The following is a 72,089-nucleotide window of genomic DNA, read 5'->3' as shown; positions in this document are numbered from 1 at the left end:
AAAATGTATGCAGCAAAGTAAAAGGTAAAAACATAAATTTTTAAAATAGTAAGATTTTAAGTTCCATGAGGGTAGAAATTTTTGTCTGTTGTGTTCTCTATTTATCTAACAGGGCATCTGGTACATAATAGGGGCTCCATATACTTTATTGAATATGTTTCTATTTTTGTAAAAGAAAAGAAAGAAAATGTAAAAAAAATTAGAAAGATAAGATTAAAATATTATCATTGATTATGACTGTTTTAACTATCATTTAAATTGTGGTTTTTTGATATTTCTTCTATGAATATATGCTACTTTTATAACTTAAAAAATATTTTAAACCGAATCAAAAAAGATCATGAACCTTATAAGCTTCATTATGCTTAATTCTAGGCATCTAGGTTTCACACAAAAAAAACCCCAAATCTCTACCAACTTGTGTTGGTAGATAGTTTTGATGACAGTGGTGGTAAGAAGATCACTTTGTGTTTTTTCTTCTGATTGTATGATAGTGGATGCAACCAAGCCTTTCCTCATCAGTTTTTCTTTTTTAATTAGAAAAGAGACAGATATTGGGGTGCCTGGGTGGCTCAGTTGGTTAAGCATCTGCCTTCGGCTCAGGTCATGATCCCAGGGTCTTGGGATGGAGTCCCTCATCAGCTCCCTGCTCAGTGGGGAGCATCAAATAACTAAATAAAATCTTAAAAAAGAAAAAAAGAGACAGATATGGAGGTACTTGCACCAACAAGACTATATACTATATACTAGACACTCTGGTGACCTGTAAGTCCAACAAAGAAAACATATATCTCAATTTAAATCTCAGACATTAGCTTGATCTGGATATTCATCTACGTGTACATATTCATATACGTGCACACACACATAGAACATGCACATCCTTAGCCATATGAATACATAGTGAGTCAAGCACCCATATTCTACCTGTAACTCCTCACCCATGAAGGTGAGTCATTAGAAAGTCTTGCATGGCCATGGAAAAGAACTTTGATGATTGCTTAAATGAAAGGCAACCACAGACAATGGGAAAGAGAAAGAGAAGACAGAACCGACAGAGGTTGAGGTACAGAGAGCTGGAGAAGGGAAAAGACCCCAAAGACTATGATAGAACCAGAATGAGAGAGAGAGAGAAGCAGGAGGGAGTAAGAGAGAGGTAGAGGGAAAGAGGCTATGTCAGAAACATGAAGACCCAGAGATCCAAAGAGAGAATCACAGGCAGAGTAAGAAACGGAGGGAAGCCAATGACAGTGGAAAACTTGTAATTCATCAATGTTTTTAAAATTCCTAGAGTGGAACTTGATCTTAACACTCACTAGAACATTTCCTACAGATAAGTTTTTTTTTTTTTTTTTTTAAGTTTTAGTATAAGTTCTAAATTTTTTTTCATAGATACCATCTCTTACTACTAAAGGACCTGAAACATACACCCGATTGCACGGCACAGGGGAAACCAACAGCCACCTCAGTCCCCTTTTGAAGGTATGCGCATGTGGCTTCTGATGTTACAAAGAGAGGGTACTTCAATTTTTTTTTTCTCTTGGCTGGGAATGGGTTTTCCTTTTGAAACTGTATTCACCCTTGTGGTTAGATTTCTAGGCAGCCCCCCAAAGCCTTGGGTCCTTGTATTAGAGCTTATGTTGTAATTTAGATGTTGAATGGGTTAGATAATTTTACAGGCTCATCTGAGCATGAAACTAGAATTAGTAAACTGTACATTTGAGGAGATATGGGGACACCAAAAACTTGGATAACATTTGCTTTCTTTTTTAACTCTGCAGACATTCCACAAAGGTAGTTGGTAGCTACCCAACCACATATACCTGGTTCTTAATGGGGGGAAAAAAAAAAAAAGTGATTTAGGAACTTTTTTTTCTATTTGAAGAAACTGGTCCAGGTCCATCACTGTGTATTTTTGCTGTCTTTAACAGCTACATTTTGGTTAGTGGGGCTGCATAAAGGATATACTCAACTAACAGTACGTTTTGTAAGACACATTTGGAACATGAGACCATCACTTAGTATACAGGGGTGGGCAAACTATGTCCCCTGGGACAAATTTGGTTTGCTACCTGTTCTCAAAGTAAAGTTTTATGGGAACACAGCCTCATTCATCTGTTTCTGTATATCATCTGAAGCTATTTTTGTGATGCACCCGGCAGAGTTGAGTAGCTCTAACAGCGAGCATAGTCCTGTTGCACCAAAAATATTTCCTATCTGGCCGTTTATAAGAAAAGCTTGCTAACTGCTGGGCTGGATCATGGGGAGGAAACTTTTATCCATCCCTCTTATACTTGTCTATGCTGTTTTGATTTTTTTTTTTTTTTTTGCCACGTGTATGTATTCCCTTTGTAATAAAGCTATTAAAAAAAAAAAACAACTATAAAAACATCTCAGATGACTGTGCTACATGCTAAGATGCTTTGCCCCTGAGGTTATATACACATAGTGGAAGAAGTAGCCAGCTATACAGACCTAAAAAATGCAATTTAGAGTCATAAGTGCATAGTAAATATAATCAACATTTGTGCAAAGTCCTGTGAGGATTTTGGGAGGGGGGAAGGAGTGACTTTATAAGGAATTAATATTTGAGCTAGCCTTTATTTTTTTTTTTTTAAGATTCTATTTATTTATTTGACAGAGAGAGAGACAGCGAGAGAGGGAACACAAGCAGGGGGAGTGGAAGAGGGAGAAGCAGGCTTCCTGCTGAGCAGGGAGCCCGATGGGGGACTCGATCCCAGGACCCTGGGATCATGACCTGAGCCGAAGGCAGACGCTTAACGACTGAGCCACGCAGGCGCCCCTTGAGCTGGCCTTTTAAACAAGATTAGGGATTTGCCAACCCAGGGACTGTTGGGAGGGGAAAGGATCTGTGTAGCCAGTTTTTCCTCCCTTTCATGAGAATTAGGTCCACCTTGTGGTTCTTCATACATTTAACAGGATATGACCCGTCATTCTTCCTTTTTAGTCTCATCTGTGTCCGTGCCATTTGGGGCTCGGTTACCAGTCCTCAAATACCATCTTTGGTTTCCTTTTTCCCTTTGAGCATCACGTCTCTGACTGGACCAAAGACTCTGAGCTCCCAAACACAGGTGCTCTCTCCTCTCTTCACAGTAGTTTCACTAGCGCGGTTGTGACGAGCTTTCTTTCCCCTTGATATTTGTCCTGTTGTTCCTCTTATACAAGGTGGGAATGAGTGACTGTCATTTTCTTGGGCATGGGGCCTGAACCAGAGTGGCTGTTGGGGTGCATTATGACAAGTCCGTTGTCATTTTCTATTAGTGCAGTATTGTTACCCTGGGAAGCGTGATAATAGGCGAAGGAGGGATTGACATCATTATTATCTACAGTCTACCTGTTACACACATATAAATGTGAGGGGCTGTGTACCTCAAGTAGGTATTCTTCCCTCTTGGTTTGAACCTTACCAGCTTTCTCAGAACTCCCAAAGAAGAAAGTTAACTCTTACCAGACTTCGTAAAAATTGTTTTTTCTCCAGTGACTCCTATCCATCTCTTCTTTCCACCATGGAATTTTTTTAAGTAAGATACATTAAAAAGTGTCCACATCATTACTGCACTGCTTGCAGGATTTTCATAAATGAACACACCTGCGTAGCCACTCCTGTGGTCAGAAGAGAACATGAGGAGCTCCCCAGAAGCCTGACTCGTACCCCTTTATAGTTAGTTCTTCCCCTGGGATAACCTGTTTTGACTTCAAATAACACAGGTTGGTTTTACTTGGTTTTATACTTCATGTAAAGTTTGAATAAATGGAATCTAATCCTATGTCCTTTTTTTATACCTGTGTTTTTTGTTCGGTATTATGTTTTTGAATTTCTTCCAGATTGTATTTACCTGTGAATTATCTAAACTATATAATTTGAAATGAATATGAGTCATTCTTCTATAGATATTCTCTTCTGTGTCTTTTGGTGAACATTTAGACCCATCTCCAATTCTGAGGACAGTTATGTTCAGCTTTAGTAGAGACTGCCAAATATTTTTACAAAGTAATTATACCAAATGATACTTCCATCCCCAGGGAATAAGAGTTTTGGTGACTACACATATACATGGAAAAAAGATTTTCCATCTTTTTTATTTTATCTATCCTTTGATTATGGAATATTGTCACATTGATTTTATTAAGTATTTCCCTGATTACTGCTAAGGTTAGTTGTTCATTTGGATATCAGTACTCTTTTGGCAAATTATTTGTTCAAATCTTTTGAATTTTATTCTGTCTCCTGTCTTTTTCACATTGATTTTTTGGAGTTTTTGGTTTTTGTTGTTATATATCTCATCTGGCTGAGTCATTTGTCATATATACGTATATTTTCCTATATACGATTTAACTCTTCACTATCCTAGTGGTGTGTCTTGTAATGTACAGAGGTTCTTGACTGTAATTTATTCCTGCATAATTATTGCTGCTCAGAACTTTTGAGTTACTGGTTTCATTATAAATTCATCAACTTTTCATGGTAACACAGAGATGAACTGCCACTCTTGAATCCTTGTATCATCGGACCATCTTTTTGAAGTTCCCTGAATGAGGTATACATTATTCGTTCAAATGGTCAAGGAAAGTATGTGAATCTAGGCTGCTGTAATCCTTAAATGAGTTATGTCGAGAGAATTGAATTGGTGAATAACCTGAGCTCCAGCCACGATTGCTCAGCCAGGTATATCCTGAGTCTACTACTAATGGAATCATTTTTGTGCTTTTCCACCCTTTCTTGAAGTATCCTAGTGTGACTCAGTTCTCATTAAAGACTATAAGATGTACATGTTAATTTCATGGCAAAGAGAACTTTTTATGTTAAAAAGTTAAATTTTGGGAATCATTCAAAATCTTCTTCCCCACCCCAATAAACTTTCATTCTTCTATACTAACAAGTGTCCTAGGGATTTTATGAAGTGAGAGGGTCATTTATTCAATCTGTAATGAATTAATAAGTGAATGAGACACGAAGGCTGCCCCTTCATTGTTGATTTTTTTTTTTTCTTTCACATCTTGCTTCATCAGAGTTATCCTTTATTTAAGCATCTCAGGAAAGAACCGAAGATTAGGATTGGGTCTTGATGTGGGAGACTGAGAGGGTGCAAAATGGTGTATAAAGAGCATAGAGAATGTGTGACTGATTGTCAGTGATTTGTCCAGTGCCTCACAGCAATGACCTTTAATGCTCCATTTCCACTAGATGTTATGAATGTGGCTAATGGAAAAACCTAATGAAGAAACACTCTAAACCGACTCTGTAGAAAGCATGACTTTTGATTGAATTGGTGAGTTTCTATTAATAGTAATAGTCAACTGAAAGTATTAGAGCTTTTTAAGTAATGGCAGGGACTTTCTTTCACTGATGAACTTTAACAGAATCCCAAAAAGTATTATTTTCTATTTCAGAATGTATGGTGAGGTCATCCCAAGAGTTGGCACCTCTATATCCCCAGAGTGTCTGTCAGTGAATCTCTTGCCATTCTAGAAAGCACTAGTTGGCTTCCAGTTCAAGTCCAATTTTTCTGAAAACAGAACTGCTGTTTTACACTGTCTTGGCATTATAGAATTCCTTGTACTGCTGACTTCAGAATTTTGCTGAAACCATCCCCATGAAATTGGTAATTCATTAAGTGCCAAGGGCTGGCTGAGTTCATTCCTATCACATCGACTGTTTTTGCGTGGTATATATTCATTCTCTCTCAGTATCTGTGTATCTATGCATCTATCTCCAGAGGCTCATTTTATTTTTTTAAAAGATTTTATTTATTTATTTGAGAGAGAGAATGAGAGAGACATGAGAGGGGGGAGGGTCAAAGGGAGAAGCAGACTCCCTGCCGAGCAGGGAGCCCAATGCGGGACTCGATCCTGGGACTCCGGAATCATGACCTGAGCCAAAGGCAGTCGCTCAGCCAACTGAGCCACCCGGGCACCCTCCAGAGACTCATTTTAATTAAAAGATGGATCTGTTCTATTCCTTTTGGAAGGGCTTTCCACCACCAATTTCACTTAGTCCGTGGGTTTTGGGTTCCTCGGAGTCTATGAGAAGGTAACATGGAAACCAAACCTTAGAGAATCCAACTTGTTTCCTTGAGAAGGACATTATTGTCATGAAAAGTGATTGCAAACATCAGTAAAATTATATGAGGGAGAATAAAACATCTCATTACTGTAGAGTCAGGCTTATCCCCTTTATGAGCTCCATTTAATTCATTGTTAAAGGCTAGGACATTTCAAAAAATTTTATCAGCCTTCTGTTAAGGTCAAAGTGGTAAGATTCACATTTACATGTTTTATAAATTGTGTTATTTCAAGGACTCTCTCTTTCATTTGAGGAGGCAAACTGAAATGTGAAGTGGAGGGGCCTGGGCTGAGTCAGAAGGTCTGCTCCTTCTTTCTCTGCTGTTACCTGGCTCTGTGACCTCAAATATGGTGCTTAGTTTCCATAAGTAAGGAGATAAAAATACTGTTTACAAAGTTGGTTGTGAGGGATCTGTAAGTTAGGAGAATGGCTGATGTGGTGAGGGCCTGACTCACTGTAGGTGTCCAGTGAATGTTTGGCTCAACATCTACATCAATCTTTTCTAAGACATTTGTTCAGGAAGTTTCATGAAATGCCAGTGGTTGTGATTTGTGAGCACTGGTCCAGGATATTCTTGGGCTAGGGGACCATCGTCTGACCTCATCCTGGAATATTAGAGTGTTTTAGTGCTTTCTGTGTGGCTTTTGAACAGGTTTCGTAACTTTCCTTGACCATTTCATTCTCTCATCCGGACTACTAGCACAACATCGCAGTCCAGTGTAACTTGGGCTCTGAGTGAGACTGCTCGAGTCTTGATCTCAGCTCTACTATTTAAAAAATAGCAAATATAGTCCAAAAGCTTGGACAGGTTGCAAAAGCTTCTCTGTGCCTCTTTCCTTATCTGTTAAATAAGCATAATCATAATAGCCGCCTCATACGGTCTCCAAGAAGCTCATGTGAACCAATACATGGAAAATGTTCTAGAGAGTACCTGTCACATGATACGTGGTCAGTAAATGTTAATTGAATGATTTTATTTCTTCCTAGTCCTCGCTTGAATGAAATCACCCATCATGGAAATCAGAACGCTGAGTACACTGTTAATGCACTGTTCATGCCACGGCAGTTCTCTGAAGAAAAAGAAAATGTGTCTAATGCTCCCGGTTCTATTTCATCTGAATTTTTCTCTCTCCCCCCAAACCCTGATTTCTCTTTGCGGCAGAGCAGCAATAAAAACAACAATGACAACTCCAGTCTGAGGCCAAACTGCCAGAAACCAAGGATGAAAAAGATCACCCCTCCTCCCTAGCATTCTTCTGTGCCGTTGGGCTTGCTTATGCTTTACATATTTCCTCAGGAGCAATGTAGCTGTGAGTAGAGTTCTTCCTGGAAACAGAGGCAGAAGGTTCCTGCTTCCCTTATGGCAGGCTCATGTTCTCACTCAGGGAATCAAGCATTTCTTCCCCTTCCTGTTTCAGCGGTTCCCACCCCCAGCCTCAGACCAACTCAAGACAGGTAGGGCTGCTACCTGGGAGAGTCTCCCTGAGCCCCATGAGAGAGTTCAGAGTGCCTCTCGGACAACAAAACTTTGGATTGGACTATGACTTCAGCTGTGACTTTCTTTCCTGGCAAAGTCTGTGTTGGGTGACACAAGAAGATGCCCTCTGAAGAGTATAATCCAGTCACAAAGGCCAAAGGTTGAGGGGAAGTTGCCATTTTTCCTTGTCATTTACCCATCAAGTGTCTGTCTCCCTGATTCTTTGAGTTATTGGTATCCTAGCTTTGGACAGCTGCCCTGGTATTTGAGTGTGTGTATACCAGGGCTGTGAGCACTGGTTTGAAGTTTGTAGTTCTGCCACTCTAGCTGTATGATTCAGGGCCTTCAGTTAATCTCTCTGAGCTTCAAATTCCTCTTCTGTATGATGGGAGTAGTCATGCCTGTCCTGCCTGCTTGATCAAATAAAATCCCAGCTTTGTGCATCTGAAAACTTGGGGTCCCAGAGCTGGGTAGAAAGCTTACGTGTTACCTTACACAGCCTTTGTCTGCTTCAAACATCCGCCCCTTACTGGCACCCTGGAGAAGTGATCCTCCAGCTTCAGACTGAGCTTTGGCTGGGGAGCTGCCCTCCTCCGAAGCTCCAATTGTTAGAACGGTCTGCCATGGCCTGGGCTGAAATCTGAACCCTCCAGTAACTTTCACCTGCTAGTTTCTGTTTCACCTCTGGACTCAACAATACATTTTACCCCAAAGTATTCTATATATTGAAGACTACCATAAAAAGTCCCACCACAGATTTTTTAACTAGTTATCAAATCATCTTTTCAGCTCCTTTGCCTGCTCTGCCCTTGGAGTTCTGGTCTAGATTGACTGCATAGAACAGGACACGGTGCTGGGTGGTCTGATTTTAAGGGATCCTTGTGATAACAGTTATAAAACTTTCCCTGGAGTTCCCTGGGGGCAGGTGTTATTATTACTAATGGCAGGTGTCCCCACACATAGTGGGGATGCACAAATCCTAGAGCCATAATTGGAAACACATGCTTCTTAACATGCTTTAAATTATTTTATTTAACTTGGAAGTTTTCTCCCTTCTATCACCTTGAATTATTTTTTATTCTGAACAATATTAGAGATATATCAAATTTTAGTAAAAAAAAAGAGAGAGGGGGCGCCTGGGTGGCTCAGTCATTAAGCGTCTGCCTTTGGCTCAGGTCATGATCCCAGGGTCCTGGGATCGAGCCCTGAATCAGGCTACCTGCTCGGCGGGAGCTTCTCCCTCCCCCCCTGCTTGTGTTCCCTCTCTCGCTGTGTCTCTCTCTGTCAAACAAATAAATAAATCTTAAAAAAAAGAGAGACCTAGAGAACAAATCTAAGGAATAAAATGGAAGTCATTTGTAATCCATCTATTTGTAAGAAAATAAAATTATATTTTTATACCTCATACCTTGGTCGTGCATATATGCGTTTATGTGTAATTGTTGAAATTATGCAACACATGGTTCTATGGTTCTACATTTTGCTGTCTTACTGAATATTATGTTCTTTTCCAGTACCATTTACCAATTATTTGTAAGTGTTATCATTATAATGGTTGTATCATAATATTCTATTGAATGAATACTCTATAATTTACTTAATGAATTACACCCTATTGTAATCCTTAATTTGCATTCTCCTAGTTCTTAGGAGCTTCAGGGCTGTTCTCTTTGAGAAATGGAAATTTGGGAAAAGGCAATACCTCTAGATTCCTGCAGAAGGATTACCCCCCGTAATCCCTTCACCCCATTCTTCTTTTCCTAAGTGGGCAGAGTTAACAGGACATACAGACCAGATCCTATTAGAGCTGGAAAGGTGAAAAAAATGGGTTGATTTGTGTGTAGGTGTGGGTGTATGTGTGCAACTCACAAATTCAAATGTAAAATGCTATACTGGGGATTTATCTGATTAACAAGAGGTTTGGGTTTGTTTCGTTTACTTATACAAATTGGGTCCACCAAGGGCTTAAGTGGCCTCTTTCCTCCATAGGAAGGCTTTACCTTTCTTGATCAAGGAAATCAAGGAAATTCAAGTATCAAGAAATCGTTGTTCTTTAATGTCAGGAAGAATGCACTTGAACTCCCAGCTGGAAATCCAAGAATCCCAAATATGTTTTCCACTGCCATAACCTGGGGCTCCCTTTCTCGCTAGAGCATAACCCTGGCAGCATGAAGGCTCCACTTCCATGTAATCAGCTCAGTCATCTGGGGTAATTGTTTAAGGGGCAATACCCCACGTCTCTGCAGACATAGACCAGTCACCAAAATAGCAAACTAGAAATCTGTGTCTCTTACAAAATCTCCAAGCAAATTTTGTCAGGTAAATTTAAGAAATGGATCATGACCCATTTCTAGGCTATCAACTTAGCCCGGAAAACAGTTGCCCTACACCTGTATTTCCAAGGAGTATCAATGTCTTAGATACCAGGCTTTACTTAATGAATTGTTTCATCTTTAGAGACTATCAAAATCACATGACTGGAAAGGAGTAGCTTCATAAACCTATATCAAGGCTGATGGAAGGGGTTTTCTCCAGTATAGAAGTGATCATTTTTGAAAGAAGCATCCTACTTCTCCCCAAAGGGATTGCCACTAATAGAGAACCAGCTGCTCCCTCCATCATGGGCCAATACCACCCTTGTGGAATGGATACAAACTGTGTTATCACCTATGGGGACTGGCTGATTTGAGGCAGTAGCATATGGTTGACTGTTAAATCAAAATAAAACCAAACAGAAACTTGTGGTTGCTTAGCCTCAGTAGAATTCTCAAGAGCCAATACAAACGACTAAGCCCAGAGACAGCCTCACTCCATCTGTGCTTTTGTCTCCAGCCCAGAGGAACAACCTTATTGGGCTTGGTGTGCTGGGATGCTTCCAACACACCGTCCAGACATTCCTGTGAGCACAGGTTTCTGTTTGTGCAGACGAGAAACTACTGATTGTGTATCTCATGTGCCTATCAGGAAGGTGAAAAATCACCTCGCAAGATGACCTGGTCCCAGGAGTGAGGGTGTCCGTATCTGGGGGATGGGTCCTCATAGTGGTAGGCTGCAGTAAAAAGGAGTAAAAGTTCCAGGTTCTTCCCTTTCCCATGGTATAATTTCAACAACCAGGGAAACCAGATCTTTAAACCTCTAACTTTGGTCCTAACACTGACAAAAATAATAGATAAGAATTATCTTATGAAAAAGCATGAAAGGGAGAAAGTATGGGAAGGAGGGGTGGGAGAGAGGTATGACCAGCTTTCTCTACTCTCCACATTTAAAAACATTCCAAGGTGTGAGCGGCTTGAAAATAAGAATAGCTTCTCTTTTCTTTGCTGGGGCACCTGCAAGAGGCATGCGTGTTTTTTGTTCCATCGGTGTGGGGTTGTTAGATTTTGTGGACAGGAGCTATAGGTACTTGGCTTCCAGCAGAGCAGGAACCATAGTAAAGTGGGGCACCCCTCCCTTGAAGAGTTGTTCCCTACAAGAAATGCAGATGAGCCTCAGCTCTATTTGCTCATTGCCTGGGTTTCCTGGAGCATTCAGGAAATAAGAGGCAGGTTTCAGGAGCGTGTGCCCAAGGAGGAGGAGAGAGGGGGAGATGGCTCTAGTCATGCTGGGTCTGAGACCCTTCTCAAAAGCAACTGATCACTCTCAGAGTCTGGGCATCAGTTAAGCCCAGAAGGTTGTAGATCTTGAAATCCCTTTCAGTAAAGGATGTAAGTGCTGGAGAGATAGGCTTGGTGCCCTGGAGCAAGGCCTGAGGGAACTCGTAGGTGTTTCAGTAAGAGCAAAGCCATGGGGGCGCCTGGGTGGCTCAGTTGGTTAAGCGACTGCCTTCGGCTCAGGTCATGATCCTGGAGTCCCTGGATCGAGTCCCGCATCGGGCTCCCTGCTCGGCAGGGAGTCTGTTTCTCCCTCTGACCCTCCCCACTCACATGTGCTCTCTCTCATTCTCTCTCTCTCTCAAATAAATAAATAAAATCTTAAAAAAAAAAAAAAAAAGAGCAAAGCCATGGATCATAACCAGTGCAGGTACAGCTGACGTACAGCAGGCAAAATGGGCCCAAACAGGAGGACAGGAGCCAGAGGGCAAAAATTCCAGGGGCATTCCACCTGCCCCAACTTGAGGAGAGAACTCAGGCAGCTCCTCAGATTGCCTGATTTATTTGATTGTAAACCTTGCTTGCTTTTCTTACCAGTCCACTTTTTTCTGACAATAAAAGCAACAAATACTTGACACAAGTTTCTAGCAATACAAATTATAAAATCTAATATGACAATCACCCATTATTAAGTTACTACTTATAGATAACCACCATTAACTAATATATATTCTTCCAATTTTCTTTTTTTTTTTTTTAAGATTTTCATTTATTTATTTGTCGGAGAGAGAGAGCACAGGCAGGGGGAGTGGCAGGCAGAGGGAGAAGCAGGCTCCCCGCTGAGCAGGGAGCCCCATGCGGGACTCGATCTCAGGACCCTGCGATCATGACCTGAGCCAAAGGCAGACGCTCAACCGACTGAGCCACCCAGGTGTCCCTATTCTTCCAATTTTCTTTCGATGCTTTCAGGAACATATAAAATGATTGTGTGCATATTTATAAAATAATGTTTCTGTACACAGACACCCACACAGAGACATCAGTTCCTGTAATGCATATTATGTAACTTGCCTTTTCTTCCCTGACAATAGATTTCATTTTTTCCCCTTTTGATCCATGCAAATCTACCTCTTTCTTTTTTTTAAGTAATAGATTTTAATTTTTTAGAGCAGTTCTAGAGTCAAAGAAAAATTGAGCAGAGGTACCCACATACCCTCTCCTGGTCACACACACAGCCTCCCTCACTTTTGACATCCCACAACATAGTGGTGCATTTGTTACACTCTGTGAACCAACATTAGCACATGCTTATCAATCATAGTTTACATCAAGATCACTCATAATAGTGTATACTTTAGGGATTCTGATAAATGTATAGTGACATACTATTACAGAATCAGGAATAGTTTCTCTGTCCTAAAGATTCTTTGTATTCCGCCTATATAGTCCTTCTCCCCCTGAACTCTTGGCAACCACTGATCATTTGATCATCTGCAGAGTTTTGTCCTTTCCAGAATGTCATATAGTTGGGAATCATACAGTATGTAGCCTTTTCAGATTGACTTCTTTCACTTTACAATTTGCATTTAAGGATTCTCCATGCCTTGATGTGGCTTGGTAACTTTAGAGTTGAATAATACTCTATTGTATGACTGTACCACAGTTTTTCCCCCTGTTGAAGGATATCTCAGTTGCTTCCAGCTTTTGACAGTTATGAATAGGTGGCTGTAAACATTTGCGTGCAGGTTTTTCTGTGGACCTAAGTTGTCAACTCGTTTGGGTTGATACCAAGGAATGCTATGGCTGAATTGTGTGATAAGAATGTGTTTAGTTTTGTGAAAAACAACCTGCCATGCTGTCTTTCAAAGTGGATTGTGCCTTTCATGAATCATTCCTTTGCTGTTGTATTTAAAAAGTCATTGGGAAACTCAGTCATTTATATTTTCTTGTGTTATCTTCTAGGAATTTTATAGTTTTGTATTTTAAATTTGGGTATATGATCTATTTTGAATTAATGTTTGTGAAAGGTATATTTGTGTGGGTCTATTTCTAGGCTCTCTATTCTTTTCCATTGATCTATTTGTTTATTCTTTTGTCAATACCACATTGCCTTGATTATGGTAGCTTTGTAGTAAGTCTTAAAGTCAGGTAGTGTCAATCCTGCAACTTTGTTCTTCTCCTTCAATATTGTGTCAGTTATTCTGGGTCTCTTGCCTCTCCATGTAGACTTTCAAATCAATTTGTTGATATCCACAAAATAACTTGTTGGAATTTCTGCCTAGGATTATATTGAATCTATAGATCAAGTTGAAAAGAAACCACATCTTAACACTATTGAATCCGTACTCATGAATATGAAGTATCTCCCAATTTAGTTTTTCTTTGATTTCTTTCAACAGTTTTGTAATTTTCTTCATATAGATCTTTTGAATATTTTGTTGGATTTATACCTAAGTACTTCATTTCTGATGCTAATGTTATCTCACCCTATTTAATGGCTACAAAAAAAGGCTATTAAATGAATGTATTTAAGAACTCTCATTAAATTTTCAGTGCATATTTAATTTGGGTAGCTTTAAAAAGTGAACAAACAAAAAGCATACCTTTGGCCATCCACCAAAGCAGAGATGGTGATTCATTACTTGGTCAAGCTGGAGGCCCAGAAAATTAAGGATACCAATCTATATTTAATCACCCAGAGGTACAGTTGTCCAATACACCAGGATAAAGAGCAGCAAACTAGATTATACAATAGGGTGAATCTACTCAAAAATAAGTACCTGAAAACAACTGATAGATAGACAGATGGGTTTTCATTCTTGTGTGTTTCCAAGAACCACTGATTCAAAATAGTATAGAGGAACCTTAACACTTTTCTAGTGCTCAGGTTATATGTGTAACCAAGCCAGGGAAGCTTAAAGTGATGTTTCATAACACTAGTCTAAATTTTGATCCATTAGAGATCATTTGGGGATACCTTTGATTTGTATGTTCTCACATTTCTGATGTACTCCAAAAGATAAGACTTTACAGGGGGCTTCTCTTTGAACATTTAGGGAGAGTTTCAATTTATTATTTGTTTGCCATCCCCTTTAAAAATCTGGAAACCTCTTCTTTAGAATTTAGTCAGTTGTCTCTACGATATCCTGAAACCTCTTCCATCCTACCTGCTCAGGAAATGTGAGCCCTGAATTGTACCTGATTTGAAGTTTAAACGGACTTTACCTCAAGTGTAATGGCAACTCCACTGTTCATTCACCAGGCTATTAAGCCTGTCATTTCCCAAGGCACCCTACAGAGCAAAGTTTTATTTAATTGTTCAAGCACAAGGAAGAAAAATATTTAGGTGCCCTGCTTGTCTGAAGCTTTTTTTCCTGGACTTTGCCATCCATTAGCATCTAAGTTAGAGAGAAACTTTGTGAGATGGCCCCATGAAGGTCAAAGACCACAATAAAATTGTAATACACATATCTGAAAAGGATGATTTGAGGATAAACACATAGCACGGAAGAACTGTTCTTCCTCACTTTTATTTAAATGTTTTTAAAAAATATTTGAAGAGAATGGTCATTAGGCTAAAATTACAAAATAAATCCAGATGAGCAAACCCTATTTCTTTGACTCACTACTTTATCCATTACTTAAAGTTTCATCTGTAAGGCCAGTAATCAGTATAAGCCTAACACTAACATTACTGGCTTCCAACAATTATCAGTCATTTTCATCAGATTGATTCAGAGTGAGAAATTTCAACAGGCTGGTTTAAAAGGAATTGCTCAATCACCCCATAGATGCATAAGAAATAATAAATGTTGACTGTTGTACAACACTGAGGTTTTATGGTTGTTGGTTATACAGCATTCATGTGGTGCTAGATAACTGGTATACCGGTCTGTGGAAAGTAGTCAATAAGTATTAGCTATATACACTCATATTCCATTGATTCTAAGATGCATCCAGAACTTTGAAGATGCTAAAATGCAAAAATCCTGCTTATTATAGAAAATTTCATCAAGACTCCCCAGGATAGTGGTGATTTGTGAGTATAGCTGACGCCCAGCTCCACAGATTCAGAGTATCTGTGGAAATAGAGGTTTGTCAGCATGATACAATACAGAGTCAGAACTTCAGGTTAGTAAAGAGCAGGGGGACCTGGAGAGTGTGGTGAATGGTCCCTTCCATTAAAGCAGGTCAGTGCTATCTTCTTTCATGTCCTAGGTAACCAAAGGAAGAGCATTTTGGGTGACTCATGAGTGTTCTCTAAGTTGCCTAAACATCTTAAGAACAAAATCTTCAAAAAACAAAGCTTTCTTTTACACTTATAGTTTGAAGGTATAAAATATATTCCTTAGGGTCTCCTTATGCTGACTTAGGATAGTGTTTAATTAAGCTGCCCATAAATAGTATTGGAAAAGCCAGGGAGAGTTTAAATACCTAGAATTAAAGGCACTCATTGTATGTTTTGCCTTTTTTGTTTCTTAACAGTTTGTAAGCTACCCAGAGACAAATTAATATTTTATTCCATTCAGTGTTTCATAATCTTTAATGGAGTGAATAGGGTTAACATTGGACATTTAATGGATGTTTACAAACATCACAAGAAAATCAATACTGCCATTTCATTGTTTACATAATATTGGACCAAAAGCATTCCCCAGGTTAAGTCCCACACCAGGCTCCAAATAATCTTCTCCTGTTGGGAGGGAAAAAAAATCATTCTCTTAAAACAAAAAGCTTCTCAGAGCACCTTCTATAGACTTGGAGGGTCACTGCAAAAATAGGCATCCCTAGACTGTTGAAAAAATTACACTACATGGGGCGCCTGGGTGGCTTAGTCGTTAAGTGTCTGCCTTCGGCTCAGGTCATGATCCCGGGGTCCTGGGATCGAGTCCCACATTGGGCTCTCTGCTCAGCAGGAAGCCTGCTTCTCCCTCTCCCACTCCCCCTGCTTGTGTTCCCTCTCTCGCTGTCTCTCTCTCTCTGTCAAATAAATTTAAAAAATCTTAAAAAAGGACACTACAGGGATCCTGACTGTCCATGTCAAAATCCTGGAAAGGGGAAGTTAACAGTCAAGAGGAGTCAAGCTGAGTGCTAAGCTGATTCTAGATATTCTTTCTGCCAAAGGATTCCCATTACTTCCTTGTGTCTATGTCTAGAAAGTGTCCTTGGCATTATTAATTATCAGGTTGGGAATTAAGCTACTGAATATCCTCCTTGTCTAAGATACAGCTTTGATTTCCTACCCAGAGCCCTTGTGGTTCCCTAGGAGGGCAAAGGTACTGTCAAGGTGGGGTGAAGAGGTGTCTAATTCTGGTTCCACCATATAGTAGCTGTGAGAACTTACCTAAGTTCTCTGGTTCTGAACTTTAGTTTCCTCCTTTCTTAAAAGGGATGGTGGTGATTAATAATACTGCCTTGTAGGGTATGGTGAAAACTAGAAACAATAAGATACAGTAAGCATCTGTGCATAGAAATGTTCATTCCCATTCTCCCTTTTTTTTTTTTTTTTTCAATCCTGGGTCTCTCTCTCTCTGGGCCTGGCTGCAGGTGCTACATCTTGATGCCAACCATCCACCTGAAGGTCCAGACTTGCTCACTCTCAAATGGCACAAGTCCATGTTCCTTCCATTTGGCAGGGCACCTTCCTTTTTGATAGATTTCTCTGAAGTGACCACCAACCTAAATTACCAGTATTCATCTTACTCTTCAACACAATTTGTCTGTTTCTGAGTGTTTGTGTTGCTGACCATCCAAGTGGGCATGCTATGATCTCTTTCCCTTCCCAGGAGAGTCTGGGCTACCCCTTTGTAGCCCTGGACACAGCAGCAATCAGGCAAAGGAGAGCAAGAATGAATCAGCGCAGCCAATCACTATCCCTGGGAACCTGATTCAAAGAGAATTTGATATAGAAGTTGGGTCATCCGTGTCACCTTCATATAACAACAACATCAACAAAAAAAGGTGATGCTACTGGGATGAGGGTCATTGGGTCACTGGAATCACTATAAGCATTGACATCAAGGTTTCTAAAAGTTCATTGTCAGAACTGTATATATATTTAGTGGTGTGTGTGTGTGTGTGTGTGCCTGTGTCTATCTTGCCTTATATAACATACAGGTTTCTAAAAACTGTATTTAAAATGTCTCTTATTTCAGTTGTAAAGGGTAACAATCTAGCTGGAATAATTTGGGTGCTGTATCTTTTCACAGCTAGTAATGCAAATGCAAAACAAGCCTCAAATTGTTTAAAAGTAGAATTATCCCATAATGGCTTGCTTTAAGGGACAGAAACTGATTATGTAATTGAGTTCTCTTTAGAAAGGGAATTCTGAATTCTGCCTTCAGGAAGCTTCTTTTTTAAATAGATCTTGATGGACAATTCCATCACAGATCCCATTACTTCAACCAGACAATTATACTTTAAGAACCAAATGTACTGGGATCCATTTCTCTTTTCTTTTTCTTCATCTGTGTGAGCATGTATGTGATTCTTGTTTGCAATCGTGCATGCTATTTCAGCTCTGACTTATGTGATTGATTTTATCCTCTTTTCCAAGCAATTAAATAGCTCATTCTTTTTAATTGAGTTCATGCTAGGAGCCCCTAGATTTTCTTTGGAGTCTGCTTCTGGTGATGACGCTTTCCTTAAGGACCACCAGCCCAGGGCACATTTTCCTTTTCCAAAACTTCACTGGGGCACAGAAACCTCATGCTTATTATCTTTGTCCTCTTCTCCTTTCTTACATGTGGATCACTTATCCCGCTAGTCCAGACTTTCTGGCAATTCTTAAGGGCTTCTGATAAAACTCAATCTGACCTGATACTTAGGGAAATTGACACTGTTGTTTGTTATTTGTAATTGTGGATGACAAGCATGAAAACAAAACAAAACAAAACAAAAAGCCTTCCCCTCTTTTTTTCCCTGTCAAGATACATCAATAATTGGTAACTGTGGTTTTTGTGGGCACCGCTAAGAATCTGCCCACAGGAGTTGTCTGTCAAAGGTGGCTATAACCAAAGCCCAGAGCCTCTAGCTAGCCTGTAAATCACAGAGCCAAAGAATTTAAGGGCTCCTAGCCCCATGGAACTCAAGATTGGGGATTTCAAGCCCCGATCAAAAATTTTAGTATGAAATAATTTGGAGCTGAATTTGATAAGATACCACAATAAAATGAAAAGATAAATAAGTAAATAAATAAATAAAGCACCAAACTAAGCTTCCAGCAGTTAACAAAAGATTTCCAAAAAGAAAGATGATTTTTGTTACCCAAAGGATAGAAGCACATAATCTCAAATTTATTTTGAATAAATTTAGCTTTATGAAAAACATACTTTTCTTTTTTTTTCTTATGTTTAAAACATGCATCACTAAACCCTTCAACATTACACTCTACAATAAAGATAAATCTCACAAACTTAATGGTGAGTGAAAGAAGCCAGACACGAAATAGCTCATACTGTATAGTTCCATTTACAGAAATGATATAAACAGGTGAAGCTAATCTCTGCTGATAGGAGTCAGGGCAGTGGGTTATCATCAAGAGGGAGATGGGGAGGGTCTGGGGAGAGTCTGGAAGGGAGTGAGCGTGGGCACGTTTCTAGGGTGCTAGTAACATTTTGTTTCTTGATTCAAGTAGTGATACACTCATCTATTCATCTTGTGAAAATTCAGCAAGCCGTACACTCTTTTACATGAACTTTGTCATATGTTATGTTTCAATTAAAATGAATAAAAAAATAAAGGATTTGTCATCATCTTCCTTTATAGACCTATAGGCATTTGGAAATCACTAATATGGTTTTGTTTCCCTTTTTGGCAGATGAGGAAACTGAGGACTGAAAGAAAACCATCTTGTTCCAAGTTGTGAAACACACCAATGATCCCACTGGGAACAGAGCTTTCTCAGCTTAATCCAGCTCCCTTGCCATGCTGCCTGGTCCTTCATCCTGAGATAACTGTTGTAACTTGAGAAGTCTCTACGAGGAAGGGCCCGACTTCTGTTAGTGTGTTCATTCAGGTGCCAGGACTTGGTAGACACCCCATCTATACTTACTGAGTGCAGCGTGGAATGAATGTGGCTGTCACCTGTCCTCAACCAGGGAGCTGGGCACTTCTTGCTAGATAGTGGTCTCTTTCACACTTGTCCATCTTTTGGCCATGGTATTATCTCTTTAAGAAAATCAATTTCTTCTCTTTCCAAAACGACTCGACTCCTCGAACACCTGAAGTTTTGCAACCATTCTTATTTTATGTTTTCCTCTCTCATTTACACCTTTTATCTCTTTCTTCCTACTAGGTCTTCCCTCTCTGCCTACAGATATGCTCAATATTCCTCTTGGAGGAATAAACAAAAGCAAAGCAAAATAAGCAAAAGTAGCCCCTTTCTTTGTCTCTGATAGTGAGTGATCAGATAAGTATTGGGTGCCCATCCTGTGTCCACATGCCACCCCAGCCCACACTCAGGCCCAATCTTCCTCTTTGGTCCCTTCTTTACATCTTCACATTTTTTGAAGAAGATATGTGATCATCAGTTCTTCTTGTTCCTCATCTCCAACTTTCTCATCAGTCCATTACCCTCTGGCTTCCACTCTCATAGGTCTGCAGACACTGTTCTTTTAAAGGATGTCCATGTCCTCTTGGTAGGGCGTCCCTACACCCTAATTTTCCTTAATTAGGAATTGCTACAAGATATACCTGTGGTCTGGGAGCTCATATTAATGAATCTCTGTTTTTAAATTCATAAAAATCTTACAGATTGGAGAATCAATTGTGGTCAACACTACATCTTAGTCACCATATAAATGGCCATTACTGAGTCCTCATTCTCACTGACACTTGTCAACATTGGCCGCATATGTGTTAAGGTTATGTGCAAAGGCTTTGGCACAGTACCCTGGGTTCAATTCCTGGCATTCTTTTGCGATCTTACACAAGTCACTCAGTTATTTTGACCCTTGGTTTCTTCATTTATAAAAGAAGGAATAGCAGTAATAATGCCTACTTCATAATGTAGTTACATTCATTCAACAGGAAAAATATCTGAAGTATGATGTGCAGGCCTGGGAAGTTAGCATTCAATACATGGGACTGCATCTTCCTGGTTGAATCTATCCCATGTTCCCCACAGTGGTGGTGTGTTGTTTTTTTTGTTTTTCAGTTTTTGTCTTAGGTGATGTTTCCTGGGATCCTTCTGTCCAATCACCCTTTACCCACTGTAGTTTCCTTGTTTACCATTTTTGCATTTGACACTCCATTTGTGTCTTATGGTTAAGCCTGTGGGCTGAGCAGCCTGACTTCATGGATTCATAATTTGTGCTCTGTCACTTAATAGCTGAGTGTATTTGGACACATTATTTTTTTCTTTTGTTGCATTGATTGCTATAATTATAAAATGAGGTTTACAGCAGTATCTAACTTCCTAGCTGCTACCTACTTCAAAGCAGTTATTATAAAGATGAAATGAGCTAAGGCGTGTAACAGGTGCTTAGTGTGATATGTGAAACAGAGGATGTGACCACAAAATATTAGCCATTGTTACGTTCAGAATGTCAAATACCAAATACCAAAATGTATTTTGGCCTTGCATTCATTCTTCTCTCTCCTCTGCCCCCATATAGGCATCTATGCTTTGTCCTGTGCATTCGTCCTCTGTGGAGCCTCACAAATCCTTCCCTTTCCCTACATGCCACTCTTACTCTAGTTGAGACCATTGTTCCTTCTTTCTGATGTACTAGAATAACTTCCTACTTGTTTCCCTGCCTACAGTCTGTCCCCATTCAATCTGTGGTCCATGGTAAAGGAGTTGAGTTTTCCAGAACCACATTTCTGATCATGCCAGTCTTTGACACTGAGAACTCCTGTGGTTCCTCCTTGTCTAATGATTAGATTTCAAGCTCTAGGTTCTGCTGTTCAAGCTCTCCTGTATCTAGACCTTACTCACCTTTCAGACATTATTTCTCCTTTGCACACATTGCTGCATCCAGTGGCCCAACTAAATGGACCCATCTCCTCTTCCTCAAGTCTGACTGCAGTTACCCCATTGGAGACATTGTTTCCATTGTTCCATCATTTTCAATACTCTCCCCTCTCTAAATGCCCATTTACTACCATCTTTTGAAGTTCAGTTCAGATGTCATCTTCCCTTTGACTTCCCTGATATGTCCTCTGCCCCTAAAATGGAAGGTTTCTCTCTAACCCATGCAACCCTCTGAGATAGTGTCCAACTCTCCCCAATAGGTGTAACATTTTCTGCAATGTGTTCTATATGAAGACAGTTTTTCCCCCACAAGAACAGCACCTGCAAATGCTCACTCTCCTTGTCTCTCTGTCCTCTTCCTTTATCATGCAGTTTACATCAGTCTGTCCAGGGAAAGAAGGAGAGTTGCTTGATTTCATTAACCTCATTGTGTGCAAGAATTGAACCAGGCTCTGTGAAGGCCACTACAAAAACCAGAAGAGGCTCTATTTCTGCCTTGCAGGTACATACAGCTGAATTGTGGAGAAAGAATACAGATACACCCAAAAATGACTTAGGGACATTTTCAGAGCAGCACATAAACAGGTACAGATTAATGAAGTGCCTAGGGAGTTGGTAAGTGCTGAGATGCAGAGTAGGGAGAGCCCATCAGCTTTGTGGTATAATGGGTGAAGGCTTGGCAGAAAAGGGGGGTTTGGCAGAAGGAATAGAGAAGGAAAACGATAGTATGGCTGGCAAAGGGAGGGAAGGTTATCCTGGTGTGTAGGAGCAGATGGGCAAGAAGCAGCAATGCCTATTTCTTCAAATGCCTGAGGGGCAAGGCTGGCTCTACCCTGGAGAAGTTTAAGCCCAAATCAAGATATTCTCCATCCTCACTGGAAACACTGAGGAAATCAATCCTTTATGTTTAATGATAAGAACATGCACTTTGCAGTCAGACATGCTGGGTTACATCTTTTACTTATCAGGCATGTAATCCTGGGTCCATTACTTCACCTCTCTAAGGCTTCAGTTTGCCCAAAAATCTTCAGCTCAGCTCCAGGTTTAGAACATGGGATTTGGTAGTAGATTAAATTCTACCACTGCTATATTCTGGCTCTGTGAACTTGGAAGAGTCTCTTAACTTCTCTGAGCTTCTTCATCTCAATAGGATGGCTATGAGAGTGACCGAAATAGTGTAAATAAGGGTCTTCTATATAAAAAAAAGTCAATCCATTTTAGAAAACTATGAAATGGGAAAACTAATGATTACTTGCTGAGAATGTTATACAGTGAACCATCATCCAAAGTGCTGGGCATAGAGTTAGCACCTAATAAATGAAAGATTGATACTACTCCAAGACAGTATATGCCTGAGATTAACCAGAAAAAATGCACCACGACTGTACTTAATCAATTGTGTAATTTTGTGTTGAATGTTTGTCTTCCATGCTTGAATGCACTTCCAAGCATTCAGAGCTTTGACTGTCTTCTCTACCATTGGATGCCTGGTACTAAGCATAATTTCTAATACAAAGTCAGTGTGAACTAATGCCTAGACAAACAAGAGGGACTATGGAAATAAAGTTTTTTTAATGGGAATTAGGGAACATGCACAGCTGATAAATGGTAGATTTCTAGGGACTAATGAATTGTGCAAATTATTTTCAGAATTGTTGGAATAAGGCATTTGCATTAAATATGGCGAGTATTAATAAGGCTGGAGATTCTAATTTTCTCCAGTCTATGTTCTTCTGTTTTGTTTACACCTTATTTCCAATGAATTCATATTCTTGCCCCCATATTCTCTATCTTGGTTCTTTGTGGGTTTTGGGGTTGTTGTTTTTTTTTTTTTTTTTTCTAACTTTGTCCTTTAATTCTTTATTTTTTTTTCTTATGGATTTTATTACTTACTATATAAATTGAAAGACTTGTATGCCAAGAGTCACCTTGGCTTTCAGAAAGTGCTTGCTATTAGAATCTAAGGCATGGCGTGTCTTCTGGCAATTATTATAATTATTGGCAAACTTTAATTAGATTCTGGAAGGGGGGAACATTTCCTTGGGGTAAGTTACACAGAAAAAAAAGAGACAGAAAGGGAAATAAAGTGTAGAGAATGAAGGGAAGGTAAAGAGGTTTAGTCAAGGCAACTTAATCAGCTTAGTTAAACTTTATCAATTTGCATTTTTGGAAGTAGCTAACAACTTCATTTGCAATGTTTATGAAGCACCTTCTACATGCAGTGTTGTGAAGTGTTACACTAAGTAGGGTGGGAATTAGAAGAATAGGGCACAGCCTCTGCTCTCCAGGATCTTCTATCTTAGTTGTTAGTCTGTAGAAGACAGGCCAGGATGTTGAAGGGGTTTGGAAACTGGTCATCTGAGAAATGATGAAAAGATGTCAGAGTTATTGCCTGGAGATTAAGTAGGAAGAGGAGTTTCAGAGACTAAATGGAGGAGTGTCAATTTCATGTGGATCCAAAGGACAGAGTTATGATTGATTAATTTATTATTTCATTAATTCATTTATTCATTAAATAAATACTTACAGAGCATCAACTAAATGCCAACTATTGTAAATGTCACAGAGAAAAAAATGCAAAAAAATCTATGCCCTATTGATAGGAATGCCCCAAAGGAAGATACAAAGGAAATTTGCTTCAAGAAATGAACTTCTTTGGATCCAGAGATTTTCAGAAATGGGCCTCCTAGGAAGTAGGGTCAAAAATTTCTCCCAGAACTTTCAAATTGTTCATATACAGAGAGCATTCAACATATTCATTTATTGATTCATTTAGCAAATACTACTATTTATTGTAACCCACAAACTATGCTAAGTGATTGGAATACAGACAACACACAAAGGTCCCTTTCTTCACAGTGCTTACATTCTAGATGGAAGGAGAGACACAACAAACATCTGTACAAATAAACATGATAGTTTCAGGTGATGATGCATATAAAAAATAAAAAGCATCCTTTATAATTGTGATAAGGAGAATCTGAATGGGATATTTTAAATTGGATGATAAACTTGCAGATGACTTACCCACTCCAGTGATTGCCCTCAGCTGAAGAGAGCTGCTTCACCCAAGACCATGTTCCCTTCCAGGGAACTATGGGGGGTGTTCACATGCAATGACTCACCAAGTAAGCAAATAAAGACCTGGGTACTTCATTCTAATAAGGGACAACTATGTAGAACCTTCTTCCCTCCAAAACTCCCCATGGCGTTGACTGAGACTTTCATTGAGCAGTCATCACATTTCAACTTCTCCTTCTGTCTGAACCTGCTTTCTTCACTCCCAGAGTTCCATCCTGAGAACGCTGCCTAGTAAATTTTGTGCACACAAATTTCTGTTGTAGAGTTGGCTTCCCACAGTCTGCTTTCACATGACCTGTGGCAGATGTAATTGATAAGGAGTTGACCATGCAAAAATACATTGGGTCTATTCAGCTATAATAAAATTGATGGCAATATGGTATCATTATCGATACAAGTCCAGGAAGATAGGATCTTTTCCTGATTCCCAAACAAACATGATTGCAGCCAGCTGTCCCCCCATGGATGTTCTCTCTGACCATCACTGCCTGAACATTCCCTCAGCTTGACTCAACTTCAGGCAAGTTTCTTTTTGACCATAGGCCCCTGACCTCCATTTTCTTAGAGCATTTGCTTTAGAAAACTTGGAATTATAAATGCTTTCTCTGCCCTTTAAGATGTAAATCTTCTCTAACACTTGCCAGTTTTATGACCCAGGAATGTCTTTCTCAAGGACAAAAACTGTCCCTTTGAAATATAATTGTGAAGGAAGATAGGTATCTTATCTCCCAGTCTTTGAAGCTAACTGAATAAGCACCAATTAGCAAACAGACATGGTCTAATCACATTAACCAAACTCTTTCCTAATGCCCTTTAGTAGTTTTCCACTAGCTCACCAGCTGCTTTATAAAAAAAAAAAAAAAATAGGGGTGCCTGGGGTCTGCCTTCAGCTTATGGTCATGATCCCAGGGTCCTGGAATTCAGCCCCACGTCGGGCTCCCCGCTCAGTGGGGAGTCTGCTTCTCCTTCTGCCCCTCCTCCTGCTCATGCTTTCTCTCTCCCTCTCTCTCAAATAAATAAATAAAATCTCAAAAAAAAAAAAAAAAGACTTCCTTTCCTATTGAACTGCTTCTGGTGCAGTTTTTTTCTTTGACACCTCCTTTCTCTGGTGATCACTTTAGCAAGCAGAAAGGCTGGCAAAGGAAAAGAGGCTGGACTTAGAGAGCTTGATCCTGCTGGCAGGAAACTCGTATTCTGGATTATTCATTTGAATTCCTCCTCGTCAGGACCACACGAGACTGTAAGAGTCCCTATAGTTAGTCTTCAGTAGGGGCAGCAACAATATATCTGCTGTTACCGCAGATACCCAACTAGATAATGAGGTGGCAAAGAGCCGGCCTTGGAGACCCGAGCATGGGAACGAAGCCTGAGCTCAGGCATGGCTGAACGGGCAGTTGAGATTTGGGGCCTCAGGATCTATAATAGCAAGCTCCAAAACTGATACTGAGCATCCACAAGTATAATGAACTTGGCTATTTCTAAAGGCTCGTCCTACTCTGATAATTTCACATCAACTTCTCCAAGCATCAACATGTACTTCAGAGAGTTCATTTGTTGTGGTTACCTGGAGGTCTATTGAGCTGTCACCCTGAAATTTCCCTTACAAACTCCTATTAGAATCTGAGTTACCCATTCTTTGCTACTTTTTCGTGTGTTTGTTTGCTTGCTTTAAGGTGGTTTTTCATTAGGGTAAATTCCCAACATTGGGATTACTGGGTCAAAATGCATACTATTTTTATGGCTCTTGTTACCTGTTCAGGTTGCCCTTTTAAAAATGGAAAAAAATTCATTTGCTGCAAGCACTAAGTATACCAGTGTCCTACAATCCTCTCCAATTCCCTTTTAGTAATTTAAATGTGTTGTTTTTGTTATTTGTTTGGTGGGACCTGGTAATTATTTTATTTTATTTTATTTCAATTTATTTTTTTAAAGATTTTATTTATTTATTTGACAGAGAGAGACACAGCGAGAGAGGGAACACAAGCAAAGGGAGTAAGGGAGATGCAGGCTTCCCGCTGAGCAGGGAGCCCGATGTGGGGCTCGATCCCAGGACCCTGGGATCATGACCTGAGCCGAAGGCAGACACTTAACAACTGAGCCACCCAGGTACCCCAAGACCTGGTAATTATTTTAATATAATGTGAAAATATTTAATTACTCTTTTGTCTATTTGTTCCCTCCAGGCAGCATGACAAAGACTCTTGGCATATGTTTCAGGTATCTGTCCCTGGGCCCAGCCCTCTGGTTTCATCTTCTCATTGGCTTGGTTTAAAGGATTATTTCTGTGGTTATGTAATTACTATGGTGTCAGCAATGGTAAAAGAGAGATCTCAGAGGAACAAGTGCCAAGCATGGAGAGGTGTCTAAAGCAGGGCTCATTTCTGGGCTGTGAGAGAGGGTCCCTCTGGGTTTAAGGAGGTGCACATTGAGCCAACTTCCTGTACTCCTTTCCTCCTAACCCAACCAATTATGAGATGTTTTGTTAAAATCAAGTAAGAGGAGCTCAAAAATGTAAGAAACCCTCTAAAGGTCGCTTCAGTATGAGACAGCCCCATAGGAATGGGAAAGAGTATTTTGACTGGTGGTTCACAGGCTAACTATATGTATATGAGATATAGTTTCTTACTATACTAAGACAAGTAAACAAGCAAGCAAACAAAACTGTATAGAGTTCAACATTTTGCAAAAATATTACACATATTTTGAAACAATATGCAAGAGTATACATTTTTAAATAATGGTGTCATTTTCCAGTTTTGCTTCTGGGAGACATCCTGTGTTAAGATTCTATGCACTTATATAGATTTTTAAACATTAATTTGAATATTATTATGAAATATTATATGCATACAAGAAACAATAGGGAATGATGTAATGAATATTTCTTTACCTGTTATTATCCAGCTTTATCAAATTTATCAAACTCCCATATTTCAGAGTTTTCTACATTTGGAATGTAAGTGCTCTGTAATGGATTTCCTTGGTGTTTACTGCACATCAAGTTCCTGTACTAAGTTATTTTCTCATGCATTGTATTCCTTAATGCAGTTTGTACTACCATCCCTTAAAGAGGTAGTATTATATTCAATTTATAGATGTGCAAAACTGAATCTCAGAGAGGGAAGGAAAGGAATTTAAGTTTTACAGATAATGCATGATGGACCTAGAGTCTGAGGAGCAATCTGCCAGACTCAGAGCCTTCAGCTATGAGGCTTGATTCCTTCTCTCTCCAGTTTGGGGTGTGTGTGTGTGTGTGTGTGTGTGTGTGCATGAACACATGTATGCCTGAGTGTGTTTGTGTGCCTGCATGTGTCTGAGTCCACATACATGTGATGTTTGTATCTGGAATGTGTGCATGTGAGTCCATACATGCACATGAACAGGGGAGAGAAGATCTTGTCATTTCAAGGGACGTGGCTCATGGTAAGAAAAGGAAGTACCCTTTGAATAGTCTAAGCATCTCTCAACACAAGTAGAGCAATGCCTATTCTCAGTCTTTTCCAGGGGAGGAATGGCCTCTCATTTCATTTTTTTATAGGAACATCTATCCCTAGCCGACAGTTTATGAGCAGCTTTCTGTCGTGGGCAGGAGCGCTGGCTCACTATAATTAATTCCTCTCTCACCCCCACAGCTTAAGAGTGAGGAATGAAAGGGCATTAAAGGGAATGCAGTTACAACACACAAAGGACTACATAAAATGTTACCTTTTGACTCAACACACTGCTCCCTTCATGAGTCCTATTCCCAAGTCCCCATCTCAGCACTGAAGACAGGGTTTATTGCTGGCTGAGACCTAATCACAAATTTGTCAGCAGTCACTCCCCAAGATTTGGTAGGGGTATTCCTTAAAACTTTGCTGAAAGTCAAGATTTTGTGCCAAAGGTCTTCCCTGATTCCATATGTGTTATATGTAAGATAAATAAGGGCAAAGGAAAGAGATAGATGAATTATTGGTGGAATTTAAACTTTGCAGTCAGAGAGTTGAGTGTGAGTCCCCACGTTGCCATGTAACAACCTAGAGTAGAGTAAAGTCACCTAGACTTTCTGGACCTCAGTTTCTCTCTTTGTAGCATAAGCATTACAATACATGTCCCCTAAGGTTTGGGGGAAGGTTAGGTAAGTGAAGTGTATACACTAGCTAACAGTACCTGGCACATAGTCAGCTCTCAGTGCTAATAATGATGTAAATCGAAACAGTTAAAACACTCCTCCCATTTATCTTCCCATGTACAATTTATGAAGTGCATTCACATCATGTCACTTCATCCTCAGAGCAATCCATTAAGACAGGCGTGCATTCCTTCTTCGTTTGCACACGTTTCATAGGCTGAATGGATGGCTTGGTTAGCCAGGGCTCTTTCCATTGCTCCAGGTTCCACCATGAGAGGAGAACAGTGGCCCTTCTAGCCCTGGAACGGGCTGAATGACTGTGAGGGAAATGCTCAAAACACAGACTCTGCTACTTTCCTGTAGTAGGACAGATGGTCTTAAAGAACGGGGGCCTTACCTCACACTGACCTCTTCAGTCCTCCCTTATAAAAGGTGAAAGAAACAGAAAGCTGGGAGGAAAGGGGAATACGAAAAAGTTCATTAGCTTTATACTTTTGAGCCATTTATTCTTGCCAATTTGGAAAACAAAGCAAGTACATAGAGTTATTATTTTTTTAAGATTTATTTATTTATTTTAGAGAGAGAGAGAGCAGGGAGGAGGGGCAGAGGGGGGAGGTAGAGAGAGATTCCCAAGCAGACTTCCCTCTGAGTGTGGAGCCTGATGCAGGGCTTGATCCCAGGACCCTGAGATCATGACCTGAGCTGAAATCAAGAGCTGGATGCTTAACTGACTGAGCCACCCAGGCACTCCAAGTTGTTATTGTTTTAACCAGTGTAACACATCCATCTACCCATCTTTAGTTTACTAAAACTAAAATCTTTTATCAATGCATTTGGGTGAATGGTACATCCTCTAGCCCTGGGTACTGACCCCTTTCAAATCATGAAATGTCGCCATGTGCTCTCACAGAGAGAGACAGGGTGGGAGATATTAATTGGAAGTCTGTCCCTCTGACACTCATCCATTTGTTTTATTTATTTATTTTTAAATTTGTCTACAAACACTTATTTGCTGAGCATTTATTTTGTGAATGGAGGAGCTATCCTAAACCCATTATTACTGGATTCCAGCATAGTCAGGTGAAGTCTGTTTCTGGAGAAAAGGAAAGATGCAGCACAAGGAGTGGTGATGTTCATATAGGGGACCCAGGGAGAAGGTAGATGGATCATCCCCCAGCTCTGAAAAGCAATGTTCCTGCGGACTAGGTGGTATGTGTGGATAATCAGTGCTCAGCATCTGCTGTACTAGAAGATGATTCTACCTACATGTGCTCTGGCTAGAATATGACTTCTGAATATTGAAAAGTACTCAAAGGTGTACATCATGATGAGATGGTGGTAAGGGAAGCAAGAACCCTTTAAATCTCGGGGGAAAGGAAGTCATGCCCTCTGAACCACAAGGGAACTGGGCAATCTGGTCCCACATTTGGGAGATGAAGCATCTGAGATTCAGAGAGAAGGTGACTTCACCTCAGTTTCCTGTTAAGCAGCAAGGGCATTGAACTCACATCTCCTTATCTTGTGTTTGATGTTTGATGTTTTTTGGCTTTATTTTCCATAAACTGCACTGCCCCTGAAACATTATAATACAAATAATCACAGAATCTTAATTATATCATTATATGTTACACATAGTTTTGTTTGGGAAAGCAAAGAATAGGTTCCCAGAAGAAGGCCCATTGAAGTTGGGATGTGATGGGTAAGTAGAGGGGTGGTTAGGTGACAGATGCGAGGGTGACACTGAGGCACTTTGAAGGCGTGCGTTCTCCAGACAGATGGGTATTAGTTTAATTTTACAATAAATTTGTGGGTTGTATCCCATCAAAAGTAAAAAGCAAGAAAAACATTAACAAAACCAATCCCTGGGATTCTTTCATAGATGTCTGTGATGGGCTGCCAGTGAGGAACTCAATCCTGACAACTGCCATGTGATGAGCTTGGAAGGGGACCTTCTCCAGGTGAATCTTGAGATGATTGTAGCTCAGTCCACAGCTGGATCACAGCCTTATGAGAGACCTTGAACCAGAGGATCCCAGATAAGCCACACCCTGATTATGGTCCCAAAGAAACTTTGAGAAAGTTACTGTTGTTGAGGTTGCTCAGTTTTGGGGTATTTTGTGATTTACCAGTAGATAATTAATACATTATTCCTTGCTGGGATCAAGACGTGTTCAGCCTCATTTTCATATATCTTCTCCTTGAAGCCTTTGTCCAAAAAGCCTTGAAAAAGAGGGTCATAAAATTTCTTTTCATAATTGTTCTTAGTAAAGACAGACATCAAACAAACCATTAACCACACAGCTAGACACTTTCTGGCTTTTTCATAGTCATAAAAGTCTGAATCTGAGGTTGATTTACATGGAAACTTCCAGTTATTCAGACACTAGGCCCTAATACTGATAATGCCTCATGTTAAGGCAAGCCCTTTGGGGCTTCTCAGGCCTATGGTGCCCTGCACCTTAGGCTAAAGAAGATGAACAGAAGGTCAGAAGCTAACTCCAGGAAGGGACTGGAAGCTCCTGTCATATTAAATCTTCTCCACACAGCCTTTTCTACTACAGTAGCTCCAGATGGCCTCCTAGCCACACATTATTTCTCCGTGAGTCAGTTTCCCTGGCTTCCTTTAGGTCAAGGATCCCAAAAGAACAGGAGAGGTAATTTGCAATCTCCTGTAAGCCTATGGCAGTTTTTATGTTAAAGTCTAGGGAGACCCTCCTTCCCTGGGGGATTTGGGAGCCGTCTCTTGCCCTCTGCCTCCCCCTTCTCTAAGGGGAAATATTACTGCCAAGCATATTCTCAGAGCTGCTTAAAAAACACATACCCAGCAGCATGTCCTGGAAAAAATAAAGGCAAGAATGAGGATAGGCTATTTCTAGATAAAAATTTAAAAAAATATATGCAGAGAAGAAAAATTAAGCTCATGCAAATTTCCTGCTTCTCCCACAGTTGTAGGGACCTACATACCAAGAATTTGGTTTTCTTTAATATTTTAATTGTGCAATATTTCAAACTTATCCAGAAAAGAAGAGGATAATATGATGAACTCTTATGTACTTTAACTCATCCTCAATACACACAGTGAATGTGGACTGTAGATTATTTTTTTCTTTTTTAAAAATTATTATGTAGATTATTCTTTATGCATTTCCAAGACAATATATCACTAGTCTCTCTCTCTTTCTCCCTCTCTCACTCTCTCTCACTCTGTCTTTCTGTCTCTGTATCTCTGTGTCTCTGTCTCTCTTTCTTCCAATGTTATTCCAGTGTTATTTCTTGCTGTTTCTTTTTTTCTAGTACCATGGTCTGGGCTGAATGCATAGGTATTGATGTAATATGATTTTGCCTAGATTTCTGTTCGTTAATCATTGTTTACTGAATCCTCACAAGAGTGTTATGAAGACAGGACTATTATTAGTTCCATTTTACAGATGCAGGAACTGGCCTAGTGAAATGACGTCACTTGTTAAAGGCCATGGAGATGGCCAGTCTATGATATGAAGGAAGACCTATCAGAAAATTGATCAATACAGTTTAACAAATACTGTTTCCTCAAAAGGTTTGTTTTCCTCTTTCCTAAAATAGATTTGTTTGTTTTCCATGCAAAAGGAAGTAAGATGGAGCCCTCATTTTTACCCTGAAAAAATTCCTACCCTGAAGTAGAAAAGTGAGAGGCAGGGATTATGCTGAGAGCACGTTGTGACCAATAGCCACAGGTCAGCTCAGGACATCCAGCTGGGGTGCTGGGGAATAAAAATAGGGAAGGAGAACAGTTTATTTCAGCTCCGATCAGAATAAGAGCAAAGGAATCAATGTTCACCAAATGAAACTTATCTAGAATAGCACTTATTTCCCAAGTCCCATAGGTATTACAAACTGAAACAGGAAATGAAAAGCTATTAAAATAAATGATCCAATAGTGTTCTTTAAACAACCATCAGCACTTTGACGAAAAGGAAACCCATACCGTCCTCTTCTTCTATATTTTCTAAGCTCAAACTCATAGAACTTTCTTGGTAGGTCAGCACTAAATTTGGGTAATGCCTGCTAAGTCCTAGACACTAGTACTTAAAAAGAAGTAGAAGTTAAAAAGAATCTCTATACATGTGGGTGTTATGCTTGCAGGTAATTTGTTGCTAGAGCTAGAGGAAAGTTGAAATCATGGCTATTAAAAATAACATATGAGACAAGTATTATGTTTTATTTAATTAAATATGCTGGATAGAAATGACTGAGATTTCCAAAATTCTTCTCTCCCATTTCCTCATGAGCTTTAAAGAAAATGTTGATCTCTCTTAATCTTGCTTCTTTCCTCATGTTCCACAGAAGTATCTGTGAAAAGTGCAAGGGGAGGAGGACAATAGAGGTAAAGTGAAAATAATAATAATGATGATGATGATGATGATGGTCTCTTTTTCCAGTGTTATTTCTCATTGGTACCTAGAGTTATGATTTTTACATAGTTTTATAGGGCTGGGGGCTTTTTAAAGGCATTTTAAGGAGGATAGAGTAAAAGTGTTTTGAAAGTATATGACTACATTCTATTTTATACATATATATACACAGAATGTAGTATATATCACATTTTCTTTATACATTCATCTGTTGATGGACGTTTAGGTTTTTTCTATATCTTGCATGCTCTGAATAATGTGGCAATGAACATCCAAGTGCTAATATCTCTCCAAGACCTTGATTTCAATTCTTTGGGATAAATACCCAGAAGTAAGATTGCTTTTTCACATAGTAGTTCCATTTTCAATGTTTGAGGAACCTCCACAGGGTTTTATCTAGTGGCCACACCAGTTTGCGTTCTTACCAGCATGGTGCAAGGGTTCCAGTTTTTCCACATCCTCACCAGCACTTGTCTTTGGTCTTTTTGATCACAGCCAACCTGACAGGCACAAGAATGTATCTCATTGTGGTTGTGATGTGCATTTTCCGGAAATGAGGAATTACCAGAGATCTGCTACATGACAGTGTACCTGTAGTCAACATTACTATATTTTACACTTAAAAATCCATTGAGGGTAGATCTCATGTTGAATGTTCATACCACCATAAAAAGTGTATGAAGAGATCCAAGTCATTTTGTAATTACTTTTGCAGATCATGTGTCTTCAGTGGTTACATGGAAGTGTTCCAGGCCTGAACCATGTGCATTATGGCTTTATAAGCGATGTATCCAGTCTATAGGAAGAGGTAAGCTCTATTTTTGCTCTGCATTCTTTCTTCCTGTGCCAATTTTTGCCAGCAGTAGGAAGGGTTGATTTAAATGACTGGTTAGTACAGTGGAAAAGTCCTGAATACACTAAAAGTAAAATTGTGGTAAATTAAATAAACATGTAAAGAAAGACTAACAGTTTTGAAGGACTCTGGCTTCAGTTTTTGAAGCTGTGCGTGTAATTTCTACAGCTAAGTTCCCAAATTAAGGTTCCCTTCATTCTTTCAAATTTGTATATGCCTAAGGATGCTTAAAGCAGAATTTTCCTTCAAACGCCTTGTACAGTTTATCCCCAGAGAAGGTCATTCACAGGGATTTACTCAAGAGGTGACTGGTGTATTTGCAGAATGTTTGACATCCAAGCTTTTGTTTTTGGCTGAGCTGTTAGTAACCTTGGGAAAAGTCCAGCAGAAGTGACCAGAAGTAAGGAAGAAGGCAGGGACTGCTGCTGTGCATTCTCAACACTGAGTGGGAGCAAAAAGCGTTGCTTTCTCAGCCTTGCAATGAGTCCACCAACACTCCATCTTTATTAATACGTATCAGTACACACATGTACATTCATACCAGACTGAATGCAATTCTCATCATGAATCTGGTGCTCCTACATAGTCTTTTAGAAGGTGGTAGGCATGGGCGCCTGGGTGGCTCAGTTGGTTAAGCAACTGCCTTCGGCTCAGGTCATGATCCTGGAGTCCCTGGATTGAGTCCTGCATCGGGCTACCCTGCTCGGCAGGGAGCCTGCTTCTGCTTCTGCCTCTGACCCTCCCCCCTCTCATGTGCTCTCTCTCTCTCATTCTCTCTGTCTCAAATAAATAAATAAAATCTTTAAAAAAAAAAAAAAGAAGGTGGTAGGCTTAAGAGTTAAAATGTTGACTGTTAAGTGCAAATTATTTACCCAAATGTGGTCATGGTGTAGTGTAGAAAGAGATATAACAAGAGTCAGGACTATGGGAAGGCTGTTTAGGAAATCAAAAACAAAATCTTTTCCCAAAACTTTTACCTAACTGAACCATAACTTCCCATTTAGAGACTTCATTCTAAGTAATTATGGATTATTCTCTTATTCTCTATTATTTTGTAAAATTTGCTTAGACCTAGATGGGTTAAAACAGCAGAATTCCCCCATGTACAAATATATATATATATATATAATCAAATAGGTTGATTTGAGAAAATATATCCAAGGTATATCTTGATGGTAGTTGGTAGTATTACTAAAGGACTCAGCTTTTAAATAATTATACTCCATATTTTGGGCCTCTTCTATTTGTAAAAGAGTTCTGATTTGCTAAAGCTCAATTTCTATAAGTAGCTTTTTAAGACTATAGCTAGGTTGTGAAACAGAGTAGGCATATGGCGTTGCCTAAAGCAAAATCTTGGATCAAACAGTACACAGGTCAACTCTAACCCTTCAGCTGCCTTTGTGAAAGAAAAGAAAAGAAAAAGAAAAGAAGAGAAAAAAGATCATCTTTTTTTCTCAATACAGTTTACTTCTCTTAGGCTATGGTGATAAATCAGTTTAAAAAATTAGGTATTTTACTGCTGGTTGTGTCAATGTTTTTCTTAATAAATATACAAAAATCTGATGTTGGCGACGTGCTGACACCCTCTAGTGTGTTACTATTCTCAATACACAACCTGCACAAGCATGTGCATTGGCTCCAGGGTTTGGTGTTAGTACGGAAAATTAATGAGTAAGTCTTTCCATTTCTATTTCTTAGGTCCTGCCTACTGAGAATTAGGTGGTGCTGACCATTTGTGGTGGCAGGAGTGATGCTCTGATACCTTTACCTGGCAGAGGTGGAGTGCCTGGAGGTTGTAGGGTCTCTACAGAGTATCTTGGAATATCAATAAAATATAAATATTTCAGTCTCTATCAGGCATCATCTTATATTGGATCCAATATTAGCAAGTTGAATCAAGCTTTGAGGATTAAATAACTATGAAAGAAAGACTTAAACTTGAGAAAAATTCAACCCAATAATTTATTTCTTGATGACAGTTGGGTAAAGTGCACCTTTTAAAGCAGCAGAGTATTTCAGTCAGTTTTCTACATGAGTGGAGGTTGATCACCTCCTCCCTCCTTTGAGGCAAGGTCAAAATATTAGCATTTGACTTAACCAGGAGCTCCATTTCCACTAAGGGAAGAAACCAAAAAGCTGAAAGCAACCACGGTTGTCATTGGGCTATCCATATATATTCTTTTTCCTCTTCTTCTGGGGGTATTTTGAGATTGCACTTGAAGTCGGGTATGGCCGTTAGACTTATCTTGTACAATGAAATGTAAATGAAAGTAACTTGTGCTGGAGAAAACTCTTCAGGCTTGGCCTTCCACTGAGGTTGACTCGGAGCAGAGCTCCCAGCGAATGGGCATGTACTATACAAGAGAAATAAGCCTTTTAACCTTAGGAGTTGAGAGTAGCTTCTCAAATGTTAGTGTTCATCAGAATCACTTGAAGGACTTTTTAAACTGATTTCTGGGTCCACCTCCAGAGTTTCTCATTTAGTAGGTTGGTGGGGAATGTGAGGATCTCTAGCAAGCTGCCAGATGATGCCAATGCTGTTCATCCAAAGTCCATGCTTTAAAAACAACTACTTAGGCTATCTTGACTGAGGCAGGGAGGATGCCCTGATTTATGTAAGTGAATATAAATGGTGACCATACTTTGGTAATTTATTCTATGGTAGGTACTGTATTTCTTCACAGTAATCCTAAGAACTGTTACATTAATATAATCCATTTTACAGATTAAAAACTCAAGACTTCTAGAGTTTTAACTATTGCCCAGTCTTTTATTTTTTATTTTTTTTTAAAGATTTTATTTATTTATTTGACAGAGAGAGACAGCGAGAGAGGGAACACAAGCAGGGGGAGTGGGAGAGGGAGAAGCAGGCTTCCCCCCGAGCAGGGAGCCCGATGCGGGACTCTATCCCAGGACCCTAGGATCATTACCCGAGCCGAAGGCAGACGCTTAACAACTGAGCCACCCAGGTGCCCTATTGCCCTGTCTTTTAGATAATAACTGGCAGAGTTGAAATCTCAGGCTGCCTGATATTAAATATTATACTTGTATTAATCTATTTTTGTATGATTCAGACTCTTTTGAAGGTGTTTGATCACCTAAATAATGCTGTCTATCAAAGTACTGGGTTTTGAAACCTATTCTCATTTAGTAAGATTATACTGAGTCACTTCATTTCAACATAATTATGTTTTAGGATAATTATGTTCTTTCTAGATGTGGTAGAGGCCTCAAAGATGAATAAAGTCCTGTATGTTTTCATAGAATTTGCAGTCTTTTAGAGTAAATATCTCAAAAGCAAGTCAAATTATAAATGCATTAGGACAAGAATAAACAAAAGACTATAGGAGTCCAAGAGGAGGGGGGATTCCATCCAGAGAGTGGATGAGAGCCTATGAACTGAGCTGTAAAAAGTGATGGGTCTTTAGAGCAAAGTGAGAAGGAAACTGTACAATTGCAATACTGAGCTACAAATCACCACTGAGAAGATTGGTTTGATCTGTAATATTTTTAATTAAAAAATATCCTTGGGACACTTTAATTCTTTAAAGGTTAATTAATAGATGTATTGAGTGTTATGGTAAGGATTCATGGAGGTGGTGCTGGAGGAATAATAAGGAATTGGAAGTATAATGTAGATTTTCTGCTAGGTCATGTTCCTATGAGACAGTTAAGTATGATGGCAGTGACAGTTCCAAGTTCCAGATGATATTTCTTTTTTTTTTTAAGATTTTATTTATTTATTTGAGAGAGAGAGAATGAGAGACAGAGAAGCAGACCCCCTGCTCAGCAGGGAGCCCGATGCGGGACTCGATCCCAGGACTCCAGGATCATGACCTGAGCCGAAGGCAGTCGCTTAACCAACTGAGCCACCCAGGCGCCCCAGATGATATTTCTAAGTAAATTGTTTAAATCCTCAGTCTAGTTGTTTTTTTTTTTTAATATGAAAATGTAATAGCTAATAACTTTAGAAAGTGCACACAGATGAAAGTGATTTGTGGAGATATTGATTTAAAATATATTTGTCCCCAGTTAGGTCCCGTGGAGTAGCTTAGTAGCTTAGTGTAAACTGGAAAGGAACTGGAATTTCTCTTGGAAAGGATCTTCTAGCATCTTGTGCCTTTCATAAAATAACTGGCACTTGTTAAGAAGCTAACGCTTGACAGAAATAAATGGAGCTGTTTTTGTGATGCTTTTTTCATACAAACATGTCCCAGTGAAGTCAATGTGTCAGCTGCCTCATAAAGTTGATTGGGTTTTGAATCTCACTTTATAGTAACCGCTTGCGTGAAGCATGTCCAAAATGTTTTGAAACTGCCAATAAAGCCATTAGTTGACCATCTATAGGGACATTACTGTGAAGTGCCTAGACTGTTTTTTCCTCCAAATCTTCTCCACAATACTTCTCCCTTGAATCACCAACAAATCAGTAATTCTAGGCTGACAAGTGGGGACTATGGGAAAGTAGGTGGATTTCACTCAGTGGAGTCTAGACATGAATCCCAGCATGCCTTCTGCAGGTGAGAGAAATGAAGTCATCAGGGGTGTGGACTCTGCACTTACACTATTTGGATTAGATTTCACAACTCCACCTTTTATTAGGGAAGATACAGAGCATTATTTCTGTTTGAGGAAATTAAGATCATGATGGACTTTGGATTTACATAGACTCTTGTCCAAATCTGAACTTTACTACTTACTACCAGGACACCCTTGGATAAGTCCCTTAACTTCCCTAAGGCACGGGCTGCGAGGGCCAGGGAAGCTTTGTGGAAGAGATAGATGTGGAAGACCTAGAATATGGAGGTGATTCTAAGATACCCAAAATCCAAAGCTGCAATTGACAATATTTGTGCCAACAAATGCTTGTATTACTCCTCAGTCCATCCCTTGAAATGTGGACTTAGAATATTCAGAAGAGAACACATTTTATGTCCATTAACATGTCAGGTCATGAGCATGGGGATCAATATTATTGAACCCTAAGACATAGCTCATCTTTACTTTTCAGACTCTGACTAGTTGGGATTTGACCACTCTAAGACAGTGGACAGTAAGGGCTGGAGGGGGACAGAGGTGAGAGAAAGGCATGAAATAAAATGTCATTAGAGATCCTCTAAGTCTGTGGCTTTTTTCTTCCTTTTCTTGAAACAGATCTGGGCTATAAAAAAGGATCATATTTAAAGTGAGCTAAATGGAACCTTTATTTGAGTAATCACAAAACATACTGTCCATTTCTACTTTTTCAGAATCTCTCTAAATTTCTCACATGGTATTTATTTTCCCGTATTATAATTCAAGATGTCATATTTCTAAATTTCAGTTTACTTGGTAAAACCTATTGGATTCTGTTAGAGACCTGTTAACTAAAAAAGAGTAAGATTGCCTACTCATTCCAACCTGATCCAATTGCTTGAACTGAAAAAATAAGGAAAAACACAAACAATTTTGACAAGCAGCACTGTTAACAATGAGCAGAAGTATCAGTGGATTTATTGGGAAATCCTCTATAGAAAATTTTCCTCTGCAGGAAAAAAAAGATTAGCCTTCCAGGGCTTATGAGAGAAGATTTATCAATATTGTCCTAATTAATTCTGGAGAATGGTAATATATGTCACAAAAAGTATGTTTTGTCATTTGGGAAACATTATGTTAAGCATATTTAACTTCAGGACTTGCCAGAGGCTTTAACATACTACCGCACATTAAGATGCTCCCGTGTATTTGATAACAGGAACATTTTTCTCTTGGGCCTTATTTCAGGACTAATCTTCAGTAGAGTACATTTGGCAAAGCTGATTTAGAGGGCTTACTTTCACGCTGATTGTTTCAATCTAATAAGTAGGATAGGGCACACACCTAATCTTTAAAGGGTGATAGTATGAAACTCATCACATGACTTTGTATTTTGCAGCTTAGTGTCTCTGTCAGAGTTGTAGATGGCTCAAGGCATTGAGCCAAAATAAATAGCCTTGGAAGGTACTCTTAGTTGTTGCCCCCACCCCTAGGGGTACTCTAGGTTGTTGTCCTTCTACCTAGTATTAGTGCTGCTTCCTGAAAGCAACGTTTGCTTCTTTCTGGAGCTGGGAGGAGGAGTGCAGTGTTAGGTGTAATAATTGTGTTGCCCCTTTGACAGCTTCCTTTGCAGCAAGGGGTGACTAGGTGACTCAGTTATGGTCAAATACACAAAATGGGAGCACTATGAGTAAAGGCTAAGCATCCTAATGGGAGACAATTCTCAGGTACCATACCTTTCCATTTCTGCTTGCATCAAATGTGTTTAGATTTCTTGTGTTCATCCTGTAAGGTGAGGTGAGAGCAATAAGGGTGAAGATAGTGGAGCAGGGCAGGGGAAAATGGTTTCTTGGTGGCTACTGCCCTAACTGTGAGTGTCTTCACAGTAGATGTTACTATCTTAGGCAGCTCAGAATTTTCAATATATGTATTTATTTGTATTCCCTAATGTAAGCATCTTTACCTCATTTTCTTTATCCAAACTCTGTTCTTCATATTATAAGTGTTCAAAATCAGCAAGGGCCTTTCTTTGAATGTTTTGAACTGTGACCAAAAAAGCTGGTAACTTTTTCTAACATATGCACCATTCAAACAGCTTCTGTTTGATTTTTCTTTGTCTTTTTGTGTGTGTGTGGACGAAGGCTAAGCAGGTCGAAGACTGCTAAGAAATGTACTTATGTTCCTCATAGGCCCAAGGGTTAGACCCGTAATATTTTAATGGAAAAAAAAAGAAATATAAAGAAAAAATGGACAGCATGTATTGTGTAAATATAGTTAATAAATTCGAGTTATCACATCCAGCACATTCACTAATTGATGATCATATACGATTGGCCTGCTCATGCAATAGCTACATCAATTCTCCCAACCAGTGCTGAGTCAGCTGGTAAGATTGCTGATTTCTTTACAGCTCTTTGTGTCTATGGTGGGACAAATTGTTTTATATATATACTATATACCTCAGGGTATCATATAGGAAGGTATTATATAACTATTTTTCTGCAATTAATAAGTACTTGGGGGTGGGAATGCTTTGAAACTGTATCAATATCCTGTCTCCTCTTGTTGTTACAAAGACCTTGAAACCATATACTTCAAGAACCAAAGCAAATATTACTATTTTTTTTTAAGATTTTATTTATTTATTTGAGAGAGACAGAGACAAAGATAGTGAGAAGAGAGCATGAATGGGGAGGAGAGGGAGAAGCAGGCTCCTGCTGAGCAGGGAGTCCGACGCGGGGCTCGATCCCAGGACCCTGGGATCATGACCTGAGCTGAAGGCAGACGCTTAACGACTGAGCCACCCAGGCGCCCCTACTATTTTATTTTAATAGTGATTTTCTAGTTTCCTTATTCCTCCTATATTTATTGAGATTACTCCATAAGGAAGAATTATCCCTTTTCCTCCATTTATTCATTTATTCTTTTATGTACTTATATTAACATGGTCCCATGGATATGTGTTTTAGCCTTTGGATTATGATCCAAACTTTTGATATTCATATTGCTCAAATTCTTCTGGCTATGACCACTGGAGCTCTTTCAGATTAGTTCCTGTGTTCTTTCAATATACTCCCATTGTATTTGGAAGGGTGGGGAGGGACTCCTTTATTTTGCATACCACAAGATACTCTGGGGTGATCCTGTTTTGCTTGTCTTAGTCCTGAAAAGAATCATCTCTCCAAGAAGATTGTGTTTGTCGGCACATGGAATACAGAAACTAAGTTGTAGGTATCAGGGGTTCTTTTTTTTAAAGATTTTATTTATTTATTTTTAGAGAGAGAGAGCGCGCACATGAGTCGGGGGAGGGGCAGAGGAAGAAGCCGACTCACTGCTGAGCAGTGAACCCGATGTAGGACTCAATCCCAGGACTCTGGAATCATGACCTGAGCTGAAGGCAGACGCTTAACCAACTGAGCCACCCAGGTGCCTGGCATGAGGTGTTCTTTTAGCTACTGTGGTGGCACAGCTCCTTGGTTCTTCTCGTGAACATACCTGACAAATATATGAATGTATACTAACCCACCTCCAAATAATTATTTGCATATACTATTTATATATAAAAAATAGTTTGTAATAATATCCCTGATTCCAATTTGGCAATTCAGTTTTTACTTTTACAGCTTCTTTCTCTGACCATGAGGAACTCTCATTCAACACTAATGTACACATAGAGTTGCTAATTCTTAAACAAATTGACCAACCAGAATACAGTTTTTGTGAGTGGTCTTTAAGTCTTAGAGTATACAATCAAAACACTGTTTCCAAAGTTATTTAGGTCAGCTCCTTTCTTTCCCATCCCCTTTTGAGGAGTGAGTAATTCACTGGCAACACAGAATCTCTTGTCACAGTTTTTACTCTATCTTGAATTCCCTGCATATCCTGGTAGATTTTAAAAAATCCAAATAGTAAAACTTATTGTGTGTTGTGTACAGTTCTATCATTTGGAGAAAAAATGCACAGAGTCATGTATCTACCATCACAGTTCACGTTTAATATGATCATTGAAAAAATTGAACTACAGTCTGCCATATTGTTCATGTGTGTGTTCCATTTAATTTTGTTTGTTTTCTTCTATTTTTCTGTCTTCCTTTGGATTATTTGGACATATTTATGATTAATCCCCTCTATTAATTTATTATTAAAATTCTAAAAAAGTATAATGGTTTTCCTAGGATTATACATCTTACATTATATATCTTTACTCAATTAAATACTACCTTAATGTTATACAGCTTGAATGTATAATTTAAGATCATACAACTGTGTAGTCTCAAGTCTTTTCATTCTTTTTGCTATCATATATTTTGCATGTTCTATAAATACACACATTTTTAATGCCTGAAGAATTTCCTTTAACATTTCTGAACAATCTGAATCAACATTCAGATAATATAATCCAATATTTATGACAGTATTTTTCCAAGTCCTGCCTTAGAATAATACTGATGTCAATAATACCAGGTGCCATTATCATATATTTTATATTTACATGTTATAAATATAAAATACATTATTACTATTTTTGCCTTAAATAACCAGTTATCTCTTAGAACAATTAAAAATAAGAAAAATGAGTTTTATGTTACTTTCATTTATGCCATCTCCAATACTCATGATTTCATTGTGTGGAGCCAAGTTTTCAACCATTATCAGGTTGTTTTTCTGAAAAATTCCCTTTGTTATTTCATATAGCATGTATCTTCTGGTAAGGAATACCCTCAATTTTTGTTTTGGATTTTCTGAATCAGTGTTTACTTTTCCTTTGTTCTTTATAGTTCTGGGTTGTCAATTGTATTCATTGAACTCTTTTTTTAGCACTTTAATGATACCATTCCATTTTCTTCTGGGTTATGTGATTTTGAACGAGAAGTCTACTATAATTCTTATCTGTGTCATCATTCAATGACTTCTTTTGGTTTCTCCTTGCTTTCAAGATATTCTCTTTGGTTTTAAGTAATTCAAATAAGAAAGGCATAGGGTATTTGTGCTGTGTGTGTGTGTGTGTGTGTGTTTGCAGGGCTGTGGAGCTTGGCACTCTCTTAGCTTTTTAGATCTGCAATTAATTTTAGAAAGTTCTTGGTCATTACCTCATCAGGTATGTACTCTGTCCTGCTCAGACCTCTCTTTTTCTTCTGGGATTCCAGTTACTAAGATGTTAGAGCACTTGATATTGTCACAGAGCTCTTAGTTACACTGCTTTTGTTATTGTTTGTTTTCATTTTTATTTTTTAGCTTTTCACTTTCTGTTTCTGAGTATTTTCCATTGACAATCCCCAAAGTCACTGATTCTTTCTTTCACAATATTGAGTCTTCTGATGAATCTCTCAAAAGTAGTCCTCATCCTAGTTGCTATATTTTTCATTTGAAACATTCATATTTGAATCTCTCTTGTAGCCTCAGTCTCTCGGCTGAAACTCTTCCTCTGATCTTGCCTGTTTTCCACCTTTTCAAACCTGGTAGCCTATTCATTATAATTACTTGAAATCTGCTTAAGAATGGTTCCAACCTTTGTCAGATCTGAGTCTGGAAATGATGATTGCTTTCTCTTTTGAAAGTGTATTGTAGGGGCATCTGGGTGGCTCAGTCAGTTAAGCATTTGCCTTCAGCTCAGGTGAGCCTCACATTGGGCTCCCGGCTCAGCCAGGAGCCTGCTTCTCCATCTCCTCCTGCCCCTCTCCCCACTCATTCTCTGTCAAATAAGTAAATAAAATCTTTTCTTTTTTTAAAAAAAAGTGTGTTGTAGGGGTGCCAGGTGATGCAGTCAAGTTAAGTGTCTGACTCTTGGTTTCAGCTCAGGTCATGATCTCAGGGCTCTGTGCTCAGCTGGAGTCTGTTCCAGACTTTCTCTCCCCCTCCCTCTCCCTCTGCTCCTACCCCCTGCTTGCGTGCGCATGCTCTCTTGCTGTCTCTCAAATAAACTTTTTAAAAAACAGTGTGTTGTATTTTCTTACTTTTTGTAGGACTCATAATTTTTTGTAGCAAGGTGAGTATCTTGGGAAGGACAGTGGAGGCTGAGGTAAGTAGTTTGGTGCTAGGTAACCCATTAATGGGTAAAATGTTCCCTCTTCTAGGACTTTACAGTGAAGTTTGGCGTTATTCTAATTGGGACTTGGGGTTTGAAGTTTGGGGTCAGTCTGGCTATCCTCAGTGTGCCACAGGCTTCAAATTCCTCTAGCAAAACTTTGTGCTTAAAGTAGGGACTTATATGCTAGATAGCTTTTCTCAGTGTCTATTCCACATGGAGCTTTTTTCCTCCATCTCAAAAAGACCTCAAAAAGGTCTCCCACCTTCTCGACCCTCTCCTACCCCTTCTAGCATGATTTCCTCATTACTTGTTATTCGATGCTTGTTACCTCAGCAGCGGCAGGCAGGTAGGGCCTTATCTGGTTATTCTGATGAAGGCTTGGTCTCAGTGACACCATGCCCCTGCGTCTGTGGTCCTGTCAGTGCTCCTAACAGCCCTTGGCCGTAGTTGTGGGTCCAGCGCCTACCCCTGCCTGTCCTCCAGGGGCAGATTTTTTTTCTGGTTTTTCCTCCAGGTTTTCACTAGTGTCCTTAGGGTATCAGTGTTTGTTGTCCTTCTGGACTAGGATCCTGAGACTGCTGCAGCAATTGCCACAGTCTTGGTGTCTTAAAATAACAAATTCCATCACTCACAGTTCTGGGTGTTCAAAGTCTGAAATCCAGCAGAGCCACACTCCAGGGGCTCTACAGAAGAATCTGGCCCTTTCCTCTAACAATTTCTGGTGGCTGCCCTGATATTTCCATGCTTTTAGCAGTCTCTGCCTCTGTCCTCACATCATTCTTTCCTCGATGTGTTTTCTTTTCTGGTATCTGTCTTGTAAGAATACACATTATTGCATCTAGGGTTGTTTTGTGAAGGTCTTAGCATATCGATAACAGATGTTGTGGCTGGATAGGCCCTTATGGTTCTTATTATGATTGCAAGACGCCCTTCATCAAAAACCATCAGGAAACTCTGAAAAATATGGAGGTTTATTATTTACAAGACCTGGAAATTACACAGCACACCTGGGGCCACGCAGCGAGGTCAAGGAGGGGAGGGGGCAGTGTGCAAGGGCAGGTGGCTCTGCTTTTATTGAGGTCAGGATGAGAGCCTAGGGTTTCACAAGCTCCTTTCCTATTGGTGAACTTAAAACCTGGGATGCCTGGGTGGCTCAGTCAAGTAAGTGTCTGACTCTTGGTTTCAGCTCAGGTCATGATCTTGAGGTCGTGGCATCCAGCTGCACCTTGGGCTCTGTGCTCTGTGCAAAGTCTGCTTCAGATTCTTTCTCCCTCTTACTCTCTCGCTTTCCTAAATAAATAAAATCTTTAAATAAATAAATAAAACTTAGTAAGAGTGGGAAGAGAAAAGGAGCCTCAGTCAGGGGAGGTGGCCTGGCACTTTATCTAGTCCTGTTTCTGGCAATGCATTTATTCATTTTAAGTGGATGCCTCTTTGAAATTGATGCTCCAGCAATCAAAGCTTAGGTCAGGCACTTGCATTACAAAAAGGAAAAAAAAGAAAAAGCAACTGTCAGGGTTTACATTACAAGGGCCCACCCAGATAATCCCAATTAAACTGCTCCTCTCAAAATCCTTGATCACACCTTTCCCCAGTTAAGGTAATTTTCATAGGGTTCAGGGATTTGGGCATGGACATTTATTCATGGAGGAGGAGGGCACAATTCAACACAATGCATCTTCCTTTGTGATATCATTTTTTAAATATTTTATTTATTTATTTGACAGAAGGATCACACAGCAGAGGGAGTGGCAGGCAGAGGGAGAGGGAGAAGCAGGCTCCCCACTGAGCAGGGAGCCCGATGCGGGGCTCCATCCCAGGACCCTGAAATAATGACCTGAGCCAAAGGCAGATGCTTAACTGACTGAGTCACCCAGGCACCCCAACACACTGCATCTTCTAACTCAGGCATTTGTTCAATAGGAGAGAGAGGCATATCCAAGTGGAGTCCTGTGCCTCACTAGATGTGTTGCTATTCTCTCCCAGGTCTGTCTGATGGGGGACATTTTCTGAGGACTTTCTCCAATCTTTGTAGGAGGACCTGTTGAGATTACTACAGGAAAAAAAAAAAAAAAAACCCTCAAAAAGAATGCTGACTCCTCTAATTTCAGTCACCCCAAGGGCTTTAAACTTTCTCACCATGCATATTTGTCCTTCACCCACTTTCTAACCCAACTCAAGCCAGTGTTTGCATCTTGTCTTTCTTGCAGGTACCTTCCTCCCCCCCCTCTCTATATATGTATATATATGTATATGTGTGTGTATTACCAATTATATCTCTGATAGGATCAAGAAAAGTTGTGAATCTGCATTGGGTATCATTGAGAAATATACTTGGCTAATTTACTTTTTATAAAATGACATTTTGCTGTTTTAATTTTCAAATCTCTGATTATCAGTGAAAATGACAATGTTCCAAGTTTGTTGAAATAGTTGAGAATCCCACTTAAACTTTGTTCATGAAGAAGCATCATCATCAGAACATTTAAAGAAGGGATGAGCTGAGGAGCAAGGCTATACATTTAATGTTCCAGGTGCTATTTAAACATGGGCTAAACAACTTGGTTGGAATGTATCAGACAATGAATCAGTAACATTTGGAATAGAAGACCTTCAAGTCGCTTTGAATCATGACTCTGCACTTAGGGATAAAAGAATACATAGAAATCAGTTGTATCTCAAAGTTTTAAATTCAGAGCAGAAGAATTTTTTTAGGATCTTTTTCCCTTTTTGATGCTGCCTCTGTTTGTTCACTTCCCCTCTACTCTTTATCTTTCCCCCTCAAGGAACAAGCTGTTGATACCATTTATCTAATGGCCACTTAGATTAGCACCTTCTAAAACATGCCAAGTTTTAACCTAGAATTTACTGTCTTTCACTGTCTTTCATCTCAATTGTCTTAAGATCCTTTTTGTTTTCTTTCTTTCTCAGGGTGATTTCTCATCAATAAACTGAAGCTCATTTCATTTTAAAATGAAGCAGCTGCACGTGGTGTTAAGTAGGGGGTGTTGTGTGGGAGATAACAGACTGCTGGTCAGATAAAAGCTGTGTCTAATGGAAAAGTAGGATCAATTTAGCGAATTGCTGGACTAATTTCTTTCTTTTTTTTTTAAAGATTTTATTTATTTATTTGAGACAGAATGAGAGAGAGAGAGCACATGAGAGGGGGGAGGGTCAGAGGGAGAAGCAGGCTCCCTGCCGAGCAGGGAGCCCAATGCAGGACTCGATCCAGGGACTCCAGGATCATGACCTGAGCCGAAGGCAGTCGCTTAACCAACTGAGCCACCCAGGTGCCCATAATTTCTAATGATAGCCTGATTTAAAAGACTGCATGATACTGCATGAAAATCCTAAAATTTTGGTTGTTTCTGCAAAGCTTTGGGGAAACCACAATTAGAAAAAAAACTTATTGTTTGTTTTTCTTTTTGTTTTGACTTTTCTTGCTATATATTGTTGTTTGAATATAAGGATAAATAGCCTTTCCCCTATTCCAGAATCTATCATTCTATATTAGAGGCCAAAATAATGGCAGGTTCTACTCCAAAGAATTCAGTCTAAGGAATAAGACTGCATAATGCTTGCAACTCTTTCCCCCATGTTATAAGTGCTAAGGTCTGGAGAAGAGGAAAGAATCCTTCTTGGTTCCCATTTGAGAATAAAAATTAATTTTTCTATTAAGAATTTATTTTGGATCAATGGATAGCAACTTCCTGGGGCTATTTTAGTGTAGTCAGAGATCACTGAGGTCAACATATCTGTCTTCCCATCTCTGAAATGTTTCAAGGAAAAGATTAAACATCTGATATCTTCAAAAGTTCTATAGCTAGGGAGTTGGCAAAACTAAATTCTCATCCCGGTTTTATCACTGACTAGTCTGTTACTGGAAAATTTTCTCCAGGTATAAAGACCACAGGACCCTCAACTATAAAAGAACAGAAGTAAAACTGAACTGTCCCAGGGATAGCTATAAAGTTCTGCAGGATGGCCATCTCGCCTATCCTAAGAATTGTGAAGCAAAGCCATCTCGTGCCTTCCACAATAAGGTATTTGCAAACGTATGACTATATATACTTTGTGTTGTATCTAAGCGTCGTAAAGTATAGGACTTAAGGAAAGTGAATGATGCATTTGAAGTAGTCCCCATCCAAGCGTTTCCATCATATTCAGTAATTGTTCTTCCATCAAGACCTCAGTGGAGGTCAGAATGGTCGGCACCTGGTACTACTGTGGTCGAGAAAGTCAAGTCAAATAGTGTAGTAATCATATGGGGTCAATTGACCTGTTTTAGAATTCTAGAGTCATGTGAACTTAGGCAAGTAATTTAACCTGCTGAGTCTTAATTTTTCTTACCTGTGAAATTGTGGTGTCATAAAACAAGCTACTGAGGTAAATGAAAATATGAAATGAGGCCTTTTATGTAAACCATGATGCTAGTACATATAGGTGATTCAATAAACATTAGCTATTATTTTTATCAACCCAAACACTTTTAACTGAATTATATTCAGAAGCTATAATATGGTACCGTGTAAATTATAACTGACACTTCCAGATGGGTTGTGGTATTAAGGTATTTCCCACTTAATTTTCCTTCTATAAGCATCTATAAGCATCATTAAATTATGCTAATAAACACTGACTCATAGTCTCTACTACTATCCTCTTAAATTTTTGTGGGTTTTTTAGGAATATTTTATTTCATGTAATAGTTCCCTTGTGAGTAATTTAGAGCCTTTCTCACTGATTATTTCACTTTCTTTCTGTTACAGAGAGACCTCTGGGTAGCCAATTCAGATCTACCAGGTTGTTAAAACCAGACCTGTCATTTATTTATTTCTCAAATATTTATTGAGCAGTTACTGTGTTTCATGTAGACTTCTAGTTGCAGTAGTGGATAGTGTGAATATTAAGGAATCTAATTTTTTCTAGTCTCAGAGAATGAAAGTCTGCTACCCACCTGAATTCATTGCTATGAGTATCAGAATTAAAATTCTCAGGACCTGAGAAAACTCTCCATGGAGAGTGGTTGGGGTTGATGGGTTTGGAAAGAGTCAGCAATCAGTCTCTCACTCCAAAGAGTCCTATCAGTACCATAAGTGAGGTCTGTAACCTGAAAGAAAGGACTCATTTTTCCCTCTAATTTTTATATAGTTACTTTGCAGCTCATGGATGTCCCTCTCTCGGGGTTTAAATATCAAAGACTTTATTCTTCTCATTCTCTTTTCTTGTTCTCCCTTCATCTTAACTTCAGGTCTCCATGCTATACCACTCTGCATTTTCTCTTTTCTGAACCTCCCCATTAAAGAATGTTGCAGAACATGCAATTTTTTTAAATAAAACATTTTGTTTATTATACCAGTAAATTCTCTTTGGATTTGCCAAATACCCACAGTGGGTCTGAAGGATTTATATGGAAATAAAGGCAGCACTACATCTGCCTAATTAGACAGATGTACTCATAAAAGGAGCCCACTGCCTGCTGGAATGTGAGGAGGATTGGGCTGGGGTAACTCCTCCTCAGCTGTTAGGAGCTGTTAGCGCACAGGCTCCAGTCTCCTGGGACACTTCCCTGCTCCACAGGCAAAGGGAGGATAGGTTCTTTTTCACATCCAATAAAGTATCAAATTAACCTCCCTCCCTACCGTTACAGACTTAATGTTAAATTTAAGGAAAGCAGGTTGCAGATTTCAAGAAAAGTGGCAGGGATCTAGCCACTTTCCTGGTGCAGAGGTTCTACACCTTGGCTGCACATTAGAATTACCTGGGACCTTTACAACTTCTTACGGCTGGGGCCACCTAAGACTAATCACTGTTCATTCAGCATCCTCCCAAAATCAAGTTGAAGAGTAGGATATAGGTCCCAATGTAAAAAAATAAATAATAATAATAAAAAAATCAGAATTTAAAATCATTCACCTGTGTTTTTCAAACCACGCTTGTTTGAACAATTTGGTACCCTTGATGGGCCAAATTACCATTGCTCAACCTTGTCATTTGTAACAAAAATTGGCATACACATGTTCAGAACTGTTACCGTATTCACAAAACATACAACATAGAGCCGGCACAGAGGGCACAGAGAGACAAACACTAACAGGTTTAGAAACTTACACCACACAACTACAGATACACATTCAGACACAGATTCATTCCTAGAACCTCACAAACAGGCTCCAAGATATGTACACACATAGACACAGAGACCTCGTAGGAAAGAGAGCCATAGTTCCAGAGTCACACAGATTCAGATATTGGTACAGAGACACAAATAAACAAAAACGCATACATATTTGGTTTTTTGTTGTTGTTGTTTTGTTTTGTTTTTAAAGATTTTATTTATTCATCAGATAGAGAGGGAGAACGCACAAGCAGGGGGAGCGGCAGGGGGCACAGGGAAAGCAGGCTCCCCACTGAGCAGAGAGCCCCATGTGGGACTTGATCCTGGGACCCTGGGATCATGACCTGAGCCAAAAGCAGCCACTTAACCAACTGAGCCACCCAGGCACCCCAACACATACATATTTGGACACATTCAAAAGCCCACATGCATCCACCTAGCCCCAAACACACAGAAAGACCATCAGAGATACTCAAAAACAGGAAGAATAACCACGGGATGAACCTCATGGTTTGTTAATTATATCTCAATAAAGCTGTTGAAAAATTAAGAGTAAGAATTGCTGAGCCACACTTAGACAGACAGCAAACAAAGATATAAGAGGAGACCTACAAACCCAGGAAATCTCCTTTAGTATTTCTGGGTCTTCTTTATTTGTGTGTGTCTGCGGGTTTTTGGCATTGTGGTGTTATTGCTGCCTATTGGTGGACAATACTTTTGCCAAACTCAATTGCAAGTTCCCTGGCCCCTTGCCCAGGTGGGTCGTGTGGAAGGCAGGACTGAAATTCCAGCCTCCAAGGAGAGAATTATACATATTTTTCTGGAGAAGGAGATTCTATTAAAAATGTTCCTCCCATGGGAACCTGAAAATCTGGGGAACAAGTAAAGAATGTTTCACTCAGGTTTGAATTACGACAGAGATCCAGATAATAGAGCAAAATATCCTGTAATAATGATAATAAAGCTGTTCCCTGTGATCTCATTTGATCTTCAGAGTAACCAAATGAAGAATTATTTTTCATAAATATTTTACACTTGTTGAAATTACTCCCAAGAGAAGCTTTGTAACATTTTTGATAAATTGCATATTTTCAAGTGACAAGTGACAAGTCAAATTCACGTCTGATGGACTTATGAGCCAGTGGTCTTGGCAGCTGTGTGTCAAGGCCCCTGCAGACACTGGGCTTGGGGTTGATCTTATGGTTCATCTTACTTTACACGTGGGAAAACTGAAGTTCAGAGTACTTTACACCGAGCTCCCAGGGGCACACACGGACCTGAACCTGATATTCTGATTCCTGTTCTAGGGCTGATGTCACCAGACAAATGAACTTTTGAAATAGTCAGTGAAGTGTATGTGAACTGGACTAGGTGAAGAAACTGAAGCTTAGGAACCAAGATTGAATTAAAAGCCCAATGGCCATGCCTTGAACATTCTCCAAAGGAGCCTGGGTTTCCCTGGAAGGCAATGGGGTTCTGTCTAATTCTCTCTACTCCTTTGTTGCTTTTCTGAGGACTATGAAACTATTCTCCCTAGCATCTGGCCCAGCGATGTCTCAAAAAGCTCTTAGAGGGGATTGCATTCTATCCACAAGAGTAGAGGTACAACTTTACCTTCGGGAAGAGGTTTTGTCTGTTTGCCATTATCTCAGGGTGTGGGTCTGGCTGGAATGAAAAATGTTCAGTAACTAAGAAAGCATTCTGATCATATTGTAGAATTTCCTCTAAATTCTCTCCTCAGAATCTGAGTGTGATTATGAAATTCTTTAGTATTTAATTCCATGGGTAAGTGAATTAGGGAATAAAAACGTAAGTTTCCATAAAGAAGGTGATAATGACAAGAAGGTGGAGAAACACGGCATTAGAACAGATGTCCCAGATACCCTTATTCATTTAAACATTTCAAATTGTTGCCAACTTTCAAACTTAGAAGATTTTATGTAAATATCTAAATTCCTGGTGTCTTTTAAAAATGAAAATCAGAAGATCTGGCAACTGTGGGCTGATGGTTTCCGTGGCAATAATTGACCAAACCTGTGTAGCAGTTTCGCCAGTGAGTAGGTCACATGCTCTGTTGTGCATCCCAATCTGTCACATTCCCCACTAATGATGTGCATTCTGACCCATTTCACTTATCTGGGTTACCTGTCTGGACACTGCAGGTATCTATTAACATTCACAGTATTCAGATAAAAATCATTACAATTTCAGAGACAGATGTTTTAGCAGTCCAGGGAGAGAGAAGTCAGCAAAGCATTGAGAGCTCAAAGATGGCTTCATAAGAAAAGTGGGAATGAAGCTGTCTTATAAAAAATCAAGATTTATTGAGGCAATAAAGGAGGGTACTTTAGTGGAGGGTGCATAATAAAGAGGAACAAGAGATAATGCAAAATTAAATTCTGGTGGGCAAAAGACCAACCGTGCAAAGTAAAACATTTTAAACGTTTAGAATAAAATGTGAAACATTATATTTACAGTCTTAGTTTGCAAAGATTTTCCTTTTTAAATGACCTAAAAAAGGACGAACCATAAAGGAAAAAAAAAATGGGTAAGTTTGAATCCATTCAATAAAGAACATCTGTTCGTCTAAAGACATCATAAACAAGGTAAAAAGTCAAGGAACAGATTTTGAGAAGATATTTGCAATGCAAAAAACTGACAAAAGCTAAGTATCCAGAATTTATAGAGCGCTTCTACAAATCAAAGTGAAAGAAGATAAACAACCCAATGAAAAAAAGGGCAAAATATATGAAAATGTCATTCACAAAAAAGACAAATGGGCAATAAGTACATGAGAATGTGCTCAATCTGACATGTTATCAGAGAAAGGCAGATTAAAACAATAGAAAGCTATTATTCTATACCCCTGAGACTTACATAACTCTAAAGTCAAATAATGCCGAAGCGCTAGACACAGATGTGGCAAATTTGGAAATTCCAAACAGTAAAAGCTGGTACATACCTTCGGGGGGAAAATGACAATAGTGAATAAATTGTGTTATGTACATACTTTTTAACCCAGTAACTGTAGTGCTATGTATGTACCTTGAAGAGATTTTCACACATGTGCAAAAGACAATGTATGCTTGACGGTTCGTTATATTATTGTATGTGGTTGGGGAACCCATCTTAAATTGAAAATTAAGATTAGGGGCGCCTGGGTGGTTCAGTTGGTTAAGGATCTTGCCTTCGGCTCAGGTCATGATCCCAGGGTCCTGGGATCAAGCCCAGCATCAGGCTCCCTGCTCAGTGGGAGCCTGTTTCTCCCTCTCCCTCTTCCTGCCACTGTGTACATTCTCTCTCTCTCTCTTTCTCTCGCTCTCTCTGTCAAATAAATAAAATCTTTAAAAAAAAAAAGAAAAGAAAAAGAAAAAAAAAGAAAATAAAGATTGAAACATCTTAAATGATCCTCAACAGAAAAAGTGATAAATAAATTATGATATAGTCACAGAATGCAAAGCTGTAAGATAATGGAAATAATTGCACTAATACAACATCTGTCAATTTAGCTAAATCTCCAAAACCTTCAAAAATCAAAATGCAGAGAAATTTACTCAACTGAATACAAAAGCATGAAAAATAAGAGTGAATAACATGATTGCTAAAAAGAAAAAAAAAAAAGTCAAGATAGAAATAGAAATGGGTTTGTGTGAAGGGAGAAAGGCTCTAATGTTGCCAGTATCTGGCCCAGGGCACACTAGGGCCCTGAGTAGGGAAACGTGAAAAGTTGCACTTTGTTATAGGAGCTTTAAATGTTGCTGTGCTTCTGTTGTCTGATCAAGAAACCACAGACAAGGTCTCCTTTCAAGGATATTATTACCTAGGGGAGATGAGCCATTGTGTATTCATGTGGAGGATGGTAGTTTCTGTTTCAAAACTTTTATCTGAAGAAATAACAGTCTTTTGCAGAGTAGCCAGTCCTGAGAGATAGAAAAATCAGTTGATGTTCTCTTTGGTATGGACATCATGTAGAGAAAGACAATTGGGCTCCCATAGATTATTCTCTTTATTAGAGAAACTTTACTTCTTTGTTCAAATGTTTACAATGACCTTCCTACTGTCAAGATCTCAGTCCATGCCTAGCCTCTGCTTGAATACATACAACTCAGCCAAAAGCAGAGCTCTGAAAATTATACCATCCTTCTCAGAAGCCCCAGATCCTCATTCTCTGAATAAAAACCAGATCCTGCATTCTCTCAGGGTTTTTTTTTTTCCTTCTTTTTGAACAGTTTTTGTTTTATAGCAAAATTGAGCAGAAAGTATAGAGAGTGGATACTCCCTCCCCCCACAAAAGCACAGCCCACCTACTGTTAACATCTCACACCAGAGTGGTACACTTGTTATGAATGATGAACCTATAGTGACACCTCCTTGTCCCCCAGAGTCCGTAGTTTATGTCAGGGTTCACTCTTGGTGGTGTACATTCTTATGGGTTTTGGCAAATGTATATCACATGTACTCACCATTAGAGCATCCTACAGAGTAGTTTCTCTGCCCCCCAAATCCTTCATGCTCCATCAATTCATCCCTTTCTCCCCATAGCCTCTGACAACCACAGATCTTTTCACTGTCTCCACAGCTTTGCCTTTTCCAAACTGTCATACAGTATTATATAGTATGTAGCTTTTTCAGATTGGCTTCTCTTGCTTGGTAACATGTATTTAAGTTTCCTCCATGTATTTTCAGGTCGATAGCTCATTTCTATTAACACTAAATAATATTCCATTGTATGGATGTACTATAGTTTATTTATCCATTCACCCACTGAAGGGCATCTTGGTTGCTTCCAAGTTTTGGTAATTATGAATGAAACTGCTGTTAACATCCATGAGCAGGTTTTTGTATGGACCTAAGTTTTCATCTCCTTTGGGTAAATATCAAAGAGTATGATTGCTGAATCAAACTATGTTTAGTTTTGGGAGAAACTGTCAAATCGTCTTCCAAAGTGGTTGCATCATTTTGTATTCCTACCAGCAATGAATGAGGTTCCCTGCTGCTCCACATACTTGTCAGCACTTGGTGTTGTCAGTGTTCTGGATTTTGGCCATTATAATAGGTGTGTAGTGGTATCTTACTGTTGTTTTAGGTTGAATTTCCCTAATAATATACAATGTGGAGCATCTTTTCATATGCTTATTTGTCATCCGTATATCTTCTCTGATGAGATACCAGTCAAGACCTTTTGCCCATTTTTAAATCAGTTTGTTTTCTTATTTTGAGTTTTAAGAGTTCTTTGTCTCTTGGATACCAGTCCCTTATTACATAAGTTTTTTGCAAATATTTTCCTCCATTCTTATTCTCTGACATTGTCTTTTATACAGCATTTTTCATCTTAAAGAAGTCCATCTTATCACTTATTTCTTTAATAGCTCATGCTTCTGATGTTGTACAGCCTCCGATTTTTGACTCCGGCTTTATTTTACCTTCTACACTCCTCATCTCTTCATCTGTTATGTCAACAGGTGTTTACCGTGAACTTCTTGTGATCACACAGAATTGCGAAGGAGCAAGAGAGACAATAGTGTTATTCTCATGTAGCTCATACACCAGGGTAGAAGCAGACCATAAACACACTGACAAACAAACAAGAGAATTTCAGAGACTATGAGTGCTACAAAATCTGTAAAACAAAAAATACAGTACAGTTTCCCCGGCGACACTAGGCAAGGTGATCAGGCGAGGTAACACTGGGGAGATGAAACCTGAGGTGACATCAGTGGGATATATGGAACAGTCACTTAAACATCCATGGGAGGAACAGGTCAGACTCCTCTCCTGTGCTCTGGCTCAACTGCCCTCCCTGTCCTGAATGCATCTGCTCCTTCAGGTCACTGTGCCTTTGGTCTAGGCTGATGTTTCTGCCTAGAGCACCACTCCCCTGATACCTGCGCATGAAAGTCCTACTGCGCTTCCTGTGCCACCACCTCCAGGATGTCTTACTGACTCCCCTCCTTCAGTGTTCCTATTCTGCCTCTGCCATTCCTGTCAGTAATAAGGTCAGCATAGTCCCTCTGCCTGGGCTGTTTTGATTACCAGTGATTGGACCACTAAAATGGGTGTAAGGGGGGAAAAAGAGGGCATATATTGGGTTAGAAAGCCTGTCATTAAGAACTGATGACTGGTAAGAGCTTCCTAACTCCACCTTCGAATTTTAGTACATGGTTTTTGGAAGCAGAGGTTTGTTCTCTGTGGCACAATCTATCACATATTAGGTCTTACACATATTAGGTGCTTCTGAAATATATGTTAAATAAGTCTTTGTATTCTGTTTTTCAGTTATTGTTGGGTAATATTTATTGAGTGCTTATTGTATGCCAAGTCCTATGCTAAGAATTGCTTATGCATGGTCTTATTTAATTCCTATATATAGCCTGTGAGTTAGACAGCATGATTATTTATGCTTTATAGATAATACAGCAAAATACAGATAATACAGAAAAAATATTTAACTACAACAATAACAATACAAGGTATTATTCTCTGACCATTTCTTTGGATCAGAACAATCTGGTGGAACACTTTTCTTTTAAAAACTTTCAACTAACCTGCCATTTCCAGTTGATCAAATGAAACAAATTGGTAGTGGTCAGGGCTGACATATTGGGTTACATCAGTTGAGCCTAAATCTATTTCCCAGGACATTGCAGCCCATAGGTTATATGCAAGGTCATTTTATTGGCCCTTATTCTTTATTCATTTCTTGATCTTTTTTTTTTTTTTTTAATGCATGCTTCCAGTGTTTCAAAAAAAACCAAAATGTGGAGTATACTTTTCCTTTACTTTCCTTTGTGCTTGGCCTTGTGACCTCCCTTGGTCAATGGAGCATAGGACTAGGTAACAGGCTCCATTTCTTTCCTGGCATCTCTCAGAAGAGTTTTCTCTGGGTATTCCCTGCCTCCTCAGTCTGGGTCCCAGAATGAACTCATGTCAGTCAGGCCTGCCCCAGCTGACCACCCACCATAGACTGCAGGCAGCATGAGAAGGGGGGCAGCAGACCCAACAGCATGAAGCTGAGCCACACCATGAGAAATAATGTGTATTGTTGTATGTCACTGTTGGTGCCTGTTGGTTACACAGCAATAAAATCCAAATACCTATCTAATAATTTTTATTAGGAAAAAAAGTAGAAGTGGTTGGGGGGAGTGGCCACCACAGGAATCCATACTTTCCATTGTCACAGTCCATTCATCCTAAGGCACAATGTCATTTTGTCCTTTCACTGATTTTTTTTTTCCCTTTCTCTAGCCCTATTCTTCTTCCTAAATCAGGTTTAATAAGATTGTTTATTTGAGTTAACATGGTGAAGTTTTTTGCAATAAAGAATATCACATTATGGAGCTCCTGGGTGGCTCAATCGGTAGAGTCCTGGGATTGAGCCCCCATTGGGCTCCCTGCTCAGCAGGGGAGTCTGCTTCTCCCTCTTTGTCTGTCCCTGCTTGTATGCTCTCTCTCTCTCTCTCTGGCCCACTCTCCCTCTCTCAAATAAATAAATAAAATTTTTTAAAAAGAATATCACATTGTGCTGAATCAAGTCCTAGAAGGAACAACAAAGGTGACAAGACAAAAAGAGCTAAAAGGAAGCCAATTTGATGTGCTCTCTTAGAGTAGATGACTTGCAGACACAGGTTACTTTCATTCATTCTCTACATTGGCTAGCCCTCTCTGCTTCTCTCAAATTCAGAGTTTCAGCTTCACAAAGTATTTTTGGCCAAGAAAGAGGCATTTTGAAGCACTTATCTCTATAATACCTAGACTATGGCAAGATCTTACCAAATGTTGGTCAAATAAATGAATGAATGAACAAATAAACCAAACAATCAGTGAATCGATGAATGATAATCAATAGAAAAGATTATCAATGATAACAATGATCCCAACAGCAATATGATTTATTTGACACTTACAATGTGAAAGGACAAGAGCTCATTGCTCTTCTCCCTTTTTGCATTAAATCCTCACAATGTCCTATTGATGTAGGTGACATGCATCTCACAAATGAGAACACTGAGGGTTGAGCAATTAGTTCAGAATGACATAGGTAGTAGCAACATCCTTCTAGATATGTCTCCTGAGGCAAGGGAAACAAAAGCAAAAATAAACTATTGGGAATACATCAAAATGAAAAGCTTCTGCACAGCAAAATAAATAAATAACAAAACTAAAAGGCAACCTACTCAATGGGAGAAGATATTTGCAAATGACATATCCAAAACATAAAGAATTTATAAAACTCAAACCCCCCAAATGAATAATCTAATTAAAAAATGGGCAGAAGACATGAATAGACATTTTTCCAAAGAAGACATACAGATGGCCAACAGACACATGAAAGGTTGCTCAACATCACTCATCATCAGGGAAATGCAAATCAACCACCATGAGCTACTACTTCACACCTGTCAGAATGGCTAAAATCAAAACACCAGAAACAACAAGCATTGGCAAGGATGTGGAGAAAAAGAAACCTTCTTGCCCTGTTGGTGGGAATGTAAACTGGTGCAGTCACTGTGGAAAACATATGGAGTTTCCTCAAAAAATTAAAAATAGAACTACTCTCTGATCCAGTAATTGCACTAGTGGGTATTTTCCCAAAGAACATGAAAACACTAATCCAAAGGGATATATGCACCTCCATGTTTATTGCAGCATTATTTACAATAGCCAAACTGGTAGCAGCCCAAGTTCCATGGTAGATGAATGGATAAATAAATTTATATATATAATGGAATATTACTCAGCCATTAAAAAGAAAAAACTTGTTATTTGTAACGTGGATGGATCTGAAAAGTATAATGCTAAGTGAAATAAGCCAGTCAGAAAAAGATAGGTACCATATGATTTCACTCATATGTGGAATTTAAGAAAAATATGAACAAAGAGGGGGAAAAAAGGAGAGAAACAAACCAAAAACAGACTCTTAACTATAAAGAACAAACAGATGGTGAGGTGTGGGGGGATGGGTGAAATAGGTGAAGGGGATAATGAGTACACTTATCTTGAAGAGCACTGAGTAATATATGGAACTCTTGAATCACTGTATTGTACACCTGAAACTAATATAACACTGTACGTTAACTACACTGGAATTAAAATTTTAAAAAGAATGAAATTGGTAGTAAATGCTAAAAGTGAGATGCAATTCCTGCTTTCTCTGTCCCAGGTAAGTCTCAGGCTTCACAGAAACCCATTCAGTGAATCACTTTTATTGTTGTGGCTTATTCCGATTTTACAGGTGAAATAACATGGGTTTAAAGAGATGTGGGATCCTTATACAAAACCCCTGGAAGGACCAGCAGTGGGAAATGTGGAGATGAAGAGGACTAAGACTTGCTCTATGGAAATTGCAAAATTAAAAGAAAGAGACGTGACTCTGAGGCCAAGGGTCCCAAGATTGGAAACAACACCATTGCCACACTCTGAAATCTGGCTTTGATGCTCACAGAAGGAGACAAGCTTTGATTTCTTCTCAACAAATATCCTTTCTTCCTCTCTTCACTGCCAATTATGCTGAGAATTACACTGCTTAGGCTTTATTCCCCTAGACCAGGATTTCTCAACCTCATCAACTTTATCACCATTAATTTTTCAAGTAATTCTTCTTTTTATTGGGGAGGGGTGCCTTGTGAATTGTAGCATGTTTAACAGCTTCCCCTGGCCTCTACTCAGTATCACAAGAACCTCCTACCCACCACTCCCCATTTGTGGGTTGTGACAATTAAAAGTGTCTAGCTTAGTTTAATTAAGAATTTAATTCCTGTTAGGATTCTAGGATGGTCATTAAGTTGGCACATCAGTCAGTTACCCCTTTCTGTGCATGAATTTCAGATTCCTTCTTGAGAACAGGTGTTAATGGAATGGTGATTGGAGGAAAAGAAGTAAGGAAAGACTCATGAATAATATGTGAAGGGGAGGTTTCAGACATAAAGATATTGACCTCTAGGACTCAAGTCTTAGTGACTAAGTGACTTAGTGACAAAGACTAATTCCCCTTTTCTTATATTTTGCCTCTGCTCTTATCTTTGCGTTCTAACATTTCCTATTTACTCACATATATGTATCTATCATCTAATTTAACAGAAAGAATATTATGAAGCCCTCTTATTTAGGGTCTTTGGGGGTGAATATCAATATAAAACACAATCCTAGACATTAAGAAGCTCACAGTTTTGTGACCCTTTCACAGCCCAGATCTCTGCTTGCTGATATGGCCTTGCTTCATCCTACACCAGACTGATACCTAAGAACAAAATGCGTCTCTTCAAGAATCTGTAAGTACTCAGTTCTCATGAAGTCACAATTTAGGTAAAAGACTTAACAACACTCAAACTAAAAGTGAACTGTCAACAATTTATTTTCTTTAAAAGATGAAGTATTCTACGATTGAACCTCTGTTGACTTAATTATAAGGTGCTAATAGATTTGGAAAGCACAGTTTTCCATTTGTTTAATTTAAAATGGAAGTTAAATTACTGATTCATTTGTGCTACCTCAGGCTGTAAGCACCATGTTCATTCATTTATATGAAACAACAAAGTTCACTGGGTCTCAGACTGTCCAGTGCCAGTAAGGTGTTCTCAAGGATTCTGTCTCCCTGGGGGCAATTTCCTTCACCCATTAAGCCCTTCAATCACTTGTGTCCACCCAAGAGCAGGATAAGTGTTTGGCCCCACTTTCCCTGCCAGTTATTTTTCAGGACAGACTTTTTCACATTTCACTGGTTCTGTGGGAGAAAAATGCCATGTTGACCATAGAGATTTCATTCTTTGTCCGTATCACATTTCACTGATGCATCCACTCAGAGCTGGAGATGATACCCTGGTGGGAGATTTTTCTCAGGAAAAGGGTGGCTGAATTGCTATTGACAATATTTTCCTCTAGATAAGAGAGAGTTACTTGTGATGAATATTCTGAGAAGCTCTAATGGATTAAAAAAAAAAAAGCCTATGTATTTAGAAGACACGTATTGTGCCTTATGTGCCCTATTCATATTCCTTTCTATTTATCATCAATTTCTCTTACACATTTTCACAGGTTGTCTTTGATGTAGAATCATGAGGTTTGCTTATCAGGCCTTATGTCCAGTTTATAGATGAAGAAACTGGAGCTCAGAAGGGTTAAGTGGCTTGCCCTGCTTTAGTCAAGCATGCCTCCCATTTATCCCAAATGATGGCCAAAAGGATTGTGCTAGTTTTCTAGAGATGCCCTAACATAATTGAACTAACTGGGTGCCTTAAAAAATGGAAATCTATTGCCTTATGGCTCAGGAGGCTAACGCCTGAAATCAAGGTTCCATCTGAGGGCTATGAGGGAGAGTCCATTCCAGATCTCTCTCTTTGGTCTGGAGATGGCCTTCGTCACGGTCACATGACATTCTTTGTTACATAAGTCCATCTCCAAATATTCTTTTTTACAATAACATCAGTCACATTGTATTATGACTACCCTAATAACTTCATTTTGACCCTATCTCCAGAATAAGGTCAAATAAGGTCAAACCCTATCTCCAGAATAAGGGACTAGGGATTAAGACTTTGACACATGAATTTTGTGGGAAACAATTCAACATATAACAGGGAAATTCATGTAAACAAATCCGAATAAACCACTCCTCACTTGTTATGGAATAAAGTATAAGTTTCTTATGATGAGCCATGTGTCCCTTCCTTATGTGGCCCTTGTCCCTGCCCTCAGCCTCATCTCTTATCACCACACAGCAGGAAATCTAACCCTCCTGAACTACTCAGTAAAAGCAACTCATATTTATCAAACACTTAAGACACTGTGCTAAGTGCCTTACATGTGTGTATAATGTAAATATATTATGCTGATCCTCAGTACCACCATATAATAGATTCATTTATCCATTCATTCATTCAAACATTCATTCATTCAAAAATGTTTTTGAGTACCTATTGTGTTAAAGCTTTGTTTAAGATCCAGGGTGTACAGCTGTGAATAAAATGAAAAAAAAAAAAAATCTCAGCCTCACAAACTTACATTCTAATGGGGGGAAACAGATAATAATAAATTAAAACATATAGTACAGCTGACCTTTGAACAACATGAGTTTGTTTTGAACTGTGTCTACCTACATGTGGCTTTATTTTGATAAATACAGTACAGTAGTATAAATGTGTTTTCTCTTCCTTATGATTTTCCTAATAACATTGTCTTTTCTCTAGGTTAATTTATCATAAGAATACAGTATATAATAAAAATAATATACAAAATATGTGTTAATGACTGTTTATGTTATTGGTAAGGCTTCCAGTTATCAGTAGGCTATTAATAGTTAAGTTTTGGGGGAGTCAAAAGTTGTAGGTGGACAGGCGCCTGGGTGGCTCAGTTGGTTAAGCATCCACTTCTTGGTTTTGACTCAAGTCATGATCTCAGGGTCGTGAGATCATGCCCTGCATTGTGCTCTATGTTCAGCGAGGAGCCTGCCTCTCCCCTGTCTCTCCCCTGCTCATGTACTCGCTCGCTCTCTCTCAAATAAATAAATAAATCTTTAAAAAATATTAAAAGTTATAGGTGGATTTTCGACTGTGTGGGAAGTTGGCACTCCTATCATCCCTGTTGTTCCAGGGTCAACTGTATAGTAAGCAATAGGGTGTGCTGTAGAGAAAATTGGGACATGTATGAAGGTGCTCCAGGGACAAAAGGCAATTTTTAAAAATTATGTAATAATTTTATACTTATGGAAAGGTTAAAAGAATAGTCTGCATCCAGATTCCATAAATGTCATTCTGAAATAAATTCAAATGTATAAAGAAGTTGCAAGATGGATATAAACATGTCATGGATCCTTTTAATCCTGAATTCCCTATTATTCATTTCCCAACATTTGCTCACAATTTCTCCCTTCACTCTCTCTCTCCCCTCTCTGTCTATCTGTCTTTTTCCATTTCCATATTTCACATACATGATACTATAACATCCTTCTTGCTGGATTATACTACTAATAACCTTTATACAATATACATTTATTTCTTCAACAAATTAGTAGTCTTGAGAGTTTTTACTAAGGTAATATTAATCTTTTCTCAACAAGAACTTGGCTATGTTTTTACCTTATACATCAACATAAAAGTTCAATTAATTTTCAAATTATTGAGCACTGAACTCTGCTATTACAAATTCGATGCTAATTAATGCTCCTTTACTTGCTCATTTATTTGTAATCTTTTTTTTTTTTTTTCTGTCAGGGCCCACAAAAATGTGAAAATTCCATTCATTGTTTTTACTAACTCATTGATGGATTGTAAAACAAAGTAGTCATTTTGAAAATTATAGCTATCCAACAGGTACATTTTTGGAAAGATGCAACATTCTGAAGGATATTGTTAACTAGCCAGCAATTAAAAATTGCAAGAATACTTCACAACAAGATTTGTGAAAATTTTAATGAATTTCTGAAATGAGATAAACAGTTTCTTTAAGGGACACATCTAACCTTGAGAGTCCATGAAATTACGACTGGTGAAATGGTGGGAAGGAATATATTATTCAATATGTTTTAATATAAAGATTATTAGAAGATATCTAAAAATGTTTGAACATATTTAGGGAAATTAAAGCTTATTGAATATATAATACTTGTATTTCATAGTATTAACAACCCTGATCTAAAGTTATTTTATCCCCATTTTATAGATGAGACAGCTGAGGCCTGGAGTTACTCATAATTTATGCTCCTCTAACGGGAGCATTCCAGGCAGAGGGAAACATGTGAAAGCAGGAAGCCAAAGGAATGTCGGGAGCTAGAGGAACTAAAGGAAGGCTGACATGCATGGAGTGTAAGTGTTGGGGGAGAGTGATCTGATCTGAGGCCAAGGATATAGGAAGGATGGCACATGCAAGGTTTCCTGGAAAATGTCAAGGACCTGGGGATTCAGCCACCATGTTTCAAGATCATTCTTGCTGCAGTATGAAGAATGGCTTGGAGGGGACAAGAGGGAGACAAGAGGCAAAGCAATTGCAGAAGTCCAGGAAAGATGATGGTGATGATGGCGACGGTGATGATGATGATGGTGATGATGGTGATGGTGATGATGATGATGATAATGATGACATAGACTATAAAAGGGGAGAGCTGAATTTGCTAGAGATTTAATAGGAAAGTTATAGGGATCACTTACTGATGGCAGGAAATGTTGATGATGAGGGAAAGAAAGAGTGAGGATGACTGCCTCCTTTTCAGATCTGCTGAACAGTGTGGAAGGCAGCAGGCAGCACTGGAGAAAGAGAAATTAGCAGAGAATTTTCTGAATTTGTTGTATGGCATGAAGAGTTGAACTGAGACACATAAAAAAAGATATTTGAATGTACAGATTTGGGATTTGGAAATGTTAGGACAGGGAACGTAAGTATGAAAGCAAAAGTAAGGAATATTTTTAATATTATTTTCCATGTTTTTGAAGGTGCTCTTTATACTACTTATTGCAGAAGGCCCTATATATCTATTTCATAACTCAATGCTTTTAATATGCACCAAAATCACCAAGGTACAGTATATTGGAAGATAAAAGCTCTGGGTTCTATCTGCTTTGGTTTGAATCAGCTTGGAGACTTTCTAGAATAAACTTGGGCAACTTAGTCTTTGTGCCTCAGCTTTTTTTCTCTATAAAATGGAAGTAGTAATACCTCATTGGGTTTCTTGAAGATTAAATTAAAAAAATAAGAAAATAATTGAATAAACCAAATAAGTTGGTTTAAAATAAAGCTTTTGGGACACTTAGTGGCATTTAGCAAACAGCCAAAAAATGTTAGGCTAGGCTTTATTATTTTCCAGATAATTTATTAAAATGCAGATTCGTGGGCCTCCAACTCAGGATTTTCATGTAAATGTCAAGTTACAGGATAGTGTGGGCATTTTAGTGTGGATTTGGCTTTGTTTTAGACTGGAGATAAAGTCGATGAATTAAGAATTCATTGATTCTGGTCATAATTCTGGACCCTACCACACTTATTAAATCATACGTGTTTTTTGGTTGTTCAAATACCAAAGAATCTACATTTTAAAATAATCTCACCAAATCTTAGTGATGCTGATCTATATCTATGCCTGAAAGGAATACCATAACTGTGTCGGAACAATCCCAATGTCTCCGTTATTACCGGTTGCTTTTTGTTGTTGATTTATAGTTATAATGAAAAGAAGTGGGCATTTGGAGGAAACCTTTACATTTTCCTTAGTAAAATTTTAATATAAATTACTGAAAATTGGTAGCTTTCTGTTTAGTATCACTATTCTTTCTTCTTAGCTCAGGAAAGATGCTGGTGGTTTTGTTTCTCTGAAAGTAGGAGATGGGTCTCTATGCAGCATCTCTTCAGTCAACCAAGCACCTGTTTTTATAAAATAGAAGAATGTTGTTTGTATCTGGATCATTACTTAAAGTAATAAAAAAAAAACATTGCCAAACAGTGTAAACATCAATACTCATGAATTATTATTCTTTAAAAATGTTGGCTAAATTTACATATAGATTAAACTTAGAATTTATGAAATGTGATTTTCTTTCAATTTGATGGCTTAATGCCACTGGTGTTTTATGGGTGAGGTCCCTGCACAGAATGCTGTATGTTTTTCCACGTGACTGAGGACATGGAAGACCTCATCGTTGGCAGACCTCATGGCATTAAATTGCAAATTGAATTTGAGAGGGCAGAGAAAGGATGTGTTGGAGAGTGACTGAGGGCTGGAAATTAAAACTACATGGAGCTAACACATGTTCCTGAGAAACTCATAATGAAGCTTCCTCCTCTCAAAAGGCGGTTTACAGAGAGCAGATTTCATTACTGAGGGCATATATTTGATACAGCTTTTGTTCCACACCAACGCAACTCATTCTGTCTGGAGAACACGTTGATCTCCTTTCGTGGAGGTTTATTACCTTTACACATGCACATTCACACCCAACACCCTAGGCGGAGCCCCTCTTCTCACACAGTCTGACTATAGGTAGAAATGAAACCAGACCCTCACGCTTCACCTTGATTTTAGTGCTTCATATGTTAATGACTTTTACTGGCAACTTTGGTGACAGAACTTAACTTCTTTGGCAGACCCCACAACATTAAATTGCAAATTGATTTTGAGATGCAGCAAAGGATGTGGCAGAAAGTGACCAAGGACTAGAAATTAGAATGATGTGGAGTTAATACCTGTGACCTGAGAAACTCATAATGATCCTTCTTGCTTTCTAATGAGGGTTTACAAACAGCAGGTTAAATTACAGAGGCCGTATGTTTGATGTCAGTCTTTGATCAACACTGATTCATCTTGTTCTGTGCATGGAGAAGACTCTAATCTCCTTTCCTGGCAGTCTACCATCTACTGCACACAAACACACACACACACACACTCATCTCCTGACATGGCCTGACTCTAGGTAAAAGAAAAACCAGATCCTTATGTTTCCAAATTGATTCTTTCATGCTTTATATCCCAATGGCTTTCCCATTGTGACTTTTAAGACAACTAAATTTTGCTTCTTTATTATGTATTTTTTTTCCCAAGGACACATGATTTAACACAGTCCATTTCTTGATAATTGGCCTCTCAAGAAAGAGCCATTGCTAACAGGACCCACCCATGTTGTGTTCTTCCTAACTCTTGCACTCCTCTTTGATATTGGCTTAGTCTATTGTCCTCTCCAAACAGTACTTTCTTCAACTGTTAAAAGAAGGTTTTAGTATTTTTTTTAAGATTTTTTTTATTCTTATGTTAATCCCCATACACATTACATCATTAGTTTTAGATGAAGTGTTCCATGATTCATTGTTCGTGCATAACACCCAGTGCTCCATGCAGAATGTGCCCTCCTCAATACCCACCACCAGGCTAACCCATCCTCCCACCCCCCTCCCCTCTAGAACCCTCAGTTTGTTTTTCAGAGTCCATCGTCTCTCATGGTTCCTCTACCCCTCTGATTTCCCCTACTTCATTCTTCCCCTCCCGCTACCTTCTTCTTCTTTTTTTTTTCTTAACATATATTGCATTATTTGTTTCAGAGGTACAGATCTGAGATTCAACAGTCTTGCGCAATTCACAGCGCTTACCAGAGCACATACCCTCCCCAGTGTCTATCACCCAGTCACCCCATCCCTCCCACCCCACCGCCCACTCCAGCAACCCTCAGTTTGTTTCCTGAGATTAAGAATTCCTCATATCAGTGAGATCATATGATACATGTCTTTCTCTGTTTGACTTATATCACTCAACATAATACCCTCCAGTTCCATCCACGTCGTTGCAAATGGCAAGATCTCATTCCTTTTGATGGCTGCATAATATTCCATTGTATATATATACCACCTCTTCTTTATCCATTCATCTGTCGATGGACATCTTGGCTCTTTCCAGTTTGGCTATCGTGGACATTGCTGCTATAAACATTGGGGTGCAGATACCCCTTCGAATCCCTACTTTTGTATCTTTGGGGTAAATACCCAGTAGTGCAATTGCTGGGTCATATGGTAGCTCTATTTTCAACTTTTTGAGGAACCTCCCTACAGTTTTCCAGAGTGGCTGCACCAGCTTGCATTCCCACCAACAGTGTAGGAGGGTTCCCCTTTCTCCGCATTCCCGCCAACATCTGTCATTTCCTGACTTGTTAATTTTAGCCATTCCGACTGGTGTGAGGTGGTATCTCACTGAGGTTTTGATTTGGATTTCCCTGACGCCGAGCAATATTGAGCATTTTTTCATCTGTCTGTTGGCCATTTGGATGTCTTCTTTGGAAAAATGTCTGTTCATGTCTTCTGCCCATTTCTTGATTGGATTCTTTGTTCTTTGGGTGTTGAGTTTGATGAGTTCTTTATAGATTTTGGATACTAGCCCTTTATCTGATATGTCATTTGCAAATATCTTCTCCCATTCTGTCGGTTGTCTTTTGGTTTTGTTGACTGTCTCTTTTGCTGAGCAAAAGCTTTTTATCTTGATGAAGTCCCAAGAGTTCATTTTTGCCCTTGCTTCCCTTGCCTTTGGTGATGTTTCTAGGAAGAAATTGCTGTGGCTGAGGTCGAAGAGGTTGCTGCCTGTGTTCTCCTTTAGGATTTTGATGGACTCCTGTCTCACATTGAGGTCTTTCAACCATTTGGAGTCTATTTTTGTGTATGGTGTACGGAAATGGTCCAGTTTCATTCTTCTGCATGTAGCTGTCCAATTTTCCCAACACCATTTGTTGAAGAGACTGTCATTGTTCCATTGGACATTCTTTCCTGCTTTGTCGAAGATGAATTGACCATAGAGTTGAGGGTCCATTTCTGGGCTTTCTATTCTGTTCCATTGATCTATGTGCCTGTTTTTGTGCCAGTACCATACTGTCTTGATGATGACAGCTTTGTAATAGAGCTTGAAGTCCGGAATGGTGATGCCGCCAGCTTTGCTTTTCTTTTTCAACATTCCTCTGGCTCTGTGGGGTCTTTTCTGGTTCCATACAAATTTTAGGATTATTTGTTCCATTTCTTTGAAAAAAGTGGATGGTATTTTGATGGGGATTGCATTGAATGTGTGCATTGCTCTAGGTAGCATTGACATCTTCACAGTATTTGTTCTTCCAATCCATGAGCATGGAACATTTTTCCATTTCTTTGTGTCTTCCTCAATTTATTTCATGAGTATTTTATAGTTTTCTGAGTACAGATCCTTTGTCTCTTTGGTTAGATTTATTCCTAGGTATCTTATGGTTTGGGGGGCAATTGTAAATGGGATCGACTCCTTAATTTCTCTTTCTTCTGTCTTGTTGTTGGTGTATAGGAATGCCACTGACTTCTGTGCATTGATTTTATATCCTGCCACTTGACTGAATTCCTGTATGAGTTCTAGCAGTTTTGGGGTGGATCTTTTGGGTTTTCCACATAAAGTATCATATCATCTGCAAAGAGTGAGAGTTTGACTTCTTCTTTGCCAATTTGGATGCCTTTGGTTTCTTTTTGTTGTCTGACTGCTGTGGCTAGGACTTCCAATACTATGTTGAACAGCAGTGGTGATAGTGGACATCCCTGCCACGTTCCTGACCTCAGGGGGGAAGCTCTCAGTTTTTCCCCATTGAGAATGATATTCGCTGTAGGTTTTTCATAGATGGCTTTTATGATATTGAGGAATGTACCCTCGATCCCTATACTCTGAAGAGTTTTGAACACGAAGGGATGCTGTACTTTGTCAAAAGCTTTTTCTGCATCTATTGAGAGGATCATATGGTTCTTGTTCTTTCTATTGTTAATGTATTGTATCACATTGATTGATTTGCGGATGGTGAACCAACCTTGCAGCCCATGGATAAATCCCACTTGGTCGTGGTGAATAATCCTTTTAATGTACTGTTGGATCCTATTGGCTAGTATTTTGGTGAGAATTTTTGCATCCATGTTCATCAGGGATATTGGTCTGTAATTCTCCTTTTTGATGGGGTCTTTGTCTGGTTTGGGGATCAAGGTAATGCTGGCCTCATAAAATGAGTTTGGAAGTTTTCCTTCCGTTTCTATTTTTTGGAACAGTTTCAGAAGAATAGGTATTAATTCTTCTTGAAATGTTTGGTAGAATTCCCCTGGGAAGCCATCTGGCCCTGGGCTTTTGTTTTTTGGGAGATTTTTGATGACTGCTTCATTTTCCTTAGTGGTTATAGGTCTGTTCAGGTTTTCTATTTCATCCTGGTTCAGTTTTGGTAGTTGATACATCTCTAGGAATGCATCCATTTCTTCCAGGTTATCTAATTTGCTGGCATAGAGTTGCTCATAATATGTTCTTATAATTGTTTGTATTTCTTTGGTGTTGGTTGTGATCTCTCCTCTTTCATTCATGATTTTGTTGATTTGGGTCATTTCTCTTCTCTTTTTGAGAAGTCTGGCCAGGGGTTTATCAATCTTGTTAATTCTTTCCAAGAACCAGCTCCTAGTTTCATTGATCTGTTCTACTGTTCTTTTAGTTTCTATTTCATTGATTTCTGCTCTGATCTTTATGATTTCTCTTCTCCTGCTGGGTTTAGGCTTTATTTGCTGTTCTTTCTCCAGCTCCTTTAGGTGTAGGGTTAGATTGTGTACTTGAAACCTTTCTTGTTTCTTGAGAAAGACTTGTATTGCTATATACTTTCCTCTTAGGACTTTCTTTGCTGCATCCCAAAGATTTTGAACAGTTGTGTTTTCATTTTCATTGGTTTCCATGTATTTTTTTAATTCTTCTTTAATTTCCTGGTTGACCCATTCATTCTTCAGTAGGATGCTCTTTAGCCTCCATGTATTTGAGTTCTTTCTGACTTTCCTCTTGTGATTGAGTTCTAGTTTCAAAGCATTGTGGTCTGAAAATAGGCAGGGAATGATCCCAATCTTTTGGTACCGGTTGAGACCTGATTTATGACCTAGGATGTGGTCGATTCTGGAGAATGTTCCATGGGCAGTAGAGAAGAATGTGTATTCCGTTGCTTTGGGGTGGAATGTTCTGAATATGTCTGTGAAGTCCATTTGGTCCAGTGTGTCATTTAAAGTCTTTATTTCCTTGTTGATCTTTTGCTTAGATGATCTGTCCATTTCAGTGAGGGGGATGTTAAAGTCCCCCACTATTATTGTATTGTTGTTGATGTGTTTCTTTGCTTTTGTTATTAATTGCCTTATATAATTGGCTGCTCCCATGTTAGGGGCATAGATATTTACAATTGTTAGATCTTCTTGTTGGATAGATCCTTTAAGTATGATATAGTGTCCTTCCTCATCTCTTATTACAGTCTTTGGTTTAAAATCTAATTTGTCTGATATAAGGATTGCCACCCCAGCTTTCTTTTGGTGTCCATTAGCATGGTAAATGGTTTTCCACCCCCTCACTTTCAATCTGGGGGTGTCTTTGAGTCTAAAATGAGTCTCTTGCAGACAGCATATCGATGGATCTTGTTTTTTAATCCAGTCTGTTAGCCTGTGTCTTTTGATTGGGGCATTTAGCCCATTTACATTCAAGGTAACTATTGAAAGATAGGAATTTAGTGCCATTGTATTGCCTGTAAGGTGACTGTTACCATATATTGTCTGTGTTCCTTTCTGGTCTATGTTGCTTTTAGGGTCTCTCTTTGCTTAGAGGACCCCTTTCAAGATTTCCTGTAGGGCTGGTTTTGTGTTTGCAAATTCCTTTAGTTTTTTTTTGTCCTGGAAGCTTTTTATCTCTCCTTCAATTTTCAATGACAGCCTAGCTGGATAGAGTATTCTTGGCTGCATATTTTTCTCATTTAGTGCTCTGAATATATCCTGCCAGTCCTTTCTGGCCTGCCAGGTCTCTGTGGATAGGTCTGTTGCCAATCTAATGTTTCTACCATTGTAGGTTACATATCTCTTCTCCCGAGCTGCTTTCAGGATTTTCTCTTTGTCTATGAGACTTGTAAGTTTTACTATTAGATGTCGGGGAGTTGACCTATTTTTATTGATTTTGAGAGGGGTTCTCTGTGCTTCCTGGATTTTCATGCCTGTTTCTTTCCCCAAATTAGGGAAGTTCTCTGCTATAATTTGCTCCATTATACCTTCTGCCCCCCTCTCTCTTTCTTCTTCTTCTGGGATCCCAATTATTCTAATGTTGTTTCGTCTTATGGTATCACTTATCTCTCGAATTCTGCCCTCATGATCCAGTAGTTGTTTATCTCTCTTTTTCTCAGCTTCTTTATTTTCCAGCATTTCATCTTCTATATTACTGATTCTCTCTTCTGCCTCATTTATTCTAGCAGTTAGCGCCCCCATTTTTGATTGCACCTCATTAATAGCCTTTTTGATTTCTACTTGGTTGGATTTTAGCTCTTTTACTTCTCCAGAAAGAGTTTCTCTAATAACTTCCATATTTTTTTCAAGCCCAGCTAGTATCTTTAAAGTGATGATTCTGAACTCTAGATC

At 39.0% G+C, this 72,089-nt stretch overlaps 1 long non-coding RNA gene across 2 annotated transcripts; it reads left to right on the top strand.

Moving 5' to 3' along the window:
* The first annotated feature begins 33,474 nt into the window (after positions 1-33,474).
* Positions 33,475-60,464, top strand: LOC118020872. Of its 2 annotated transcripts, XR_004682038.1 has the most exons (4): positions 33,475-33,519; positions 48,006-48,150; positions 59,458-59,814; positions 60,409-60,464. It is a non-coding gene; the product is annotated as an uncharacterized LOC118020872 (long non-coding RNA). The 2 variants fall into 2 exon arrangements; XR_004682037.1 differs by lacking the exon at positions 33,475-33,519 and having other exon boundaries at positions 47,800-48,150.
* The last annotated feature ends 11,625 nt before the right edge of the window (positions 60,465-72,089 follow it).

Source organism: Mirounga leonina, unplaced genomic scaffold (genome assembly GCF_011800145.1).
Source record: "Mirounga leonina isolate KUSES-001 unplaced genomic scaffold, KU_Mleo_1.0 Mir_114, whole genome shotgun sequence".
NCBI classification, from domain to species: domain Eukaryota; kingdom Metazoa; phylum Chordata; class Mammalia; order Carnivora; family Phocidae; genus Mirounga; species Mirounga leonina.
This window is presented reverse-complemented; position numbering and strand designations above follow the sequence as displayed.